We start from the raw sequence: 59,574 nt of genomic DNA, 5'->3' as shown, positions 1-59,574 counted from the left end.
TCTTCGCGAGGGCGATGGCGGGCTGGTTGTCCACCATCAATGCTGGTGGGTGAGCTTCCACACCGGTCAGCTCGCCCAGCAGCCGGCGTAGCCACACAGCTTGGCACACCGCTGTGGCCACCGCCACGTACTCTGCCTCACACGTGGACAGCGCCACCACCTTCTGTTTCAGCGACAGCCATGAGATTGGAGCCGACCCAAGGAAGAAGAGCACGCCAGAGGTGCTCTGCCGTCCGTTGATGTCCCCCGCCATGTCTGCATCGCTGAACACAGTGAGCTGCAGCCCACTTCCGCCGGTCTTGGGGAAAACGATCATCTGATCCACCGTCCCCTTGACGTAGCGCAGCAGCCGCTTCACCGTAGCCCAATGATCCTTTCGGGGATCCTCCATGAAGCGGCTAATGTAGCTCACGGCGAACGCAATGTCTGGCCTCGTGTGGACTAGGTAGCGCAGACCGTCGATGATGCTCCGGTAGAGTGTTGCATCTACCTTCGCCGTGGTACTGGCCTTCGTCAGCTTCAGCCGTGAAAGCATCTAGGCCCCTATTTGGGTTTCGATGATTAATGACAATACGTGATTACTATAACTAACGTGTGTTTTATAGAGGCAATTAAGTTAGGTCATGGTAATGGAGATCAATTGGGCTATCATGGTGGTCATGCCCCTACGATGGAAATTGTTTCGGTTTTTAAAGGATGGACGACAAGGTTAAGGATGGACTAGTTCTAAGTGTCGTTTGGTGTTGAAGAGACACTTAGAGTAGTTTAGGACTTTGTTTTTCCTTTGGTCGTACTATTAAGGGGGGTATGGACGGGTAGCTTGACCTAGGTGAGTCTAGTGGGTTAGATGTGGTGCACATTTGCTAAACCTAGCACTAGGTAGCTCCTAAAAAGCCCTTAGATCCATTGGAGCAAACTTCATTCATGTACGATCGAAAATTGGAAGTGAATGGAGGGTCAAATACTGACCGGACGTTGGCTTTGGTGTGACCGGACGCAGGCGCAGAGTCCGGTCAGTTCATTTGATCAAGGTGAAGTCGTCTGGAAGTGACCGGACGCTGAGGGTCAGCGTCCAGTCGACTCCAGTAAGGTTCCAGAGAGGGAAAATCACGACCGGATGACCGGACGCATCTGGTCAGTGACGACCAGACGCTGTCCAACGTCCGGTCACCATTTGATCATTGGAATTTGGGGTGAACTGACAGGCGCGTCCGGTCAACATGACCGGAGCGTCCGGTCACCCCGCAGAGGCACATAACGGTTCATTTTTCAGCCCATGTTATAAATACTTCCTCCATTCGTGTATGGGGGTACTTTTGCTCATTTCAACAGCTGAGAAATACCTTTGAGAGTGCTAAAAAGAGCAAGGTCCTAGTGAGGTGATTGAGATTTGAGAATCCCAAAGAGAGCCCTCATTAGTGAGATCAAGAGTAGCAAAGTGTGCATCCACCCTTCTTATTAGGCTTGTTGTGGTCAAGTGAGAGTTCGTGCTTGTTACTCTTGGTGATCGCCATCACCTAGACGGCTTGGTGGTGATTGGGAGCTTGGTGATCATCCAGCGGAGCTTGTGGATGACCCAACTCAAGTTGTGAGCGGTTGTGGGTGATTCACCGCGACGGAGTGTCAAAGAATCAACCCGTAGAGAGCACTTGATCCTTGCGCGGATCAAGAGGGAGCTACACCCTTGCGTGGATGCTCCAACGAGGACTAGTGGGGAGTAGCGACTCTCCGATACCTTGGTAAAACATCGACGTGTTCCTCCTTCTCTCTTTACTTTGAGCATTTACTTTGAACAATTCAATACTTGTCTTTATATTCATAGAATTGTCATGCTAGAGTAGGATTAGAACTTAGGTTGTAAGACTTTTTGTGCAGTAAAACATTAGAAACACTTTCTAGGCACAAGGGATTAATTGGGCTAACCGTTGGATTTAATTATTGCAAAGAAATTTAGAATTAGCTCAATTCACCCCATCCCCTCTTGAGCATCTTGATCCTTTCAAGCCGCTCCTCCATCGAAGTCATGCATGGCTTGCACTCAGCCATGCCGCTCCGCTCCAATAGCTTTGAGGCATACGCACTCTGATCGAGCGTGAGTGCCTCCTTCCCCTGTCTCACCTCGATACCGAGGTAATAGGAGAGCGTGCCGAGATTGCTCATTCAAAAACGAGTCGTCATCTCGTGCTTGAAGCTATCGATGTCCTCCGCACGTGCGCCAGTGACGATCAGGTCATCCGCAACACGCCGACGATGAGCTCCTCCTTCCCCCATCGCCATGTTTAGAGCGCGTGCTCGGTTGTGCACCGTGTGAACCCAAGCTCGCCTAGCGTGGCGTCAAGCTTGGCGTTCCATGCTCGTGGGGCCTGCCACAGCCCATAGAGCGCCTGTGTAATCGGAGCACCCTATGCTCCGCTCCTTTGACGGCGAAACCTAGATGTTGCCTGATGAAGACCGTCTCCGCCAGCTCACCATTAAAGAAGGCTGATTTTACTTCTAGGTGATGGACGCGTCAGTCCTTCGCTGCTGCCAAAGCCAGCAGCAGTCGAACAGACTCCATGCGCGCTACTGGCACAAAGACTTCCTCGAAGTTGATGCCCTTATGCTGAACAAAGCCTCAGGCGATGAGGCGCGCCTTGTGCTTGATAATGGCGTTGTGCTCGTCCCGCCTGACCTTGTACACCCACTTCTTGCCGATCGGACAACATTCTGGAGGTGGATCGATGAGCTTCCAAGTCTCGTTTTCTTCGATCGCCTTCATCTCCTCCAGCATCGCTCGTCGCCAATTTGCATCGCGCTTGACCAGCGCGAACATGGGTGGTTCCTCTGAACTGACTAGAAGCAGCTCTGGGTCATTGAGTAGCCGACCCGCTAGGCCTGAGGACCCTGTGCCACCGATGATGTCATCTAGCCTATGGAACCGCACCTCCTCACCGTTGTGGAAAGCATTCATGAACTCAGTGATGTCGCTTGGAGGTGAGGCGAACTCGATCGGCGTCGATAGAGTCCCATGTTCTGCCGGAGTGGTCGGCACAGCACCTGGAGTGCTTGGCACCCCAGCTAGAGTGCTTGGTACTACTCCTGGGCCGCTCATCACCACTCCTGGAGTGGTCAACACCATTGCAGGAGTGCTCAGCACCAGTCTTGGAGTGGTCGGCACAACTGCAAGACCTCTCGGCTCCGCTACGGGAGCGTTCGGCACCCGTCCTGGAGTGGTCGGCACCACTACAGGACCGCTCAACACCACTCCTGGAGTGCTCAGCACCCCTCCCGGAGTGCTCGGCCCTGCCCCAGGAGTGCTCGGCTCTGTTGCTAGAGTGGTTGGCACCTCTTCTCCAGTGTCTCCACCACCGTGGATGACCAAGTGCTCGATGACAAAGGTGCTGGTGAAGCCACCAGCTTCCCCCAAGCTTAGACTGTCCTAGTCCCAAGCCGCCTTCTCGTCAAACACAACGTCGTGCGAGACAACCACCTTGCCTCCATGTGGGTCATAGAGCCAGTACGCCTTGGTACCTTCTGCGTAGTCTAGGAGCACCATCGGTGTGCTCCTATCCTCCAGCTTGGTGAGAATCGGCTTCGTCTTCCTAACATGGCCGATGCAGCTGAATGTCTAGAGAAAGGACACGCTCGGCTTGCGCCCATACCAAGCTTCGAACGGTGTCTTGCCCTTTAGGGCCTTGGTGGGCGTGTGGTTGAGGATGAACACCATCATTGTCACCGCCTCACCCTAGAACCTTGCCGGCATGCTCTTGGCCTTCATCATGGATCAAGCCATGCCGACCATCGTCTGGTTCCACCGCTCCACCATGCCATTCTGCTATGGCGAGTATGACGCGGTGTGGTGCCGCACCACACCCTGATCCACACAGTACGCAGCGAACTCCACTGAAGTGAATTCGCCGCCTTGATCAGTCTACAACACGCACAGCTTCTTGCCGCTCTCCGCCTCTGTGCGCGCCTTGAACTTCTTGATCACCTCTGCCGCCTCATCCTTGCTTGTCAGGAGTTGCAGCCACATATAGCGACTATAATCATCCACGACTAGGAGGAAGTACCGCCGACCACCGTTTGTGGCTGGCGTGATTGGCCCATAGAGATCATCGTGGATGAGCTCGAGAGCGTCCGCCGCGCGATACTTGGCCTCCTTTGGGAACAACAACCTCCTTTGCTTTCCAACCAGGCAGCTATCATATAGCTCGCCTCCGTGCTTGATGTGGGGCAGCTCTCGGACCATCTTCTCTGGCCAACTGAGCACGTCGAAGTTGATATGGCCGAACTGGGCATGCCACAGCCACGGCTCCTTGGTGTGCAGTGCTACCAGGCACACCGGCTGCCCCACCTTCAAGTCGAGCAGGTACAATCGATTACGTGAGCGTTTTACCTTCACGAGAAGACACCGCTCCCAATCCCTAATCTTTAGGATCCCGCTCTCGATCAGTACCTCGCATCCGCTCCCGATCCTGAATCTTCAGGATCTCGTGAGCAGGTACAATCGATTACGATGCTTGAACGCAGCTATGGAATGTAGTACACATCCGTCAGTGCACGGTGCTCACTGTTCTGGCACCTTAAGATGATGGTGTCGCGCCCTCGGATCGCCACCCTTGAGCCATCACCGAACTTTATCGTGCCGGTCACATTGCCGTTGAGCTCGGAGAAGGCTTCCTTGGAGCCCGTCATGTGGTTGATGTCACCAGAGTCTAGGTACCACCGCTGCTCCTGTTCACCACCCACACGTCCGAGGTAAACTTGGGCATGTGGTTCATCGAGGTAGACAGCCTTCAGAGCCTTGTCGTGCCCTTCCACCGCCATCACCTCTCCCTTATCCTTTACCTCAACATCATGCAGTGCACAAAACGTCACCATCAGAAGAGTGGCCTCATCATCCTCCTCAGCCTGCGCTAAATGAGCCTTAGCCTTCTTCTTCTGCTTGTGATTTGGGTACTCCTTTGCCCAATGGCCCGTCTTCCCGTAGCGCCAGCAGGCGTTGGGGTCGACCTTCTTATCCTTCTTCTCCGAAGAAGCCTTGTCGCGGCGCTTGTCATTGCCACCGTGGCTAGAGGAGGCTTCCCTAGACTTCCTGCGGGTAGCCCACTTCTCTTCTGTCAACAGCAGCTTGCTGCTGTCTGTCGTTGTTGTGGCCTGCTCCATACGCTCATCCACCACCCGCAGATGGCCTGTCACATCCTCAATGGTGAGGGTGGACAAGTCTAGCATCGTCTCTATGGAGAGAGCGATCTGGATGTACTTCACCGGCACGGAGTGAAGATACTTGGAGACCGCTTCTTTCTCGTCGATAGTTACACCGTGGCTCCTCAGCTTGTTGATGAGCATTTGCAGGTGGAGAAAGAAGTCCTCCACCGACTCACCATCCTTGGACTTGAGGTTGGCGTACTCCTGCTTCAGCCGCTGGGCCGTCGTCTTCTTTGCGCTGTCGGAACCGATGCGCATCGCCGCAATGGCCTCCCACGCCTCCTTAGCAGAGCTCTTCGCCCCTAACGGCTCCCTGTACTCTGTTGGCACAGCAGTAAGGATAGCCTCTAACGCTGACATGTCGTCTTGTTCGTTGTCGGTGCCCTTGTCAATGGCATTCTAGAGCCGTCGGGCTCTGAGCTTGACTTTCATGGTCACCGCCCACTCGCCATAGTTGGTGCGAGTCAGCATCGGCCAACTGGTGCCGCTGACCTCCCGCACCATGCGCACAATGACCTCCTATCATGGCTGGGCAGCCACATTAGTGCCGTTGCTGTCGCCCATCTCCAAACTGTCCATCATCGCCCGCGGTTAGTCCGACGACGGCGCTTATACAGCTCCGATATCACTTGTTGGCCCCTGGATCTCCGGCACGGGTGAGCTGACTGCTCACCGTCGTTGTCGAACGCACACTATGGCTAGAGGTAGAAGACGGGAGGAAGAACATAGCACACACACATGAAAGTGCATCTAGCCCTTTAGTGGGTTTTGGATGATTGAATGACAACGTGATTAAAGAACTAACCTGTTTGCTAAGTGTGGACAGGTAATAGGTTATCTTACAGGTACTTAATTAAAGCCAAAATGATGTGTTATTGTATAAACAATCTATTTCAAGCACAAGACAACAATGCAAATGGAATTCATGCAAATGCTTGTTTATTGTGGGATTTCCATGTACTATGTGAAAGCAAGCTCGTGAGTATTAGTTAATGAGACATAAGGGATTGCATATGGAATGGTCTCATATTTGAAGCTTGCTAAATTGAAATGAAAAAGATAACAATACATATGAATGGATGATTCAACACAAGATGTGACTTAATGGCTTGAGATGGTGAAGATAGCAAGGAAAGGCTTCGAGGTACTAAGCAAGGGTGAAGGGCAAGCGACGGCTTGGCGGTCGAAGAACCTAGCTAGGGTGAAGAAGAAAGTACTTGCATTTAGTTGAGGTACTAATCAAGCTAAGATGGTCATATTGATGTGAAGGATCAAATCTATATTGGACAAGTTGATTAAAGTGACTTGATGTATTTGGAGTTATTCATATTTGATGAATGAAATCAAGTCACGTGCTCAAGATGGCTATGCTCAAGTGACAAGATCAATATTGACATGTTGGCACCCTCACTTGATGAAGATTGAAAGACACGGCATCAATTTAAAGAAGATCAACTCAAAAGGTTTAATTTCATTTTTCTTTTGATCTTGAGTTAATAGGTATGCCGTACTATTAAGAGGGATGCAAGTTTAGGTGGTCTAAGGAAGATAGAGTGCTCAAGCATAATAATTAAATCAAAAGAGAGAGACTCTAGCACTTCACGAGCACAAAGAATATTTTTCTATGACTGTCGGTGTTGGAAGTCCCGACGTAAGCCGGAACTCCCGACAGTCGGAAGTCATGACTCTTGCCGGAAGTGCTGACTCCCAGTCACTGCCTGTGCGGTGACTGTGGACGTCGGAAGTCCCGACGTGAGTCGGAACTCCCGACAATCGGAAGTCCCGACCCAAGCCGGGAGTCCCAGCATCGATGGTTCTACTGACCTGCTGACTGTGCACGTCGGAAGTCCCGACGTTCGTCGGAAGTTCCGACCGTCGGAAGTCCCGACGTTCATCGGAAGTTCCGACGTTGGCTATCTTGAGTGGACTTTGACCTCGCATGAACAGTGTTTTCTTCATACGTCGGAAGTCCCGAGATCTGCGTCGGAACTCCCGACGTAGATCTGAACGGTTAGATTTTGCCTTGGAGTATATATACCCCTCTCCTCCTTTCTAACCATGGCCCACTCATTTCATTGCAACGAACACTTGGCCAAAACAGCCCCCAAGCATTCTAGGCTCGCCACTCTTCTCTCCTTTGCCTCCAACTTCAATTCCTAAAGGGTTTGAGTGATTGGAGAGTGGATTGAGTGAGAAAAACACTTTGAGCAAGCTTGAGCACTTGATTTCTTCGTCAAGCCGGTTTGATTTGCATTTGTTACTCTTGGGGATTTTCCCCTAGCCGGCGAGGCGTCGCCCAAGAGCTTCCATCTTGTGGAAGAGCCTTGGGAAGTTTGTATTACCCTTGATTTCTAGTGAAGAAACTCAAGTGACCTTTGTGGTATCCTTGAGTGAGGCAAGGAGGTGGAAGAGACTCCGACCTAAGTGGTCACCTCAACAACGAGGACGTAGGAGCTCCTTTGTGGGGCTACCGAACCTCGAGATAAATTCTTCTCCCGCGTGCTTGTTGTTGTTGTGATTTGCTCGACATTACATGTATTTGGTTGTCTTCCTCTCTCTAGCTATTTCTTAGGGTTTGGGCCTCGATCTACAGAGTGGTGGCTTATCAACGTCAAGAGAGTGACCCAACACCTTACCTTACCACTAGGAAGTGGGTTTGTAAGTTATCGGCATCACAAAGTTCATTTTAGCACTTGTAGTTCATTTCCCGTAGGGGTCGGAAGTTCTAACAGTTTGCATTGGAAGTTCTGACCCAAACTGTTGGGACTTCTGACACATCAGAAGTTCTGACCCTAACGTCGGGACTTCTGACATGTCGGAAGTTCTGACCCAAACTGTCGGGACTTCCGACATTAACTGACTAGTGCATTTTGATTCAACTCTTTGGTTGCCGCTGTTTGGCTCCCTAGGTTTATCTAGTATCTTTTATATACTTTGTGGCTAACTTGTGAGGGGTGGTATTACTCTGATTTGGAGTTTTCATTTTGGAAACTCCTATTATTAATCGTTTCCGCTTTTAAAGGTGTTGATTTTTCAGAAATGCCTATTCACCCCCCCCCCCTCTAGGCGACATCCTAGGTCCTTTCAATTGGCATCAGAGCGAGGTTCTCACCTAAAGCTTCACCGCCATGAGAAAAGGATGTCGACGCCTATCGAGTTGGAGCCGATGCTTCTCTAAAATGATGGTTCAAACTTTCTATCTTGGTCAATTCATGTACTCAATGCTTTTAGAGATATTAGTCCTCTTGTTGAGCATATTGTGTTTGCAAGCATACCTCTTCCTATAGTTGATTGGAGCAACTATAAGAATTTATCAAAAGAGGAAGAAATATGCGTGCAACTCAATGCTCAAGCTATTAATATCATTTTGAGTACATTGAGTGTAGAGGTTCAAGATGAGGCAATATTCAATGAACAACCACCTCCTGAGAGTGCTCATCTCATTTGGACCAAACTCGTTGAGGTATATGGAAAATCCAAATGCGATGATGCACTTGAGGTCGAGTCAATGGAAAATATGTCCATTATGTCTTCGTGCGGCGAAGAAGCCTCACAAGACCTCAAGAGCGTCGAGCCGGAGCAAGAGGTGCAAGCCAAGGCGACTGCGCTGTCTACAAGCACATACCGGACGTGTTCGGTATCCCTGCCAAACGTGTCCGGTATGGCTGAGGCAGCCGGACAGCAGGCAGTCTGTGATGATGAGGCTCAAGCTCGATGGCGGCCAAGTGATGAGTCAACCTTAGTATCTCATGATACTCATCACTTGTGTCTCATGGCCAAGAAAAGCAAGAAGAAGGCTAGCAAGAAAGATCAAGCCAAGGAGATAGCACGAGTAGATGATCAAGAAGAGAGTGATATTGAAATTGAAGATAGCTACACTCTTGATCATCTAAGCAACAAAGACAAGCTCATTCTCATGAAGCTAGTTGAGAAGAATGATGAGCTAGAGGAAGAGAATGAGAAACAAGAGCAATCACTTCAAAATCAAGAAAAGTTTCTCATCTCCAAATTGCAAGAGCTAAAGGCCATAAATGAGAGGTATGAAAAATTATCAATTGAGCATGCTTTAGTTACTAACTCCTCTTCTAGTGTTTCACAACTAGAGAAGGAAAACTTTGAGCTCAAGGCAAAATTAGATGAACTCTCAAGCAAATATAATGTGCTACAAGCAAACTATGTTCATCTCAAGTGCTCTCATGAAGAATTAGTAGAATCAAGCATCATGCTTGAGGTGGCTCATGAGGTTGTGATTACAACGGTAAAATCATCTCAACCTCCTACTCACACACTCACTTGTACACAATCTCAATTGAATATTTCTTGTGCTAATGAGTGTGCTTCTCAAGCAAGCCAATCTTCGATTGAGCAAAAATTTATAGAAAACATAGAGCTCAAAGAAGAGGTGAAAAGATTAAAGAAAGATGTGATTCGATTGAAGGGTAAGGAGAAAGCACAACCTTCTCAAGATAACCGTGATAACATGGTGAAGAAGCTTGAGAAGGGTTCAAACCTTGCTTCCTTCAAAACCCAACAAAGGAATCACATTTCAAGCAAGGCCAACACAACCAAGAGCAAGAAACATGAAAAAAGTATGTGCTATGGTTGTGGATTGTATGGACATGAGTGGGCTACGTGTCCACATAAGAATTGGGCCAACAAAGTTGAAGCCGCCACTCAAAAGGCTTCAATCAAGGAGGCCAAGCAAGTGAAGAGTGATGGACAAAGCGCTTGTCTCATGAGCAAGAAATTGGGGCATCCTACCAAGAAATGCCCAATATATCAAGAGTCAAGAAAGGTAGCCCAAGTTGCAACAAGAAGATGCTATGGATGCAATGAGATGGGCCACAAGGTTGATAGATGTCCATACAAGCAAAACAAGCATAAAGCAAACAAAGGTCGCATATGCTATGTTTGTAAAAGAAAGGGGCATCTAAGCTATGATTGCCCAAATGGTAACATCCCTAAGCCGAACACATTTGTTTATGATAATATGCTTAGGAAGACCACAAAAGGAGTTAGCACTAGCAAGGTGATGTGTTCACCACAAACTAGTACTAAGGCCATTTGGGTGCCTAAGCACTTGTTGACTAACCCAAAAGGACCCAACAAGAGTTGGATACCAAAATGTGCTTAGGTTGATAATGTAGGTACTTGGTGGTGAGATGAAAGCTTCGGGGTGGTTGAGCAAGTAAATTGAAAATATTCACTCAATCTATCAATCAATTCTTATCATAATCTCATATATGGTTGACCCGATGATAAATCAATGACCATATCGTTTACTTCATCTCTACCATTGGTAACAAGTACCTAAAGACCTTATAGGATAGCCACTTTGTGTTTAGTGCTCAATGGCTCACAAATAAGCATATTTGTGAAAGAATTGGAAGTGACTAATTAGTTTTATTTAATCATTATTATATTTGCCATGTGATGCTTTTAATGGCTCTCTAGTAGAGCAATGCATTTGTTCAGATGCAGGCATACAAGAAGTACTAGAGCTAAAACGAAGAATCACAAGCAGCGCTTCAATTGTTTCTGTCCTACGCCTACTAGCCATGTCCGGTATGGCCAGGGCAGAAAGGAAAAGTGTTTATGTTCTTCACATGCCGGACGTGTCCGGTATGTCTACCGGACGTGTCTGGTATGGCAGGAACCAGAGCACTAATTGGAATGCAATTGAGGTTTGATCCATATGATTTCATATATCCTTAATTTGCTTAGAAGCTTGTGATCTATCAAACCTAAGTGGGTTGTGAGTATGTCTCAACGAAATTTAAATATGGCAAATTACTTTGTGTTGGTCAAAATAGAGAATTGACTCCCAAATTCTTAAAAGAATAAAGTGCTTGTTGAAAGTCATTCAAATTACTTGTGGTACTTATTTAGGGGGAGCTCAGTTTCTATTTTGCACCATTGTGGACTAACAAATTTATCTAGCATTACTTGTAGTCCTTTAGATGAAAATTGATTTCATATATGGTATGATTATTTGACAAGTAAGGTCAACATGATGTTGTAATGCCATGTATTATCTTAGTGGTGATACTGTGGACTAACAAATTTATCTAGTATTATTTGTAGTCCTTTGGATGAAAATTGATTTCATATATGGTATGATTATTTGACAAGTGAGGTCAACATGATGTTGTCATGCCATGTATTATCTTAGTGGTGATATTGTGGGCTCAAGGCAAAGGTATGTATTTACATACATGCATTGTAAGTGCATCTAAGGCCCTTTATATGCTAGTGTGTGCATTAGTGTGATATAGGATAGATGTTTTTCAAAATCCCTAACTAGCATGTGTAGGTGGTGTGGTTTTTTGAAAATCATGTGGTTTTTGGGTCTTTATGACCTAGTCATGTTATATTGTGATTATTGCTACCCTTGGTTGATTATTTGCCTAATCACATGTGACATGGTTCTCCCAAGTCCATAAAAATCCCTATGTCCCTCTAAAATCTCTCTCAAGTTTTGAAAATCATAAATTTGCCAAATATTCGAAAAAAAAGAGAAAATCAATTCTTGGCTAATTCATGTCCCCTAAGTGAGAATCCTATGCCTATTTCAATTGATACAAATATTATGCCTAGGAAGGTTTACTATGGTACCTTATTGGTTAGTATTGCAAAAATATTCCGCTATTCATACTAAGGCTATGCCTAAGCATGTTGCGTCTAACATGAGAGGACCCAAACTAGTTTGGGTACCATCGAAAAGTGGATGATCGTTTGTAGGTACCATGGCATTGGAGACTTGGTTCAATGGAATTATTATTGTTCATCATATGTTGAGTCAAGTATTGAAGCCTAGTGCAATTCTATCCCAATGCTAGGTTAAAATTGAGTAAAGTCCATATGCTATCAACATACAAGTGTCATATTCAAGTTGTGGAAATTTATTGATATATTTGAAGGCCTGCAAATAAGTGGAGTTGAAGCTTGTAAAGATGATCATAAGCTATCAAGGTATATCTCTTGTTGATCAAAGTTTATTTGGGTGCATATGAGTTAATTGAATTGGATATATATGCATATGTTGCTTGCTATGAGATGTTTGAATGGATTAAATGCTTAAGTAATCAAGTTTAAAGTTGGTTTGATTGGATATGTCCTTAAGATTTTTTCTAGTAAGTGGTTTGAATGGACATATGTCTTGTGAGAGTATTCAAACAAGTTGATTTCAAGTTTGGTTCAATTTGGAGAAAAATAGCTCAATTATTCAAATCTGTCCAATATTGAAAATCTGAGCTAGCAGTGATCATAGACCTGTTTAAGTAATCAAATCTATTTGTATTGGCTTAAAATTTGGTCTGCATGCTCTACACTTATGGTATTAGTTGCTGTGCAAATTTCATAAGATTTGGATAAGTGATACTTCGGATTTGGAGTAGATCTTGTCAGCTATAGTGCAGAAGTTTTTAGCATGTAGCAGTGTGGAAAGATGTGAAATCTGGTAGCAATATAGAAGTCAAAAGAATCTCAAATTTTTACAGCTACTAGAAGACTTAGTGTGTCACATCTTCACCAAATTTCATGGTTTTTGGATATGTAATTTGGGAGATATGATTTATTCTTTGAAGAGTACAGAATCTGCCAGGAAAGTGACAATTATTGGATTGATCAAAAGTCACTTAGATTCAAAGGTCCTCAAATTAGAATCATATCTATAAGTGATTGAGGTACCTATGTTTTGATTTTGGTTTGAGATAGAAGCATGACAAATGATGAGTACAACACAATATGTTTGAAGAGTGTATCTAGTACACATTTGGTACTCAAGCTAGAGATCAAGACCAAGATCAAGATGAAGATGGAGTTTAAATTCTAGTGATAATTGGAGATCTTTTGATAGAAACAAAAGGACTTAAACAAGTAGAAAGAAAAGGACTTAAAGAAGGATTCAAAGTTATTCATCAAATTAAGTCCAATAATATGGATCAATCAAACAAAATCTTTCAAGTGGATCAAGTGATTCTCTTTCAAGTTATTTCAAGTGAGTATCAAGGATGGTTCTTTGGAGAGGTCACTTCGCCCTAGGCTTGGATGGCTAAAATCGAAGTGGTAATCTAAAGGGACATTTGAGGTACTTGGTCGAAGAAAATCAAGAGATTGGTCTAGAAAGCAAGCAACACCCAAAGAAGAACAAGTTATGAAATTTTAAGTGGCATCATGAAATTTCAAGTGGTATTACAAGTGGTGCATCTTTTAGTTCTCTCAAGCAAGCAATGATCAAAGAAGAAGCAAGCCAACCATAACAAGAAGAGTGCACTTGATCATTAGTGATTCTTAATTCATATGGGTGAAGAATAGGAATTCAAAGAATTGGTATCTATTGGTCTTCACCAAGCTTATAATTGGACTTCATGGTGCTATTGGAGAAATGAATTGAAATCTATATGACTATCTTCCTCTCCAATATAGCAAAGGTATCATTGTATTGTGCATGATCATTTTTCATCCCTTACTAGTATGCGGTTAGTGCATATAGTACATGCTTATAGGATCATGCATTACAAATGAATTTTTTTTAGATTCATAGACTACCACTATTGCTTGAATGATTATATAATCTAGTGGTTAGTGTATGAGTTTGTTCATGAGCTAGTAAACCCATGTATTTGATCTATTTTGAATTGCAAACAAGTGACAAGTACAACCTCTTTAAGATGACAAAGGGGGAGAGTTTAATACAAAGGGAGAGATTAGTACAAAGTTTGAACCTTAAGCACCCTTTGTGCTTTGTGTGACAGCTTGTAGCCCCTTTGTCCTTAGTATGTCATTGTTGAACCTTTGTGGTGATAGATGACAAAGGGGGAGAGAGACTGATTAAAGCTTCAGGATAGTTTCATTTGCTTATCTTTGTACCTGAAGATATGTACTGTAGGCTGTCGATTCTTGTTTTTAAGCTTCATTGATGTATCTTGGATTTGAGATAGATTGTATCATGTGAGAGATGAGACTTACTTATCCTTTATCTATGTATCTCTCGAGACATGATGTTTATTTATATTTTAGTGGCTTGTGGACTTAAGAAAATGCGTAATGAGTGCTATGTGTGAATTACATGTGTTATATTTATTTTCATAAGGACTATGCATGCTAGAATGAAAATATTTGATGTGATGCCTTTATATTTATTCTTGTGTGATATATCTTGTCATATGTATCATGGTTTCACTTTGTCACACACACATGCACCCCACGGATGCAATGATTTAGGGGGAGTCTCCTATATGTTTTAGTATGTGCAATTGACATTTGAGGTCATTTTATGAATTCTAATCATAAGCACATATTAAGGGGGAGCCTCTCATAAATCATTGAACCCAAAAGTTTAAATGTTTATATCATTTTGTAAGCTTTAATCAAGTTGTCATCAATCACCAAAAAGGGGGAGATTGAAAGTGCATCTAGCCCTTTAGTGGGTTTTAGATGATTGAATGACAACGTGATTAAAGAACTAACCCGTTTGCTAAGTGTGGACATGTAATAGGTTATCTCATAGGTACTTAATTAAAGCCAAAATGATGTGTTGTTGTATAAACAATCTAGTTCAAGCACAAGACAACAATGTAAATGGAATTCATGCAAATGCTTGTTTATTGTGGGATTTCCATGTACTATGTGAAAGCAAGCTCGTGAGTATTAGTTAATGAGACATAAGGGATTGCATATGGAATGGTCTCATATTTGAAGCTTGCTAAATTGAAATGAAAAAGATAACAATACATATGAATGGATGATTCAACACAAGATGTGACTTAATGGCTTGAGATGGTGAAGATAGCAAGGAAAGGCTTCGAGGTACTAAGCAAGGGTGAAGGGCAAGCGACGGCTTGGCGGCCGAAGAACCTAGCTAGGGTGAAGAAGAAAGTACTTGCATTTAGTTGAGGTACTAATCAAGCTAAGATGGTCATATTGATGTGAAGGATCAAATCTATATTGGACAAGTTGATTAAAGTGACTTGATGCATTTGGAGTTATTCATATTTGATGAATGGAATCAAGTCACGTGCTCAAGATGGCTATGCTCAAGTGACAAGATCAATATTGACATGTTGGCACCCTCACTTGATGAAGATTGAAAGACACGGCATCAATTTAAAGAAGATCAACTCAAAAGGTTTAATTTCATTTTTCTTTTGATCTTGAGTTAATAGGTATGCCATACTATTAAGAGGGATGCAAGTTTAGGTGGTCTGAGGAAGATAGAGTGCTCAAGTATAATAATTAAATCAAAAGAGAGACACTCTGGCACTTCACGAGCACAAAGAATATTTTTCTGTGACTGTCGGTGTCGGAAGTCCCGACGTAAGCCAGAACTCCCGACAGTCGGAAGTCATGACTCTTGCCGGAAGTGCTGACTCCTAGTCACTGCCTATGCGGTGACTGTGGACGTTGGAAGTCCCGACGTGAGTCAGAACTCTCGACAATCGGAAGTCCCGACCCAAGCCGAGAGTCCCAGCATCGATGGTTCTACTGACCTGCTGACTGTGCACGTCGGAAGTCCCGACGTTCGTCGGAAGTTCCGACGTTGGCTGTCTCGAGTGGACTTTGACCTCACATGAACAGTGTTTTCTTCATACGTCGGAAGTCCCGAGATCTGCGTCGGAACTCCCGACGTAGATCTGAACGGTTAGATTTTGCCTTGGAGTATGTATACCCCTCTCCTCCTTTCTAACCGTGGCCCACTCATTTCATTGCAACGAACACTCGGCCAAAACAGCCCCCAAGCATTCTAGGCTCGCCACTCTTCTCTCCTTTGCCTCCAACTTCAATTCCTAAAGGGTTTGAGTGATTAGAGAGTGGATTGAGTGAGAAAAACACTTTGAGCAAGCTTGAGCACTTGATTTCTTCGTCAAGCCGGTTTGATTTGCATTTGTTACTCTTGGGGATTTTCCCCTAGCCGGCGAGGCATCGCCCAAGAGCTTCCATCTTGTGGAAGAGCCTTGGGAAGTTTGTATTACCCTTGATTTCTAGTGAAGAAACTCAAGTGACCTTTGTGGTATCCTTGAGTGAGGCAAGGAGGTGGAAGAGACTCCGACCTAAGTGGTCACCTCAACAACGAGGACGTAGGAGCTCCTTTGTGGGGCTACCGAACCTCGGGATAAATTCTTCTCCCGCGTGCTTGTTGTTGTTGTGATTTGCTCGACATTACATGTATTTGGTTGTCTTCCTCTCTCTAGCTATTTCTTAGGGTTTGGGCCTCGATCTATGGAGTGGTGGCTTATCAACGTCAAGAGAGTGACCCAACACCTTACCTTACCACTAGGAAGTGGGTTTGTAAGTTATCGGCATCACAAAGTTCATTTTAGCACTTGTAGTTCATTTCCTGTAGGGGTCGGAAGTGCTGACAGTTTGCGTTGGAAGTTCTGACCCAAACTGTTGGGACTTCTGACACGTCGGAAGTTCAGACCCTAACGTCGGGACTTCTGACACGTCGGAAGTTCTGACACAAACTGTCGGGACTTCCGACATTAACTGACTAGTGCATTTTGATTCAACTCTTTGGTTGCCGCTGTTTGGCTCCCTAGGTTTATCTAGTATCTTTTATATACTTTGTGGCTAACTTGTGAGGGGTGGTATTACTCTGATTTGGAGTTTCCATTTTGGAAACTCCTATTATTAATCGTTTCCGCTTTTAAAGGTGTTGATTTTTCAGAAACGCCTATTCACCCCCCCTCTAGGCGACATCCTAGGTCCTTTCAACACAGCACAAGCAGCAGCGTTGGTCGGAGCTCTACAGAGGAGATGACAAAACTGAACTCGCTCTCTTTATGAGTTGCAGTGGAAAACTATATATACAACTCTACTCATCTAATCCTAGTATACATACATGTTAGGCTAACATGCTGCTATAGTGACTAGATGTGACAGCAGGGTTGACTTTGGCATCTGCCTCTGTTGTGGCTATAGTGCGGCAGGGGAGCCTTTCGGCGTCTGCCTCTGTAGCAGCTACAGTGCAGCGGTAGGGAGCCCTTTCGGCGCCTGCCTCTGCCGCGCGTTCAAACAAAAGAGCAGCAGATTACTTAATATTATATTCTTGTTTCTAGAGGAACAGATTTATTATTTTCATTTTGTTGTAAAAATAAACTGAATTATCAAAATATTGTAAATTGTTGCTTGTTTTTGCTTCGGAAAAGCTACCTTGTGTTTCCTATTCTTGTCATCTGCCCATCCATAAGTGCTTGGAAGTTAAACTTTGGAATCATTCTACTTTCATACTATTGGCAATAGCTTGAATGTACTCGAGGAACTTCCTTATTTAAGCCCCATTTGAGAAGGTTTCTTCTAGCTCCAGTTTAGGCTCTATGCTATAATAATACATAAAGAGCCGGATTCAAAAAAAATCATAAAGGAGCCGAAGCCCGTGAAGCTATTTCTTTTTACTTCGTAGAGTTTTAGTTCATTTTGGTAGGAGAGAGAACTCCTCTACAGTGCATAAGATTCAAGTTCTCACACCCCTCCAGTTTCATAAAAAAAAGATTCCTAGAAGTTGGAACTGTTACGGGAGGAGAAGCACATGGCTTTTAATTAGACTAAGGATTCTTCTACTGTACTCTGCAGTCGATAACAAATTGAGCAATGTGTTTAGTTATGTGATTTCCATCATTCCCTGTTGCTTTTGTTAGGCCATGTAAGACCGTTTATTTTCTTTGGTACTACTACTATTATCAACTCATGCTCGTGTTCTTGCAGTTGTCTTCGTATTGTGAACCAGCTGCTTGGCTCCACCAATCATCACTGATTATAGCAATATGGATATAATAACAACTAGTGCTGTGTGGTTCACCATGTCTTTTGTTCTCATCGCTGCCATAGCCACCAAGATTGCAAAAAGGAAGAACTATGTTTGGCCCAAGATGTACCATGCCAACAACTCCACCAGTCGTGGAGGGCACATCTCTCATACGATTTGTGCACACGCTTCTTACAAAAGGTCTACGAGCTACGATCCATGATGAACATAAAAGGATGGGAAGTGTGTTCACGGTTAAGTTTCTTTGGACTACTGAAGACAACGTTCTTGGTGGGGCCAGACATGTTAAATCATTTCTACAATGGGCTAGAGTCAGATATTAATCATGGTAACATGCTTGAGTTCATGGTGCCCATGTTTGGCAAAGAGGTAGGCTATGGTGTAGACTTCGCCACCCGATATGAGCAGAGCAGATCCGCTTCTACTACAGTGATCCACTAAAACGTCCTTCAAAGTTGAGGATACACGTTGATCCCATCATTCAAGAAGTAGAGGCGAGTAGCAAACGCACCTCCGACTTTTATTATGTATGCATATTTATTTATGAAATAAATTCTGAGCTATATTGGGTAGAGGTATAAAAAAAGTATATAAGTAGCTGGCAGATGTTAATTACTAGAACACCAAGCATATATCACTTAATTATTTGAATACATCCATCGAGTGCATGCATTATGCATGTTTTTTCAGTGAGCTTACAGTGTAATCGTGTGTTTTATCATAGGGTAATTTTGCAAAATGGGGACAAGAAGGCATAGTTGATTTAAAACATGAGTTCAGTCAGTTACTCATGCTGATATATCAAGCCGGTGTCTACTCGGTAAGGAGGTTCGGGAGAAGATGTTTGATGAAATGCACACTCTATTTCACGAGCTTCGTTTCAAAAAAAAATTCTCGAGCAGAAAAATGGCATGAGCGTCTCCAGTGTTTTATTCCCATATGCCCCAACTCCAATAAACCGTAGGCGTGACCGAGCGCATGTCAAGCTCTCTTAGGCCTTGTTTGGATTGTAGTAATATCAAAGGAAAAGTACAGAAATTACAAAACGTAGGAAAGGAAGTGAGAATCTGCGTTTGGAACAAAGGAAATGCCAATCGACGGAGGAAAGGAAGTGAGAATCTGCGTTTGGAACAAAGGAAATGCCAATCGTTTTGGAGGAAAAAAAAAGAATCCACTCCGATCTCTGGTTTTCATTTCCTTCACGCTTGCCCGAGGAAACTCACACGAGAAAGAGATAAACAAATAGTTAATCACCATATGAATGGAAGAATCAGGCGCCGCACCACCGTATCCGCTCGGCCTCCCCACGTCCGTCCACCACGCCACGCTTGCCTGCGCTTGGCCGCTGCATCGCTTCAGGCCGCGTCTCCCGCCCCGCTTGGCTTCCACCTCTCTGCGCCGCCCGCGCCCACGCCCGACGGCCTCGCCGTGGTCTCGTCGCGCCAGGCGGCCGCGCCCAGCCGCCGCACACGCTCCAGGCTATGACCTGCCTCTGGAAAAGAGTTGAGAGAGAAACGCATGGGAAAGCAATGAATGGATGAGATTATTTCTGTATTTTTTATTTGCCTCCCACTTGCATGAAGGTCCAATGGCCCCACATACAAGATAGTCATAGATAAAAATGTGCAATTAACATATTATCATTTCATTAAGCACTAATAATGGTCATTTATCATTCACATGTTGATGTTCTATTAGAAATAATCTCATCCATTCACTAGAAAACCAGGCGCGGCTTCGCCCTCGCTAGAGGGGCCATTCCAGTGTTATGAATTCCTGTGTTCCAAACACCCTTGTCTATTTATTTCCTTTGTTTTTCCCTCGCTAGAGGGGCCATTCCAGTGTTACGAATTCCTGTGTTCCAAACACCCTTGTCTACTCATTTTCTTTATTTTTCTTTTCCTCTGCTTTACCACTACTCATCCCTCCTATTCTTTGTTTTTTTTCTATTCCTACATTTTTCATTCCTTCGTTCCTTAGAGATATTAAGTGAGATCGTGAGGTTTTGAAGGAGCATCAACAGAGTCGAGGAACAAGATGGGTTCAAAGCTTGATAGATTCCAAGTACAAGGATGGACGACCGTAGAAGAGGTTACCAGTCTGATCATGCTCTTAGTTTTTGGTGGAATGGACAACAGCAGCCTTGCCAGCACGTGGACCGGAGCTCGCCTACTTAGGGTGTGTTTGATTTGTGGAACCACCCTATACATCGTGAGGTGATGCATCATGAGTTCATTCTATAAATTTTAATGGAATCAACTCATTCATCATGCATATACTACTTATTAGCTTGTGAGGAATGAGATGGTGATGAATCAGCTCATTCTATTCCACATACCAAATACAGAAAGTAAGGAGTGAGAAAAAGATGAACCATCCCATTTCTGAAACCAAACACACCCTTAGCACCCCAAGGGCCTTAGCAGCTGTGGTTGAGGAGCAAAAACAGATTCTCAGGGGCTACGGGGACCATGTTGATTACAATGCATTCCCACCCTGCATTGGAGCATCAAGGATGCACTACGGATGCACCCCTCCATCAGGGGTGTTTCTTCGGAAGGTACACAGCCACGAGTACGAGATCCCGAGAGGGCATACAGTAGTAAGCCCCGTGCTTTTTAATAGTCACCTACCTCACAGGTGCTGATACGATCATATACGATCGTGGATTATTACTGTTGGCTGGTTTGGTGTGAGAGAAAAATACTGTTCTGGCTGGAAATTTACGATCGTTTACGACCAACCGAACATGGTGAAGGACCCTGATGTGTATGACACAAGCCGTTTTGGACCCGGGAGAGAGGAGGACAAAGCCAGCGGTAAATTCACTTACGAGGCATTTAGTTGTGGGCGGCATAGTTGCATTGGTGAGGCTTATGCTTATCTGCAGATTAAGGTGATGTTGAGCCATTTGCTCAGAAACTTTGAGCTCAAACTGGTGTCTCCTTTCCCGGAGACAGATTGGGGGAAGGTAGTGCCAGAGCCTAAAGGAAAAGTAATGGTAACTTATAAGAGGCAGCGCCTGCTTACCTAGTTAGCTAGTAAAACTAGTGCGCAAGAACTTGCGAAATATGCATGGATGCGTGTGTTATAAGTTTGTAGCATGTTGTGTATACTTGCCTGTTTAATTTGGGTCTGTTGACAACGTTCTATGTTGGTTGCGCTGGATCTTGTAAGCTGGTGTACGCTATGCTTTCAGTATAAGCAGGACGAAAGTGCCTTTAGTCTAATAAAATAACTGGATCTATTTAGATCCATGCATTAAAAGTTAGCTGGCTAATAGCTGCTAATTTTTTAGATACACCTATATCTCGTACAGACTAGCTATCCTACTTGCCTTCGCTAAAGATAGGCAAAAATATGCTCCAACAGCCTCGTCAACCGGCTCTCCAGAATAGCAAACTCGTCATCCCGCTTTTGTCGCTCGGCAGACGAAGCAAGCGATCTTCGCTCGCCATCCTATCCATCGCGCCTGCCAGGCATCGCGACCATCCCATCAGACGGCCGTGGCTATGGAGAGGAGGGCGTTGGCGATGCGCGTGTGTGGCCGCGGGCACAAGGGAGCTGTTGGCACGGGTAAGGCATGCGCCGACGACGACGAGGACTGCATGGGCGAGAGCCAAAAGAGGCGGATGCCGCATGCGGGGCCGCCGGCGCGGTTGAGGCGGCCATGTGGTCAAGACATGTGCGGACTCCATCCAGCATGCTTGCCGAGCTGCTGCCCCAACTAGCATCAGTCGAGATGCTGTGAGGGTGTTTGATAACATGCTTCAAAGTGACGCTTTTGTTTAATCTGGCCTGATGACGTGGAGACAAGTTTAAAAAGTAGAAAGCCAGTTTGGAGAAGCGGTTGCGGAACTTTTTGATTGAGAAAGAATAAATTGTTCTAGAGAGCCAATTAACCGATCCAAATTTACCTAATTTGTTAGAGTTGCTCTAATGTGTGGTTAGATGGTGAGTTAAATGCGTATATGAACTATTAGTGCCTATTAGCAACTCCAAACCTGCTAATGTCCTTTTAGTCTATTTTTTTGCCATGGGGATCCAAATAGGTGGGCTAAAAGTGAGCAAATAGGGAAAAAGTGCATTTGCCCATTTGCTCCTCAAGAGACCCTAAACTAGGCTAAAAGTGCATTGGAGGCGCATTGGGCACCCCATATCCCCACCCACCCACCTGCAACCGTCGCAGCAGCATGCATTGAGGGGCAAATTAGTCATTGTAGGATCAAGCCTACCAACAATAATAACATATGACAAGGTTCCTAATTGATGGGAACCGGGCTTGATCATCATGAAGGTAACTATCAATCTAGTGGAGGCGTCCCACATCCAAAAGACGTGGCCTTAGTCTAAGGAACGGCTAAGGATCCTCGAGTGTCCCTAATGAACTCTAACACGATACAGGGTCCAAAAGACATGGCGTAATAGCTTGGCAGATTCTAGACGACCACTTATTTCAATTATTCTTGTTGATTTTAGAAAAAAAAATTAGTAGGAACCGACGCCATTGAAAGATGATCTCTTTTATTTTTCCATGCATATATGATATATAGAACGTGCATACACAGAATGTCGAAAACAGAGTCCATACATGACCTGAGCGATGATTTTAGCAAAGCCTGCTACTATGAGTCTGAGATCAAATTTCAGATAGGGCCTCCAACTTTGATTTGAATACGGAATGCTGACACTGGTCTTCTAAGGTGATGGTCGCGCAATAAGACATACGGTCCGTTACAACACAAAGACATGTTTGCTGCTACTACTAATGCAATATGACATGTGCAGAATGATGCTTGCAATATGCAATGAGACTGAAAGAACAAAAAGCTTATACAGTCAGCTACAAACTATGATCATATTCCGGATCAAACACTCGCGAACTTCTTGTAATCTACTGTATCTGGTGCATCTATTGTCCAGTGAGCGCTTCCATGTACCTCGGCACCGGCGGCAACTCGAAGTCCGTAAGCCCCTCCAGAGCCTGCACCACCTCCGCCATCGTTGGCCGCGCGTCAACGTCGTGCTGGATGCACCAGCAGGCGACCTTGCACACCCTGCTCACCTCCTCGATGTCAGCGTCGCCTCCCAGCTCCTGGTCCAGCAGCGCCTTCACGTCCCCCTCCGCCTCCGCCAGCTTCCTCGCAGCCAGCAAGGGGAAGAACGTCGCCGTCGCAGCGTGGCCGTTGCCCGCGCCGCTAGACGACGAGTACGGCTCGGACTTGCCGTGCTCGACGTTTCTTCTCCCGGACACGATCTCGAACAGCATCATGCCGTAGCTGAACACGTCGGCTTTGGCGGTGATCGCCTCGCCGCTGATCCACTCTGGCGCGAGGTACCCAGATGGTTCCGCGCACGGTGGTCAGGACGCGGCTGAAGTCTCTGCCGACGAGCTTGGCGAGCCCGAAGTCGGCCACCTTGGGAGCGAAGTCGGCGTCGAGGAGGATGTTCTCCGGCTTGACGTCGCAGTGGATGATGCAGTCCCGGCACTTGTCGTGCAGGTAGGCGAGCCCCTTGGCGACGCCGAGCGCGATGTGGTGCCGCGCGCGCCAGCTGAGCGTGGCGCCGAACAGGTGCCGGTCCAGAGAGCCGTTGGGCATGTACTCGTAGACGAGCAACTTCCGGTCGCCGCCCTCGGAGCAGAAGCCGAGCAGGTGGATCAGGTTGCACGTGCTGGATGGTGCCCAGCGTGCTCACCTCCGCGCGGAACTGCTTCTCGCCTTGCCGGAGCCCCTCCAGCTTCTTGACAGCGATGGCAGTGCCGTCTGGGAGGTGACCCCGGAACACGGAGCCGAAGGCGCCGCCGCCGAGCTTGTCGGAGAAGTTCTTGGTCAGGGACTGGAGGTCCCTGTATTTGAAGCTAGTCACGCATCCCTCGGCGGTGGTGAGTCCAGCTTGGGCAATCTTTGTTCGCCGTGCCCTCGTTGTACGGACGATGAGGATGGACGCGATGAGCAAGAAGCAGACGACTGCGAGTGCGCCGCCGATGGCGATCCCAACAGTCCTCCACTTGTGGCTCCTCGCGCCGGGGAACTCCGACGCGGCCAGCCTGAGGTAGAGTCTCCCCGCGCCGGCCTGGCTTCCGTAACCGTCCGCCAGGTTTTGCAGCTCGCTGCTCCACACGACGCAGCTTCCGTTGTACGCGTAAGCAGAGCATGTGCAGTCGCCGAGGCACGTTCTCTCGCATTCGCCGGGATTCGCCGCCCCTGCGACGCGACCGTCATCGGGGAGCCTCATGCCGTCCATGCGGAAGAACCTATCCATCTCCACCACCTTTGTCTTGGAGCCGGCACCGGCGGTGCCATTCTCCGCCTCGCACTGCAACTCAGCGTTCCGGACGCAGCCACCGGTGTAATCGCCGAGGTCCCAGCTCGCGGCGTCCCGCGGCGCGAACCCCCTGGCGCAGCCGCAGGCGCCGGACGCGGCCTGGGAGCAGATGCCGAACGCGCCGCAGCCGCGCGGCACGGAGCAACGCACCTTGGGCTCGGCGTACACCAGGTTCCACTGCTGGAACGCCTCCACCCAGAACCACCCCTTGACCTGCCCGGACACGTCCGTGACGAAGCGGTACACGGTGGAGTTGTCGGCGAAGTCGTACGTGAAGTAGCTCTCCCGCGCGTCGTCCACGAACCGGAAGCTGTAGCCGGAGTCCCCGCCCGACGCGGCGACCTCCGGCGCGCCCGTGAAGAAGCGGCCGTTCCAGTCGCCGGTGAGCCAGTACTCGCGCGTGCCGTTCCACAGCAGCACGTACTGCGGCGCGCCGGTCGGGTCGAGCTGGAGCGTGTACAGCCCCGGCGCCGGGTCCCCGCGCGCCCTCCACGAGGTCATCCCCTGGATGACGCCCGTAGCCTTGTCCCGCCTCAGCTTCGCGCCGGGCAGCCACGTGTCGCCGATGTGGTCGAAGCTCTGCCACAGCACGTCCGAGACGTTCGACGCCGGCGCGAGCACGAGGTTGCCCGTGTCGAGGAGGACGGCGACGACCCTGGCGTTATTGGTTGCGTTCCGCCTGTTGGCGCCGGTGGTGGCGTTGGTGGACCAGACGGGCGTGCCCGACGGGCGGTCGAGCAGGACGAGGTCGCCGTGGGGCGCGATGGTGAGCCGCGAGGTCGCCGGGTCGGAGACGGGCCTGTCGCGGTTGGCTACCCAGACCGGCGTCCGCGCAGCGATGTTGTTGTACCAGATGCCGATGTACGAGCTGCCTGCGACTCCTCCGTCTGCCGAGGACAGAATAGTGAATACCATGTCACGTTACATTCAGGCGCAGCTTACACGCTGTCGTTTCTTTTCTCTACAGCAGTAGGAGGGCATAAAAATGAATAGTCGTGTTGAGTACAGCACATGTGCATAAATACCTGGCTGGAAGAAGCCCAGCGCGAATTTGCCGCCCCGGGAGACGAGCTTCGCGTCGCCGGAGAGCGGCCGGTCGGCGGCGAGCGTGTCCTGCTGGGCGCGCACGAGCACAGAGACGACCAGCGCTAGCACGAGCGTGGCGTAAACCAGCTGGGGAGACGCGCGGGCAGCACCTGCCATCTCGTCGCTCAGAGGTCAGAAATGACCACCCCCCGCCCCACTCGCCGTTGGGTGCAAGTGCAACAGCATCGGTCGAAGCGCACGGAGTACGTACATGCTACTTGTGGCGCCTTTTGACCGAGTGACCGACTCAGCGACGGATGATTCATCCTTCGCGCGCGCGGCGTCAGCGACGACTGCGACCTTGCGGTCGGGGCTGGGTGTGGGTCGGTCCGCGCCATTGACTGAGGTCTGAGGCTGCTATTCGAGTCAATCGTTATTGGGGTGGTTGATTGATGGTTCTACGAAGATACATTTTGTTTGACCAATGACCAATGATCATCTCAGTCGCTCTGTCCACTAATATAATACTTTTAATATATTTAGGAGAAATTAACGGCGTTTGCGTTTTTAGTGGTAGACGACGTTTTCGTGGACAGTGAGGTGTCTGTGGTGACTTTGTCAATCTCGAGGATTTGCCGACTTAGTCTTCGAAGATACTCATAGGGTACAGTTTTGCGTGTGTGCGTGCGTTGGGGTGAGCGTGTGTGCATTGTGAGTATTTGAGTTGCACCGTGTAATCGAAAAAAGAAAACAAAATATATATACCAATTTCCAAATTGAAAACAAAGACTTAACGTGTATATTCCTCATTGTCATCTGCCTTTGCCCTGCTTCATGGATGGGCATCAACGACCGACACACTATAAATGCAAAATCTTCGTTTGGATTCTAGTACAAAACAAAATTCTAACGGTCGACAACTTGCAGCTAAGAAATTGGCCTCGCCAAGATCATTGTGTTGAGCAATGACGGACCATTGGAATCAGCCCTCCATCTGTGTCTGTTGTGCCCTCTAGCTAAAGAAATGCGGCGCCTAGTGCTGGCATGGGAACACTTTGATATTGACTTAATTCAACCTTAGGTCCAACCAATGGACACAAGGGCGTGGTGGGAGGAGGGGGCGACAATGATCCCAAGACAGCGCCGAAGACGCTTCAATGGAGTGGTCATCTACACAATGTGGAACATATGAAAGAAAAGAAACAAAATGATTTTTCAGAACTCGGCGATGCCTGTCAGGTGGCCTCCGAAACAAAGAGGAGATTGACCTACGCTCTAGGGTATTTTCCAACATGACTTATATCTTTGTAATGTGTGCCCCACGACATGGGGAGGTGTGTGGTTTGGTTTCCTGTCCCTTTGGGCGCCGAGGACCTATTGGCCGTTACCTGTATTGAGAGGCAGAGGTCCGTTAAAAGAAAAAAGACCGACACACTAGTATGACCACCCGAGGTTCTGGAATTCGGCCTATTTTTTCTGACAAAACGGGCGTGCAGGTGAAAATTGTCAAAGACCTGACCTGAAATCAAAGAACCAGTGTTTCACTATATTATTACTCCGGCAGTTGAAAAAAAAGAGTTAAATGCACCAGAGATCCATTAACTTGTGAAGAAGTTTCAGTTGAGTCCATCAACTTCTAAAGTGACTTTTTAGATCCATAAACTTTTAAAATAGTTCACTACAATTCATACATATTTATTTAACCTTAAATTCAAAGCACATTTGCAGTAAACCTCTTCCCACACGTATACAAGTGCATGCATGGCTCTATGCGCAGTGCCCCAGGCAGGATTTTCACCCGGGTGCATGCATGGCTCTCCGCCGCTCTCTTCTCCGCGCTCGGGTACGACGGCGTCTTCAACCCGCACGCCTCCGTCTATCGTCCCTGGGCGGCAGTCTGCGCTCGGCCCGCCGCTGCCCCCGGCTTCGCAGCGCGGGGCGGCAACGCCACCAGCAACGACCCGAACACCTCCGCCCGTGTGATCGGTGCGCGTCGGGGCCCAGTGGCTGGCGCTCCAAACCGTCAGGCGCTTCAGGATGTCGCGACGAACCCGGCGAGCTCGGATTGGTTGGCCTTCCTGCTCGATCAAGACAACGGCGAGCTCAGAGCTCATCTGTGTGTGTTTGCTTTGCTGTTGTTTTGCTTTTGCATGGTGCAGGGAGACAGCTCTGAGGGTGCTCGTCAGGGTGGCGGCGCGGAACTTCCCCGAAGTACTGCAGCAGCTATTCAGGTGCCTAATCGAGGGATGGATGATGGAACAGAGCAAGGGCCCGGAACTGCTTGAGCATTTCTTCGCCACGTTGCCTTACAGCTGTTGCTCGGTATGTAATGTAGCTACCCACAACAGCCCTGGAGGACGACATACGTATTGCTACTGATGGGGTTTTTCTGATGAACTTCCGTTTAGATTTTCACCCGTGATGCTATGCCTGGAGAACGCGCCGAAGCATGAGCTCGGCCATGATCTCGAGGACACCATCTTGACCCATGCCGTTGAGACCTCCAAGAAACAATACGGGTGAGAGCTGAGCATATACCATTACAACATGAGTTCATTCACTGCGTGGTTCTTCTCGATCGTCACTCCTAACGTTCGTTCTCAATCTGGAGAAACTAATGGGCGGGCCGGGAAACCTCCTTCTGGCCGGCATTCGCATGCCGCAGCAGCGTCTTCTTGTAGGAACTCTTCAAGAGAGGCCATCACGATCAGCTCGAGGACCGCATCAGGGCGTTCATCGTGGACGATCTCGTGGCGTGGTCCACGGACACATACGGGCACTTCGTGGTACAGGCATGCTTTGGCCCCCGCGCTAGTCCATCTCCGGTGCCTCCGTTGCAGCGCGGGCTCGAAGCGTTCTTGCGCCTGCCCGACGAGCGGCTCCGGGAGTTGGTGATGGACTGCAATGCTTACCACGTCCTCGGTTCGCTGCTCCAAACCAGCGTAGACGTAAGTATTCGCATATCCTTCCTGTCACGCCAACAGTGGGCCCGCGCCGGCCGGCCGCTCGGTCGTTCGTTAGCTGAGACTGGCGTTTCATCTGTGCGGAACGTGCCATGCAGCACGGAGCGGCGCCGGCGGAGGCGATGCAGCTTGCAGAACGGATCTTGGGGATGCCGCGGACGAGACGGATGCTGAACTCCATCGTCCGGCGGGTGATCGACAAGAGCAAGCCGTAGCTATTTTGCACTAGTAGTCGACGATTTGCTCCGCTGAGTCCGAGCACGCCACCATGCCTTAGACTGTACTCCGACTGCGAATTGTGTGTTTGACTTTGATTGATTGGCATTGCTTGCTGACGTACACGGCCAAATATCTCTGGTTTCTCTGTACAATGCTACAGGTCACTACTGTACATCTCTAAACATTTCGACAGCTTAGGCTTGTGTAGTACGTACTACTACTACTCCGTAGCCAGCATCTCTGCTTGTATCCATCCGCTAATGTTGTGTCAGATTAAAAGTCGTTGCAATTTGTGCATGCATGTACCCGAGCGCGGAGAAGAGAGCGGCGGAGAGCCATGCATGCACCCGGGTGAAAATCCAGCGTGGGGCACTTGCACAGAGAGCCATGCATGCACCTGTATGCGTGTGGGAAGGGGTTTTCTATAAATATGTTTTGAATTTAAGGTTAAATAAATATGTATGGACTGTAGTGAACCATTTTAAAAATTTATGGACCCAAAAAGCCACTTTGAAAGTTGATGGACTCAACTGAAACTTCCTCGTAAGTTAACGGATCCTGGTGCATTTAACTAAAAAAAAAAATAACGCAGAGAGGCTTGACAGTCGCAGGCTATATGTTTCTTTTCGACGTGAACGGAGACCATGGCCATCAATTTGCTGCTGCTGACTGCTGATGGGAAAAGGTCATATCTGTACCTGATTTTTCCTAGAAGTTTTCCTGTACGGGTCCGAAGTCTTGAAGCATACTCCATAGAGTGAAGTTAGGTGATTATCCATATTGTTAAAGAGATGCTGCGTATAAATAATAGGGACAAATTAAATGAGATGTAGCACCCCTGGCCAAGAATTCAAGTTTCTCTAAGTTTGTTCTTACCTAAAATTAATGGCAGGCCAGGTGAGGTCATGTTGTAAGAAAGCTTCAAGTTCACCTGTAGGCTGTAGCACTTGGTGTTACTGTCCACGCAGAGCACTTGGTCTTATGTCTGGGCTTCCCATCCAGCGAGCTGAATTCTACGGCTCTGGGGGAAAACCTTGGCCCAGCCCCCCCTAGCTCAACCTCACTAGTCACTAGCCAATAGGCCTATGGACGCAGCCTGTTAATGAGAACCGATAGAAATAGAACCCGCGGTCCCCCCCCCCCGGCCGGCCCGGCCTGGCCTGGCCTTCCTCGTATCATATTGTCATATCATCCTTCCGTGTTCGTTTGACGGATAAGACATGGCTATATTGTTGACTGATTTGTTGTGAAAGAAAAATATTGTTTGTTGATTGAAAAAATATGACTTATAAGCCAAGCGAACGTGACGGTTACAGCAAGTATAGTAGTAATAAGCCGTAGTCAGCAAGCGAAATAGTGCTTGACGTCAACAAAATTCGAGCTGAACGAGTCAGAATAGGAAAGAGAACACCGACTGCTAACGAGGAAAAAACGCCTGCTTTTTGCCCGCACTGAGCGCATGAGCCAGCGTTTTTGTGAGCCTCCTTCCTCACCCTTGATCCCCTGCACATATGTCGTATGTGGGTAACCGATCCATAAGAGATGCAGGACAGAGACAATTTCTAGCAACATCTCACCCCCCCCCCCCCCCCCCCCCCCCTGTCTAATATTCATGGTTTGTGCTAGTGATTGTTTTTTCTCTCTATCTTTTTCAGAATTAAAGATAGAAAAATCAACCTAACTTCTTTATTATGCTATTGATCTCCATGGGAAGATAGAACTGGCGAGGAGATAGCTTGATTGCAGGTCGTAATTAACGCAATAATTGTAGATGCGTGATTATGCTTGCAGACTGTGGACAAGATATGAACGGAAGCTTAGAGACAGCAAAGCATGAGAATTATATGATCTTTTTTTTTTCTCTACTACCTATAACCTCGTGTGTCTTCTGCATCCTTGAGTGAGATCATATATATCTAAACATAGAAAATATCACTCAATCTCCTTAATGGATGCTTTGAGATTGATATATGCCAAGACGAAAGTCGTATTTTGCTTGAAGCTAATTAATCTGGTATATGCTGACTGTAATAGATGAATGCACGGTTTGTTTAAATGGCTACAGAGATGTTGATCACAGCAAACAGGATGTACACGTAGAACCATTAATTAAATATTTACATACTTAATGCAATCAACCAGTGGCTAATGCCTCTATGGTGTGTGACGATCTAGAGCTTTGGGTATATAAATAAATAAAATCGTAGAACTAAATGATAAGGGTATGATTTTGCTGGTAGCGATCATTCTTGAAGCGCTGTAACTCTAGATCTATCTGACCACTTTGTTCGCCCTGGTGCGCTTCTTCTTCGACAACCTGACACGGTCGTCAGGCAGAGGTAGCCAAAGGTGAAAGACTGAAAGGTGCGTGTAGGGGCCGGCGACAGGCCGATGCATGTGCATGGATCCGTCCGCGGTCGTCCGTGCAAGCGCGGCGCGCATTGATTCGCTTATTGCACTGACTTGGCGACGCCCATTGATCGACGACGTCGCTGCAGCCGGGGTATGCGACAGCTCGCGCGCGGTCTGGTCTGCGGGACCAGTTCCCTTCGTCGTAAACGATCGTAAATTTTCATCTACAACAGTATTTTTCTCTCACACCAACTCAGCCAGCAGTAATAATCTACAATCGTATCAGCACCAGATGGTGTGGGGGGCCGGTCGTCTCACTCTCTTGCTCTTGCTGCAGTTGTCTGTCTCCGATGGCTGCTGTGGCCGGTGCCTGCTGCATGTCCCGGTCATGAAATTGAATGGAAGTTGGAATTTGTTCTCAGGGGAGAGTCAAGTCTTCGTCGTAGCATGAGCAGCTGTAGTGCTGTGCACTGGTCGTATGTGTTGCCCGCGTTTCTATGGGAAGGGGAGGAGGAGGACCGTCCTGGACGCCGCCTCTCACCGTACTGCATCTCCCTTCCCGAATTCGGGCCTCGATCGGTGACGCATTACGCCGTACTGTTGTTTTCCGTAAGGTCGATCGACCTCTAGCTACTGTACCAAATAATGCTGATCTAATGGGTGGAACGAGGGGGCTTAAACGTAAAAAAAAAGACAGCGGGTGGGGGCTTAAGCGTAAAAAAATTTCATCTCTCACCTTATCCATTAGATCAATATCTAATGGTTCTGATTGGTAATTTCTAAGTTTATGTAGATTGATTAGTTTGCATCTGATACGTTGCCTCGAGTGAATGCATGGATTGCCGCAAAACGTGGTCTCCGAATTGGCTTGCAGTTTTTTTTTTTTGAGCATCATGCATGCCATCATCACCAACGGCCACCGCACGCCCGTCACATCCTGTTACACCGCACGACGACACAGGGGCCGGAGAACACATGATGCAAGTGAATCGCGACCGTGTGGTGAAGCAATCACTTTTTTTTTTTCTGTCTGCAGAAGGCATGTGGCAGAGCAGCAAAGAATTGGATGATGAACGTGTGCCGCGTGCGCGTGCCTGCCTCCCTGGCTCCCTGCACATGATGTCATGATCCCTTTCAATCCTGCATCCTTTCTCTTTGTAATCTTGTGCTCATCAGCTTATCTAGCTCTCGATTGGGATACAATGAAAAGCCTCCATCGGGTTGTGCTGCTGAATAGGGGCCTCCTGCCATGCTCGCTCGACCCTGCTGTTCAACTCAGGGGCGATCAAGGCATGTTTATCGGGGTCCGCCAACCACGATAACATCTGCAGATTTTTGTAGTACAGCACTGTTATAAATTAAGAAACGCCATGTCATGAGATGGCATTAATCATGATAACCCTGATAACGTTGTCGGCAAGATTTGCCCCTTGCCGCAACTCCTTCACAGAAAAAGAGCAAATGACATGTACACTGGCGAGCAAACTCCAAGGAAGGGTCAAACGGAGAGGAGGTACACACGTTACTGCGTTAGCAAAACCTATAGATGCTCAATTGATCAAGAATGCATGATGCATGTATGGTCTGCGTTAGCAAAACCTATAGATGCTCAATTGATCAAGAATGCATGATGCATGTATGGTCTTGGCGCTGTCTAAGAGCAAGAATTTATATCGTTGGCTCACCTATAATCTACTTTTCTCTCATAAAGTTTTTTTTAGTTCTTGTACATTAGTCGGCTGTAAACTTACAACTCGCTTCTCTTCTCTTTTGTCCACCCCAGTATAATGTATAAAACTCATCTACTGTTCTTTATTATACCTCTAATTCAATCTTACCCAACTTTCTCTCAATATTTATAATTATTGCTCATCTCTCTCTTTTCTCAATTGGTGTATCCTCCTTGGGGCTCGAATTGGAGGATCGATCCTTCCGTAGGTGGGAATTTATGATTTCATATTGGGCCAATGCCAATCAATTCTTAATTGGGCCCCGAGGCAATTAGCATACGTGAGTGCCTGAGTGACTGAGGGTTATGCACGGTTTAGTATTTCCTTTTCTTTTATTCTTTATTTTATTCTTTTCTTTTTTAGTTTTCTTTTCTTTTCTCTTATTGTTTTTCCTTGCTTCTATATTTTCCCTTTTTATTTATTTTTTATTTTGTTTTTATTATTCTTATCATTTTTTTATCTTTTTATTATATTTTACCATAATTAATTATTTTCTTTATTTCATTTTATATTTAAATGTTTTATTCCTTTTCTTTATTTTCTTCTATTTATCTTTCCTTTTCCTTTTGTTTTATGTTTTCTGTGGATTTTATTATTTTCATTGGATTTTCTTTACTAGGCAGATAGTTGCATGTATGTACATTTGTGACGTGTCTTCCATGTTTTTGTGGGTTATATCACATCCCAAAACATTTGTCTTTGCTTGACTATAGAAATAGTTATTTGTGCATTTGTGACGTGTCTTCTGTATTTTTGTGGGTTATATCTTGTTTAACTATAGAAATAATTTATGCATTTGTGACGTGTCTTCTGTATTTGTGTGAGTTACATCACATATCAAAACATTTGACTTTGCTTTTCTATTAAAGTTATTAATTTTTTTTTTCTATATATTTCATGGCATTTTTATTCTTTTTTATTTCCCTTTTTTCTTCTTTGATAATTTACTCTAATTATTTTTTATTTTTTATTTTCTATATTTTCATAACATACATGTGATGTTCACGTAGTATGTATTTTGAGATGTTCACATAGTATAGATGGGATGTTCTACAATTATCTTTGAATATTTATATAATACCCATAAGATGTTCTATAGTAAAATTTAGATTATTCAAATAGTATCCATGTGATGTTCTTTTAATTTTCCTCTATTAGGTGCATGGTTTCTTATTTTAAGTATTTTTGTTTTCCCTTATACTTTATTCTATCTTTTATTATTTTTTAGTTATGTTGTGTTATGTTATTTATCTACTTCTATATAGTATTTCATATCTTTTATTATTATTGTTTTTATTCTTACGGATATTGTAATACAAATCACATGAACCTATAATTTGTTCTCCTAGGTCTAGAGTATTGTTCTCCTAAACCGAGAACATTTTTCATATGAAGTCAAAATATTGTTTCTTAAACCTAAAACATCGCTTCTGCTCAATAAAAGAAGATGTAGTTTTGTATCGAACTTGGTGAATTCGTTCATGACTTTGAACAATTGATTTACTGACTAGGTAGGGTTTCTTGCGAAATGTGAAGCACATTAGCCATTCGAGCATCCTCCGATAGCTTCTGCTATTACAGGGGCCTCTGGCACATTCTTGCGTGAGCCTTAAGTTAGACAAACCTTCTTAGATAATCGTACAAAAGGCTTGTCATCCTACTGCCCGCAGTTCATGAGGTCTCTTATCGTGGTTGGAATCCCTTGGAATGTTGCGAGGAATTCCCCTTGATCTGGTCCCACGGATGGATGGAGAGACGTTTCAACGAAATATACCAGTCATGTGCAATGCCATTATATATGATTGGTTTTGCCAGTGCTAGGTTATGGGCTCTGACCAAGATCATCATTGTCTCATACTTAGAATTGAATATGTGAGGGTTGGACTATTCGTCGAATTTTGGGATCTTCAGCTTGTAATTAGGTGGCCGCCATTGGTATTCTTGGAGCTCCCAGGACAAAGATGACGTCCTGTCAAATCTCTGGGCTTCCCTTTGATTTCTTGTCGCGAGTGCGTTAGGATTTAGCATGACAAATTCTTCAAAATCATCACTTCTTGGGGTGTGTTTTCACCTCCAAGATGGTGCTTTTCAGGTCTTCGGCTTTTTGCTTCGCTGCCACTTTTGGTAGTAGGTAGAGCATGTAGCATCTCGATTTCTTTCTTGTATGCTTCCAGTTTTGCCAAGGTTTGGTTTTTGTTGGTTGCTTGCATGTCTTCGCTCTCAAAGTCGTCATCTTAATGTGTCATCGTTGAGGTGCTATTCGAGTAAAGCTCTCATTGGCTGTGCTTTGTTGTCTATCTCCGTGCTACGCGAGTCTTCGGCATTGGGTGGGATGGTTTGGGTTTTCTTTCACCCCCCTGAGATTTTCTTCATCTTGTTCTTTTGGGTGTGGGGCATTGGAAAGTTCGAACAACAACCAAAGATGGATGCATCTTTGACATATTAAAGGCCGGTGATTCTGCATCTTCAGCGCCCCTTCGGGACGTGACCTCATGCCTTCGTGCTTCCCGGAAACAGCTGAACCCTTTGCCTCCTGAAGATGGTTTCGCTGAACCCTTCGGTGGTGTCACTTGCCTACGCGACGTGCGAATGGCCCTGCGAAACGACGTCTTTTGTATATGCCAAGGGTTAAGAAATTAATACGCGAATTGGTGAAAAGGGGATGCCCAGTGAAGGATATATACTGCCCCAAGCAAGTATAATTGAAAAATACATGTGTAAACAGAGAAACATACAGTATATGCTATAAGTATTTTTATAACAGATATAGCGTAACCTGTTCACTTCACTTGACTAAGTAACTGAATAGACATTGTTGGTATTGAAAAAAAGAGAGACTAACTATGTGATATATTTAGTAGACATTGCACGCCATCATCGGCGACGTTTGTTTCCTTTGGGCAAAAGTTTAGCCCTATCACAACGTGGCCTTAGTCTAAGGAACGGCTAAGGATCCTCGAGTGTCCCTAATGAACTCTAACACGATACAGGGTCCAAAAGACATGGCGTAATAGCTTGGCAGATTCTAGACGACCACTTATTTCAATTATTCTTGTTGATTTTAGAAAAAAAAATTAGTAGGAACCGACGCCATTGAAAGATGATCTCTTTTATTTTTCCATGCATATATGATATATAGAACGTGCATACACAGAATGTCGAAAACAGAGTCCATACATGACCTGAGCGATGATTTTAGCAAAGCCTGCTACTATGAGTCTGAGATCAAATTTCAGATAGGGCCTCCAACTTTGATTTGAATACGGAATGCTGACACTGGTCTTCTAAGGTGATGGTCGCGCAATAAGACATACGGTCCGTTACAACACAAAGACATGTTTGCTGCTACTACTAATGCAATATGACATGTGCAGAATGATGCTTGCAATATGCAATGAGACTGAAAGAACAAAAAGCTTATACAGTCAGCTACAAACTATGATCATATTCCGGATCAAACACTCGCGAACTTCTTGTAATCTACTGTATCTGGTGCATCTATTGTCCAGTGAGCGCTTCCATGTACCTCGGCACCGGCGGCAACTCGAAGTCCGTAAGCCCCTCCAGAGCCTGCACCACCTCCGCCATCGTTGGCCGCGCGTCAACGTCGTGCTGGATGCACCAGCAGGCGACCTTGCACACCCTGCTCACCTCCTCGATGTCAGCGTCGCCTCCCAGCTCCTGGTCCAGCAGCGCCTTCACGTCCCCCTCCGCCTCCGCCAGCTTCCTCGCAGCCAGCAAGGGGAAGAACGTCGCCGTCGCAGCGTGGCCGTTGCCCGCGCCGCTAGACGACGAGTACGGCTCGGACTTGCCGTGCTCGACGTTTCTTCTCCCGGACACGATCTCGAACAGCATCATGCCGTAGCTGAACACGTCGGCTTTGGCGGTGATCGCCTCGCCGCTGATCCACTCTGGCGCGAGGTACCCAGATGGTTCCGCGCACGGTGGTCAGGACGCGGCTGAAGTCTCTGCCGACGAGCTTGGCGAGCCCGAAGTCGGCCACCTTGGGAGCGAAGTCGGCGTCGAGGAGGATGTTCTCCGGCTTGACGTCGCAGTGGATGATGCAGTCCCGGCACTTGTCGTGCAGGTAGGCGAGCCCCTTGGCGACGCCGAGCGCGATGTGGTGCCGCGCGCGCCAGCTGAGCGTGGCGCCGAACAGGTGCCGGTCCAGAGAGCCGTTGGGCATGTACTCGTAGACGAGCAACTTCCGGTCGCCGCCCTCGGAGCAGAAGCCGAGCAGGTGGATCAGGTTGCACGTGCTGGATGGTGCCCAGCGTGCTCACCTCCGCGCGGAACTGCTTCTCGCCTTGCCGGAGCCCCTCCAGCTTCTTGACAGCGATGGCAGTGCCGTCTGGGAGGTGACCCCGGAACACGGAGCCGAAGGCGCCGCCGCCGAGCTTGTCGGAGAAGTTCTTGGTCAGGGACTGGAGGTCCCTGTATTTGAAGCTAGTCACGCATCCCTCGGCGGTGGTGAGTCCAGCTTGGGCAATCTTTGTTCGCCGTGCCCTCGTTGTACGGACGATGAGGATGGACGCGATGAGCAAGAAGCAGACGACTGCGAGTGCGCCGCCGATGGCGATCCCAACAGTCCTCCACTTGTGGCTCCTCGCGCCGGGGAACTCCGACGCGGCCAGCCTGAGGTAGAGTCTCCCCGCGCCGGCCTGGCTTCCGTAACCGTCCGCCAGGTTTTGCAGCTCGCTGCTCCACACGACGCAGCTTCCGTTGTACGCGTAAGCAGAGCATGTGCAGTCGCCGAGGCACGTTCTCTCGCATTCGCCGGGATTCGCCGCCCCTGCGACGCGACCGTCATCGGGGAGCCTCATGCCGTCCATGCGGAAGAACCTATCCATCTCCACCACCTTTGTCTTGGAGCCGGCACCGGCGGTGCCATTCTCCGCCTCGCACTGCAACTCAGCGTTCCGGACGCAGCCACCGGTGTAATCGCCGAGGTCCCAGCTCGCGGCGTCCCGCGGCGCGAACCCCCTGGCGCAGCCGCAGGCGCCGGACGCGGCCTGGGAGCAGATGCCGAACGCGCCGCAGCCGCGCGGCACGGAGCAACGCACCTTGGGCTCGGCGTACACCAGGTTCCACTGCTGGAACGCCTCCACCCAGAACCACCCCTTGACCTGCCCGGACACGTCCGTGACGAAGCGGTACACGGTGGAGTTGTCGGCGAAGTCGTACGTGAAGTAGCTCTCCCGCGCGTCGTCCACGAACCGGAAGCTGTAGCCGGAGTCCCCGCCCGACGCGGCGACCTCCGGCGCGCCCGTGAAGAAGCGGCCGTTCCAGTCGCCGGTGAGCCAGTACTCGCGCGTGCCGTTCCACAGCAGCACGTACTGCGGCGCGCCGGTCGGGTCGAGCTGGAGCGTGTACAGCCCCGGCGCCGGGTCCCCGCGCGCCCTCCACGAGGTCATCCCCTGGATGACGCCCGTAGCCTTGTCCCGCCTCAGCTTCGCGCCGGGCAGCCACGTGTCGCCGATGTGGTCGAAGCTCTGCCACAGCACGTCCGAGACGTTCGACGCCGGCGCGAGCACGAGGTTGCCCGTGTCGAGGAGGACGGCGACGACCCTGGCGTTATTGGTTGCGTTCCGCCTGTTGGCGCCGGTGGTGGCGTTGGTGGACCAGACGGGCGTGCCCGACGGGCGGTCGAGCAGGACGAGGTCGCCGTGGGGCGCGATGGTGAGCCGCGAGGTCGCCGGGTCGGAGACGGGCCTGTCGCGGTTGGCTACCCAGACCGGCGTCCGCGCAGCGATGTTGTTGTACCAGATGCCGATGTACGAGCTGCCTGCGACTCCTCCGTCTGCCGAGGACAGAATAGTGAATACCATGTCACGTTACATTCAGGCGCAGCTTACACGCTGTCGTTTCTTTTCTCTACAGCAGTAGGAGGGCATAAAAATGAATAGTCGTGTTGAGTACAGCACATGTGCATAAATACCTGGCTGGAAGAAGCCCAGCGCGAATTTGCCGCCCCGGGAGACGAGCTTCGCGTCGCCGGAGAGCGGCCGGTCGGCGGCGAGCGTGTCCTGCTGGGCGCGCACGAGCACAGAGACGACCAGCGCTAGCACGAGCGTGGCGTAAACCAGCTGGGGAGACGCGCGGGCAGCACCTGCCATCTCGTCGCTCAGAGGTCAGAAATGACCACCCCCCGCCCCACTCGCCGTTGGGTGCAAGTGCAACAGCATCGGTCGAAGCGCACGGAGTACGTACATGCTACTTGTGGCGCCTTTTGACCGAGTGACCGACTCAGCGACGGATGATTCATCCTTCGCGCGCGCGGCGTCAGCGACGACTGCGACCTTGCGGTCGGGGCTGGGTGTGGGTCGGTCCGCGCCATTGACTGAGGTCTGAGGCTGCTATTCGAGTCAATCGTTATTGGGGTGGTTGATTGATGGTTCTACGAAGATACATTTTGTTTGACCAATGACCAATGATCATCTCAGTCGCTCTGTCCACTAATATAATACTTTTAATATATTTAGGAGAAATTAACGGCGTTTGCGTTTTTAGTGGTAGACGACGTTTTCGTGGACAGTGAGGTGTCTGTGGTGACTTTGTCAATCTCGAGGATTTGCCGACTTAGTCTTCGAAGATACTCATAGGGTACAGTTTTGCGTGTGTGCGTGCGTTGGGGTGAGCGTGTGTGCATTGTGAGTATTTGAGTTGCACCGTGTAATCGAAAAAAGAAAACAAAATATATATACCAATTTCCAAATTGAAAACAAAGACTTAACGTGTATATTCCTCATTGTCATCTGCCTTTGCCCTGCTTCATGGATGGGCATCAACGACCGACACACTATAAATGCAAAATCTTCGTTTGGATTCTAGTACAAAACAAAATTCTAACGGTCGACAACTTGCAGCTAAGAAATTGGCCTCGCCAAGATCATTGTGTTGAGCAATGACGGACCATTGGAATCAGCCCTCCATCTGTGTCTGTTGTGCCCTCTAGCTAAAGAAATGCGGCGCCTAGTGCTGGCATGGGAACACTTTGATATTGACTTAATTCAACCTTAGGTCCAACCAATGGACACAAGGGCGTGGTGGGAGGAGGGGGCGACAATGATCCCAAGACAGCGCCGAAGACGCTTCAATGGAGTGGTCATCTACACAATGTGGAACATATGAAAGAAAAGAAACAAAATGATTTTTCAGAACTCGGCGATGCCTGTCAGGTGGCCTCCGAAACAAAGAGGAGATTGACCTACGCTCTAGGGTATTTTCCAACATGACTTATATCTTTGTAATGTGTGCCCCACGACATGGGGAGGTGTGTGGTTTGGTTTCCTGTCCCTTTGGGCGCCGAGGACCTATTGGCCGTTACCTGTATTGAGAGGCAGAGGTCCGTTAAAAGAAAAAAGACCGACACACTAGTATGACCACCCGAGGTTCTGGAATTCGGCCTATTTTTTCTGACAAAACGGGCGTGCAGGTGAAAATTGTCAAAGACCTGACCTGAAATCAAAGAACCAGTGTTTCACTATATTATTACTCCGGCAGTTGAAAAAAAAGAGTTAAATGCACCAGAGATCCATTAACTTGTGAAGAAGTTTCAGTTGAGTCCATCAACTTCTAAAGTGACTTTTTAGATCCATAAACTTTTAAAATAGTTCACTACAATTCATACATATTTATTTAACCTTAAATTCAAAGCACATTTGCAGTAAACCTCTTCCCACACGTATACAAGTGCATGCATGGCTCTATGCGCAGTGCCCCAGGCAGGATTTTCACCCGGGTGCATGCATGGCTCTCCGCCGCTCTCTTCTCCGCGCTCGGGTACGACGGCGTCTTCAACCCGCACGCCTCCGTCTATCGTCCCTGGGCGGCAGTCTGCGCTCGGCCCGCCGCTGCCCCCGGCTTCGCAGCGCGGGGCGGCAACGCCACCAGCAACGACCCGAACACCTCCGCCCGTGTGATCGGTGCGCGTCGGGGCCCAGTGGCTGGCGCTCCAAACCGTCAGGCGCTTCAGGATGTCGCGACGAACCCGGCGAGCTCGGATTGGTTGGCCTTCCTGCTCGATCAAGACAACGGCGAGCTCAGAGCTCATCTGTGTGTGTTTGCTTTGCTGTTGTTTTGCTTTTGCATGGTGCAGGGAGACAGCTCTGAGGGTGCTCGTCAGGGTGGCGGCGCGGAACTTCCCCGAAGTACTGCAGCAGCTATTCAGGTGCCTAATCGAGGGATGGATGATGGAACAGAGCAAGGGCCCGGAACTGCTTGAGCATTTCTTCGCCACGTTGCCTTACAGCTGTTGCTCGGTATGTAATGTAGCTACCCACAACAGCCCTGGAGGACGACATACGTATTGCTACTGATGGGGTTTTTCTGATGAACTTCCGTTTAGATTTTCACCCGTGATGCTATGCCTGGAGAACGCGCCGAAGCATGAGCTCGGCCATGATCTCGAGGACACCATCTTGACCCATGCCGTTGAGACCTCCAAGAAACAATACGGGTGAGAGCTGAGCATATACCATTACAACATGAGTTCATTCACTGCGTGGTTCTTCTCGATCGTCACTCCTAACGTTCGTTCTCAATCTGGAGAAACTAATGGGCGGGCCGGGAAACCTCCTTCTGGCCGGCATTCGCATGCCGCAGCAGCGTCTTCTTGTAGGAACTCTTCAAGAGAGGCCATCACGATCAGCTCGAGGACCGCATCAGGGCGTTCATCGTGGACGATCTCGTGGCGTGGTCCACGGACACATACGGGCACTTCGTGGTACAGGCATGCTTTGGCCCCCGCGCTAGTCCATCTCCGGTGCCTCCGTTGCAGCGCGGGCTCGAAGCGTTCTTGCGCCTGCCCGACGAGCGGCTCCGGGAGTTGGTGATGGACTGCAATGCTTACCACGTCCTCGGTTCGCTGCTCCAAACCAGCGTAGACGTAAGTATTCGCATATCCTTCCTGTCACGCCAACAGTGGGCCCGCGCCGGCCGGCCGCTCGGTCGTTCGTTAGCTGAGACTGGCGTTTCATCTGTGCGGAACGTGCCATGCAGCACGGAGCGGCGCCGGCGGAGGCGATGCAGCTTGCAGAACGGATCTTGGGGATGCCGCGGACGAGACGGATGCTGAACTCCATCGTCCGGCGGGTGATCGACAAGAGCAAGCCGTAGCTATTTTGCACTAGTAGTCGACGATTTGCTCCGCTGAGTCCGAGCACGCCACCATGCCTTAGACTGTACTCCGACTGCGAATTGTGTGTTTGACTTTGATTGATTGGCATTGCTTGCTGACGTACACGGCCAAATATCTCTGGTTTCTCTGTACAATGCTACAGGTCACTACTGTACATCTCTAAACATTTCGACAGCTTAGGCTTGTGTAGTACGTACTACTACTACTCCGTAGCCAGCATCTCTGCTTGTATCCATCCGCTAATGTTGTGTCAGATTAAAAGTCGTTGCAATTTGTGCATGCATGTACCCGAGCGCGGAGAAGAGAGCGGCGGAGAGCCATGCATGCACCCGGGTGAAAATCCAGCGTGGGGCACTTGCACAGAGAGCCATGCATGCACCTGTATGCGTGTGGGAAGGGGTTTTCTATAAATATGTTTTGAATTTAAGGTTAAATAAATATGTATGGACTGTAGTGAACCATTTTAAAAATTTATGGACCCAAAAAGCCACTTTGAAAGTTGATGGACTCAACTGAAACTTCCTCGTAAGTTAACGGATCCTGGTGCATTTAACTAAAAAAAAAAATAACGCAGAGAGGCTTGACAGTCGCAGGCTATATGTTTCTTTTCGACGTGAACGGAGACCATGGCCATCAATTTGCTGCTGCTGACTGCTGATGGGAAAAGGTCATATCTGTACCTGATTTTTCCTAGAAGTTTTCCTGTACGGGTCCGAAGTCTTGAAGCATACTCCATAGAGTGAAGTTAGGTGATTATCCATATTGTTAAAGAGATGCTGCGTATAAATAATAGGGACAAATTAAATGAGATGTAGCACCCCTGGCCAAGAATTCAAGTTTCTCTAAGTTTGTTCTTACCTAAAATTAATGGCAGGCCAGGTGAGGTCATGTTGTAAGAAAGCTTCAAGTTCACCTGTAGGCTGTAGCACTTGGTGTTACTGTCCACGCAGAGCACTTGGTCTTATGTCTGGGCTTCCCATCCAGCGAGCTGAATTCTACGGCTCTGGGGGAAAACCTTGGCCCAGCCCCCCCTAGCTCAACCTCACTAGTCACTAGCCAATAGGCCTATGGACGCAGCCTGTTAATGAGAACCGATAGAAATAGAACCCGCGGTCCCCCCCCCCCGGCCGGCCCGGCCTGGCCTGGCCTTCCTCGTATCATATTGTCATATCATCCTTCCGTGTTCGTTTGACGGATAAGACATGGCTATATTGTTGACTGATTTGTTGTGAAAGAAAAATATTGTTTGTTGATTGAAAAAATATGACTTATAAGCCAAGCGAACGTGACGGTTACAGCAAGTATAGTAGTAATAAGCCGTAGTCAGCAAGCGAAATAGTGCTTGACGTCAACAAAATTCGAGCTGAACGAGTCAGAATAGGAAAGAGAACACCGACTGCTAACGAGGAAAAAACGCCTGCTTTTTGCCCGCACTGAGCGCATGAGCCAGCGTTTTTGTGAGCCTCCTTCCTCACCCTTGATCCCCTGCACATATGTCGTATGTGGGTAACCGATCCATAAGAGATGCAGGACAGAGACAATTTCTAGCAACATCTCACCCCCCCCCCCCCCCCCCCCCCCCTGTCTAATATTCATGGTTTGTGCTAGTGATTGTTTTTTCTCTCTATCTTTTTCAGAATTAAAGATAGAAAAATCAACCTAACTTCTTTATTATGCTATTGATCTCCATGGGAAGATAGAACTGGCGAGGAGATAGCTTGATTGCAGGTCGTAATTAACGCAATAATTGTAGATGCGTGATTATGCTTGCAGACTGTGGACAAGATATGAACGGAAGCTTAGAGACAGCAAAGCATGAGAATTATATGATCTTTTTTTTTTCTCTACTACCTATAACCTCGTGTGTCTTCTGCATCCTTGAGTGAGATCATATATATCTAAACATAGAAAATATCACTCAATCTCCTTAATGGATGCTTTGAGATTGATATATGCCAAGACGAAAGTCGTATTTTGCTTGAAGCTAATTAATCTGGTATATGCTGACTGTAATAGATGAATGCACGGTTTGTTTAAATGGCTACAGAGATGTTGATCACAGCAAACAGGATGTACACGTAGAACCATTAATTAAATATTTACATACTTAATGCAATCAACCAGTGGCTAATGCCTCTATGGTGTGTGACGATCTAGAGCTTTGGGTATATAAATAAATAAAATCGTAGAACTAAATGATAAGGGTATGATTTTGCTGGTAGCGATCATTCTTGAAGCGCTGTAACTCTAGATCTATCTGACCACTTTGTTCGCCCTGGTGCGCTTCTTCTTCGACAACCTGACACGGTCGTCAGGCAGAGGTAGCCAAAGGTGAAAGACTGAAAGGTGCGTGTAGGGGCCGGCGACAGGCCGATGCATGTGCATGGATCCGTCCGCGGTCGTCCGTGCAAGCGCGGCGCGCATTGATTCGCTTATTGCACTGACTTGGCGACGCCCATTGATCGACGACGTCGCTGCAGCCGGGGTATGCGACAGCTCGCGCGCGGTCTGGTCTGCGGGACCAGTTCCCTTCGTCGTAAACGATCGTAAATTTTCATCTACAACAGTATTTTTCTCTCACACCAACTCAGCCAGCAGTAATAATCTACAATCGTATCAGCACCAGATGGTGTGGGGGGCCGGTCGTCTCACTCTCTTGCTCTTGCTGCAGTTGTCTGTCTCCGATGGCTGCTGTGGCCGGTGCCTGCTGCATGTCCCGGTCATGAAATTGAATGGAAGTTGGAATTTGTTCTCAGGGGAGAGTCAAGTCTTCGTCGTAGCATGAGCAGCTGTAGTGCTGTGCACTGGTCGTATGTGTTGCCCGCGTTTCTATGGGAAGGGGAGGAGGAGGACCGTCCTGGACGCCGCCTCTCACCGTACTGCATCTCCCTTCCCGAATTCGGGCCTCGATCGGTGACGCATTACGCCGTACTGTTGTTTTCCGTAAGGTCGATCGACCTCTAGCTACTGTACCAAATAATGCTGATCTAATGGGTGGAACGAGGGGGCTTAAACGTAAAAAAAAAGACAGCGGGTGGGGGCTTAAGCGTAAAAAAATTTCATCTCTCACCTTATCCATTAGATCAATATCTAATGGTTCTGATTGGTAATTTCTAAGTTTATGTAGATTGATTAGTTTGCATCTGATACGTTGCCTCGAGTGAATGCATGGATTGCCGCAAAACGTGGTCTCCGAATTGGCTTGCAGTTTTTTTTTTTTGAGCATCATGCATGCCATCATCACCAACGGCCACCGCACGCCCGTCACATCCTGTTACACCGCACGACGACACAGGGGCCGGAGAACACATGATGCAAGTGAATCGCGACCGTGTGGTGAAGCAATCACTTTTTTTTTTTCTGTCTGCAGAAGGCATGTGGCAGAGCAGCAAAGAATTGGATGATGAACGTGTGCCGCGTGCGCGTGCCTGCCTCCCTGGCTCCCTGCACATGATGTCATGATCCCTTTCAATCCTGCATCCTTTCTCTTTGTAATCTTGTGCTCATCAGCTTATCTAGCTCTCGATTGGGATACAATGAAAAGCCTCCATCGGGTTGTGCTGCTGAATAGGGGCCTCCTGCCATGCTCGCTCGACCCTGCTGTTCAACTCAGGGGCGATCAAGGCATGTTTATCGGGGTCCGCCAACCACGATAACATCTGCAGATTTTTGTAGTACAGCACTGTTATAAATTAAGAAACGCCATGTCATGAGATGGCATTAATCATGATAACCCTGATAACGTTGTCGGCAAGATTTGCCCCTTGCCGCAACTCCTTCACAGAAAAAGAGCAAATGACATGTACACTGGCGAGCAAACTCCAAGGAAGGGTCAAACGGAGAGGAGGTACACACGTTACTGCGTTAGCAAAACCTATAGATGCTCAATTGATCAAGAATGCATGATGCATGTATGGTCTGCGTTAGCAAAACCTATAGATGCTCAATTGATCAAGAATGCATGATGCATGTATGGTCTTGGCGCTGTCTAAGAGCAAGAATTTATATCGTTGGCTCACCTATAATCTACTTTTCTCTCATAAAGTTTTTTTTAGTTCTTGTACATTAGTCGGCTGTAAACTTACAACTCGCTTCTCTTCTCTTTTGTCCACCCCAGTATAATGTATAAAACTCATCTACTGTTCTTTATTATACCTCTAATTCAATCTTACCCAACTTTCTCTCAATATTTATAATTATTGCTCATCTCTCTCTTTTCTCAATTGGTGTATCCTCCTTGGGGCTCGAATTGGAGGATCGATCCTTCCGTAGGTGGGAATTTATGATTTCATATTGGGCCAATGCCAATCAATTCTTAATTGGGCCCCGAGGCAATTAGCATACGTGAGTGCCTGAGTGACTGAGGGTTATGCACGGTTTAGTATTTCCTTTTCTTTTATTCTTTATTTTATTCTTTTCTTTTTTAGTTTTCTTTTCTTTTCTCTTATTGTTTTTCCTTGCTTCTATATTTTCCCTTTTTATTTATTTTTTATTTTGTTTTTATTATTCTTATCATTTTTTTATCTTTTTATTATATTTTACCATAATTAATTATTTTCTTTATTTCATTTTATATTTAAATGTTTTATTCCTTTTCTTTATTTTCTTCTATTTATCTTTCCTTTTCCTTTTGTTTTATGTTTTCTGTGGATTTTATTATTTTCATTGGATTTTCTTTACTAGGCAGATAGTTGCATGTATGTACATTTGTGACGTGTCTTCCATGTTTTTGTGGGTTATATCACATCCCAAAACATTTGTCTTTGCTTGACTATAGAAATAGTTATTTGTGCATTTGTGACGTGTCTTCTGTATTTTTGTGGGTTATATCTTGTTTAACTATAGAAATAATTTATGCATTTGTGACGTGTCTTCTGTATTTGTGTGAGTTACATCACATATCAAAACATTTGACTTTGCTTTTCTATTAAAGTTATTAATTTTTTTTTTCTATATATTTCATGGCATTTTTATTCTTTTTTATTTCCCTTTTTTCTTCTTTGATAATTTACTCTAATTATTTTTTATTTTTTATTTTCTATATTTTCATAACATACATGTGATGTTCACGTAGTATGTATTTTGAGATGTTCACATAGTATAGATGGGATGTTCTACAATTATCTTTGAATATTTATATAATACCCATAAGATGTTCTATAGTAAAATTTAGATTATTCAAATAGTATCCATGTGATGTTCTTTTAATTTTCCTCTATTAGGTGCATGGTTTCTTATTTTAAGTATTTTTGTTTTCCCTTATACTTTATTCTATCTTTTATTATTTTTTAGTTATGTTGTGTTATGTTATTTATCTACTTCTATATAGTATTTCATATCTTTTATTATTATTGTTTTTATTCTTACGGATATTGTAATACAAATCACATGAACCTATAATTTGTTCTCCTAGGTCTAGAGTATTGTTCTCCTAAACCGAGAACATTTTTCATATGAAGTCAAAATATTGTTTCTTAAACCTAAAACATCGCTTCTGCTCAATAAAAGAAGATGTAGTTTTGTATCGAACTTGGTGAATTCGTTCATGACTTTGAACAATTGATTTACTGACTAGGTAGGGTTTCTTGCGAAATGTGAAGCACATTAGCCATTCGAGCATCCTCCGATAGCTTCTGCTATTACAGGGGCCTCTGGCACATTCTTGCGTGAGCCTTAAGTTAGACAAACCTTCTTAGATAATCGTACAAAAGGCTTGTCATCCTACTGCCCGCAGTTCATGAGGTCTCTTATCGTGGTTGGAATCCCTTGGAATGTTGCGAGGAATTCCCCTTGATCTGGTCCCACGGATGGATGGAGAGACGTTTCAACGAAATATACCAGTCATGTGCAATGCCATTATATATGATTGGTTTTGCCAGTGCTAGGTTATGGGCTCTGACCAAGATCATCATTGTCTCATACTTAGAATTGAATATGTGAGGGTTGGACTATTCGTCGAATTTTGGGATCTTCAGCTTGTAATTAGGTGGCCGCCATTGGTATTCTTGGAGCTCCCAGGACAAAGATGACGTCCTGTCAAATCTCTGGGCTTCCCTTTGATTTCTTGTCGCGAGTGCGTTAGGATTTAGCATGACAAATTCTTCAAAATCATCACTTCTTGGGGTGTGTTTTCACCTCCAAGATGGTGCTTTTCAGGTCTTCGGCTTTTTGCTTCGCTGCCACTTTTGGTAGTAGGTAGAGCATGTAGCATCTCGATTTCTTTCTTGTATGCTTCCAGTTTTGCCAAGGTTTGGTTTTTGTTGGTTGCTTGCATGTCTTCGCTCTCAAAGTCGTCATCTTAATGTGTCATCGTTGAGGTGCTATTCGAGTAAAGCTCTCATTGGCTGTGCTTTGTTGTCTATCTCCGTGCTACGCGAGTCTTCGGCATTGGGTGGGATGGTTTGGGTTTTCTTTCACCCCCCTGAGATTTTCTTCATCTTGTTCTTTTGGGTGTGGGGCATTGGAAAGTTCGAACAACAACCAAAGATGGATGCATCTTTGACATATTAAAGGCCGGTGATTCTGCATCTTCAGCGCCCCTTCGGGACGTGACCTCATGCCTTCGTGCTTCCCGGAAACAGCTGAACCCTTTGCCTCCTGAAGATGGTTTCGCTGAACCCTTCGGTGGTGTCACTTGCCTACGCGACGTGCGAATGGCCCTGCGAAACGACGTCTTTTGTATATGCCAAGGGTTAAGAAATTAATACGCGAATTGGTGAAAAGGGGATGCCCAGTGAAGGATATATACTGCCCCAAGCAAGTATAATTGAAAAATACATGTGTAAACAGAGAAACATACAGTATATGCTATAAGTATTTTTATAACAGATATAGCGTAACCTGTTCACTTCACTTGACTAAGTAACTGAATAGACATTGTTGGTATTGAAAAAAAGAGAGACTAACTATGTGATATATTTAGTAGACATTGCACGCCATCATCGGCGACGTTTGTTTCCTTTGGGCAAAAGTTTAGCCCTATCACACTACTGGAAACGCGTGCTTTGCCGAGGGCCTGAGGCTTTGCCGAGGGCCAAATCTCGGGCACTCGGCAAAGACATTCTTTGCCGAGGGTCAGCCACAGGAGCCCTCGGCAAAGAACGGCCCTCGGCAAAGAGGCCTTTGCCGAGGGTACGGCCCTCGGCAAAGACAGGCCCACGGCAAATCAAATCTTTGTCGAGGGCCGCGACCCTCGGCAAATTAGGCCCGTTGGGTCACGACGGCCATTTTCCGTCAAGCTTTGCCGAGGGCCACCCGTTAGGCCCTCGGCAAAGGTTTTTTTTTTCTGTGAAACCAGGTTATTCGGCAAATTTTTTTAAGTCTTTGCCGAGGGCCCTAGACCAGGCCCTCGGCAAAGATTTTTTTAAAATCAGTTTTTCAGCCAAATTTTTTTTATAAATCGCCTTTGCCGAGGGCCCGAGGCTAGGCCCTCGGCAAAGAAGCCTTTTGCCGAGGGCCAGGATAGGCCCTCGGCAAAGATTTTTTTTATTTTTTTTAAAAAAATTCTTTGCTGAGGGCCACGGGACAGGCCCTCGGCAATTTTTTTTTGGTTTTTTAGCCCAGTTTTTTTGTGGTGCTACAATACATTGTTTTGAACTCAATTTTAAAATTTAGGCCAATTTTGATTTTGTTTTGTATATTTCCTTAATTTATTTCGATTCTTTGATTTTTTTTGAATATGTCAAATTTGAACTGCAGGTGCATGGAATATTGCAATGTAGTATTTTGAAAAATGTTATTCATGTTAATTGGTGCATGTTGAGTCCCTATCCATGAACTCGCATCAAATTTTCACGCATCTTGTTCGCGTAACATGACGACCGACTTGTCGGAAAAGTGTTTTAAAATTATATAAAATCCATACGAAGTCCGAAAATCACGAAACTTGGCGAGATGTCATGTTATCGCATGTGTAGGCTGTGGTAAAAAATTGAGAAGGCTTGGAGCGAGTTGCGACGTCGGATGCCTGAAATCCAGACATCTCCAAGAACGCTCGACCATCTCCCTCCCCACGCGCCCGCTCGCGGCCAGCCCCCGCGCGTCCACCACCGCCGCCGCGTACCCCGCCGCCGCGCGCCCGCTGCTTGCGCGTGCCGGCTGGCCTAAGCCCGGCCGCCCCGCGCGTCCCACCTTCGCGCTGCGCACCCCTGGCCGCCCCGCGCCTCCACCGCCGCCGCCGCTAGCCCCGCCAGCCGCAGAGCTCGCCGCTGCGCGCCCGGCCGCCCCGAGGTCCCGGCAGCCCCGGTTCGCCCTGCGCCTCCACCCACCGCCGCCGCGCGCCCGATGCTGCGCGCCTGGCCACCCCGCGCGCCCCACCGCCCCACGCTCGGCCGCCCAGCGTGCCCCGCCGCCCCACCACTCCCAGTGGCGGCCGAGGTCGCGCCCTGCCTCCGTTCCCCGTCTCCGTCGAGCAAGGGGAGGTCGACCGCCCTGGCCGGCCCTCCGGCGGCTCCCCCTCGCCGGCCTTCCCGCCCCGACCCAGCCCCTAGGCCGCCCCCGTCGCCGGCTGCTGTTGGAGGGGAGGAGGCAGAGGGTGAAGTTGGAGGAAGAAGAGAAGGAGAAGAGGAGAAGGAGGAAGGGGAAGAAAAGGAGAAGAAGAGGAGGATGGGGAAGAGAAGGAGAAGAAGGGGAAAAGGAGAGAAGAAAGGAAAGAGGGGGAGAGGAGTACTCCAACGCCGCTCAACCTCGCCGGAGAAGAAAGTGACCCCCGCACCGCGATGCCCGACTCCACCGCAACCCTAGGTAAAACTCTCGTTGTCGACCTTCGTGCCGTATGTGGTTGTGTGGGCCTTCGTGTCGTAAGTTGATATGAGGGCCTTCGTGCCGTTGTGGTTGTCGGCCTTCGTGCCGTTGTGAATGTCAGCCATCATGTCGTTTTTTGCAGGTTTTGGAAACCTTTGTGTGCAGGGAAGGTGCTGCCGAAATTTTGAACAAAAAATAACCTATTGTCTTTTTATGCAGGAGAAGAGTACGTCGGAGGGGACCCGGAGGACCCCGATCGTCTTCGTTGATGTCGTGGTTCTGCCTGCACTACGTCGCCTCGCCACTGCGATGATTCGCCATTGCCCCACTAGCCTTACTTCACCGACACCCTAGGTATAAATAACCTCTTTTTGCGCATGTCTATCGTAGCCTGCGCGTAACCCAGTTAGGCGTCTCCCGTCCGAAAGAGATACGGTCGTAGGTATGCGGATCTTTGCTGTTAGGCGTCTCCCGTCCGCGAAACAGATGACTTGGCACAAAGATGGCAAACAGATTCCTGGGAAGATGGTACATCCGTCTGATGCTGAAGCATAGACGTATTTCAATGATAAACATCATGACAAAGCAGCTGAGACTCGTAATGTACGTGCCGCACTGGTGATAGATGGGTTCAATCCTTATGGAATGATGGCTGTCCCATACACATGCTGGCCCGTTTTTGTTATCCCCCTCAATCTCCCTCCCGGCATCTCCTTTCAACGACATAACTTATTCTTGTCGTTGATAATTCCTGGACACCTGGGGAGTAATATGGGTGTGTTCATGGAGCCTGTGATTGATGAATTGATCCACGCTTGGGAGAAGGGGGTATGGACATACGATCGAGCTACAAAGACAAGCTTCAAAATACACGTTTGGTACCACTACTCCCTGCATGACTTCCTAGCGTATGGGTTATTCGCCACCTGGTGTGTTCATGGGAAGTTCCCATGCCCAGTATGCAAGGAGCCATGAGGTTCATTTGGTTGAAGAAGGGTGGCAAGTATTCGTCGTTCGACCAGCATCGTCAGTTCCTCCCTCTAAACCATGAATTTAGAGAAGACATCAAGAGCTTTACGAAAGGTGTCAAAGTGACAGACCCTAAACCGCACTTGAGGACTGGTGCCAAGGTTCGTGTTTAGATAGATGCTCTCGTGCCCAATGAAGAAGGTGGTTTTGTGGGATATGGTGAGGAACATATGTGGACTCATAAATCCGGCTTGACGAGGCTCCCCTATTTCGATGACCTTCTTCTGCCACATAACATTGATGTAATGCACACTGAAAAGAATATCGCCGAGGTACTTTGGGCAACTCTCATGGACACTGACAAGTCTAAGGACAACGTTAAGGCTAGAGTGGACCTAGCGACGTTGTGCGATAGACCGAATCAAGCGATGCAGCCTCCTAGTGGCCGAAACAAGAACTGGAAAAGGCCTAAGGTCAATTTCATCTTGCAAATCGATCAAAGGAGGGAGGTACTAAAATGGATGCAGATGTTAATGTTTCCAGATGGATATGCAGCGAATCTTAGCAGGGGAGTGAACTTAGGCACTCTGATAGTCAACGGGATGAAGAGTCATGACTACCACATATGAATTAAGCGGCTTCTTCCGGCGATGGTCCGAGGCTATGTCCCTGAGCATGTCTGACAAGTGCTGGCAGAGTTGAGCTTTTTCTTCCGCCAGCTTTGTGCCAAGGAGATATCTCGGACCGTCGCTCAGGACTTGGAAAAAGCAGCACCTGTGTTGCTCTGTAAGCTAGAGAAGATCTTTCCACCCGGCTTCTTCTTGCTGATGCAACATCTGATTGTGCACCTCCCATCTGAGGCACGTTTGGGGGGGCCCATGCAGGCCTGTTGGTGCTATCCAATCGAGAGATGTCTAAAGACTCTTCGCAAAAAATGTATAAATAAAGCCAGAATTGAGGCTTCCATTGCAGAGGCATGCCTTCGGGAGGAGGTGGCAAACTTCACAACGCTATACTACAAGCCGAACCTTCCTAGCAATCATAATCCACCCTCTCATTATAATACTGGCAAAAATGAATCGACCCTGAGCCTTTTCCAAGGCCAACTCGGCAGCATAAGTGGATCAACCCCAAAGCTATTGGGAAATGAAGAGTGGTGCAGTATCATGCTATATGTGTTGAATAACCTTACCGAGGTGCAGCCGTTCATCAAGTAAGTTCTCAACGAACTTATTTCAATATGCCATCACTATTCTGCATCCAACCCCATTGATTCTCATTCGGACAGGGAATTTGTTCGTGAATTCTAGCATCAATCAAGGGATCCTACCTCACATGAACAAGACACCCTTGTTTCGCGGGGTGCGGGAGCGGGGAGGCCTGATTTCATTTCTTGGTTCAAACAAAAGGTAATGTCCAATTTAGCTCGTACGTTCGATCGTCCAAGGTGATCGTACGTTTGATTAATATAACGATCTATCATGATTCACCTTGCAGGCCCAGACCGATTCGTCCATGAGCGATGAGTTGAAATAGGTTGCAAACGGCTGTGATGTTAGGGTGAAGTCATTTACTAGCTATGACGTGAACGGATATCGCTTCCACACAACAAGTTACGAGCAGATTCGGCCCAAACGAAAAACCACAAATAGCGGAGTTTGTACACCTGGCACTGATGGCCTCGACTATCATGGTAGAGTTGAGGAAATCTATGAACTCTCATTTCATGGAGACAAACCTCTTAAACCTGTCATGTTCAAATGCCACTGGTTTAATCCTCGATCAACGAGATGAACCGCTCATCTTGGGCTAGTGGAGATTCGAGAAGATTCCATCTATCCTAGAAAAGATGTCTACATTGTGGCTCAACAGGCCGTGTAGGTGTATTATACTCGATACGCCAACCAAGACAAAGAGGATCTTAAGGGTTGGGCTATTGTGCACCAGGTATCTCCACATGGTAAACTACCTGCCCTAAATGATGATGATTACAACTTCAACGCAAACATATATGATGGTCAGTTCTATCAAGAAGATGGGCTACCAGGCATGTTTGAGATAGTCTTACCTGAAGCAATCGAAATGGAAGTAGACAATGAAACGGTTGATGACGAGGTCGATGGAGATGTGGTGGTAAATGCCAAGGACATAGCACTGCTTGAGCGATTACTTCTAGGCAATGACGACGATGACAACATAGAACCTTCGGATAGTGTTGCCCATTTGGATAATTTTGACAGTGATGATGAGACCTATGATCCTAATCATGAAGATTATTCCTAATACATGTAATACTATGGTTTTTTAATTTGTGTTTTGTTTATATATTTTGAATCTATTTCTAATATATGTACTAATTAGTCTTGTTCATTCTTTGTGATTGTAGGTGATTGGACAAAGATGGTGAGCAGACGTCCATGCCGTGACACACCCTCGGTTTACGGGAGAGACCGCCCTCTCCTTCGAGGTGAGGGGTCGTCGTCCAGGGTAGCGTCCGTAGGAGGTGACGAGAGGAGGACCAGGGGCAGCCGCCGTAGGAGGCAGCGCTCTCCTCCCTCAACACGTGATGAGGTGCTAGAGGAGGAGCATGTGACGGCCATGGCCTCATCCTCGTTGGAGGATGAGAGGGGTCAGCAGATGGGTGAGGGAGATGAGGCGCTCGAGGGCGAGGGAGGCGAGGCGCTCGAGGGCGAGGGAGAGGGTACCGCTACCCAAACTCTCTACGAGCGAGGTCCCACAAGCCTCCCTCCGGTTCTGCTTCCTCACAACCACTCAGTGATTCAGCCTATGGCAAAGAGGTAAGTAACTATGGATGTTATCACAACTACTTCATAAGATATGTTGGAAATCTTAAGAGAAACTGATAAATTTTCTTAATCACTTGTGCAGGGCCTGGTTGGTTTTGTCGGGTACTCCAGCACGCACCCCCGTCTTGGTGTTTTGTGTAGGAAATTGTACCCCGGCATTGTGCAACTATCCAAAGAGCCAGTGGTGTAGGAGCCGGCCTCCAACTGGGATAGGTACGCGCTGGTCACGGATGACACTTATCGCAACAAGTAGGAGCGAGTATTGGCGGAGTTTTGGGTAAGTCTCTCTCGCACAACATTGCTTAATACATCACATTCATTGGTTAAATCTTTTATCGAAATAATGAATGGATACATCGGTTTTATATGCAGAAATATTTCAAGGCCAAAGGACTTGAGGCCTAGGCGGATCGGGTGGCTGCCGTAGCTTGTAGGAAGTACGTCACCGAGATGCACCACCATGGGCGCGTCCAGGCCCACATAGACTACTACAGGTCGGTACTTAGGCAGTCCCTCCCCAAGCCTCAAGCAAGACGGATTATGCTGACCCGGGACCAGTACCTTGAGGTAGGCGAATAACATTCATAATGATTCGTTTTGATATTAAGTAGGTTCAATTTCATCTTCTTATATGTCAAATACTCGATGACTTGTAGGTGATTCCCTGGTGGTGCCGATCGTATCCCGAGTGCTGGGCCATGATCGTGGACAAGTGGTTATCACAGGACTTTGTTGACACGCACGAGAGGCAGCGGGAACAGCGTCTGATGAGGCAAGGTCCAACTCACCATCAAGGTAGCCGTAGCCTCCCCGGATACAAACAAGCATACATAAGTGATTTCTTTCATTTATTTTGATGCTCAATTCTGCTTGATTTCTCACCATCTTCTCGTCTTTCTCGCAGGAGGCTGCGCACTCGGGTGAGGAGGTCTTGGAGTTCTCTGTGTGGGCTATGTCCCACATGGGCAGGGCATCGTCCTCTGTCTCCTTTGACCTGTCTGCCCCGCCCCAGGTGTACTCCGACCCGAACGTGTACACTAAAGTCCAAGAGTACATGTCAACGGTAAGGGAGATCTATGGGGAAGATTACAATGTGCGCACTGAGCCCATTGATGCAGAGGCGATCATGAGGCTCGGAGGAGGCAAGAAGCACGAGCGGCTGTGGATTGCAGACGGTGCCATCGACTCCACCACTATTCCCTCCCTCAACACTATCCGAGCACGGAGCACGAGCTCCAGCTAGCCCATACGTCCACGGCCTTCTCTAGCACTGCAGTAGGTCCAAGCACTCTAGGTAATTCCTATTTTACTCATCGTACGTAGATATTTACACACCTAAATTAGATTTGCATTACTCATACATTGGAGTGAAATATTGTAGGCCGAGCTGCAAGAAACAAAAAGGCAAAGTCAAGAGCAGAACGCGGAGCTGACCGCACAGCTGCAGGCCCAGAAGGTCGCGTTCGAGGCCGCGCAGAAGCAGATGGCGGAGATGATGGTGATCATGCAAAGTCTTGGGCAAGCATCGGGTGTACCTGTGCAGTTTTTAGCTCCTCCACCTCCTACTCCTGCAGCTACTCCTGTAAGTATGAAAGTTCACTTTTCGCTTGTGCTTTGCATGCATGTCGGCCTTCGTGCCGTTGTGGATGTCGGCGTTCGTGCCGTTGTGGATGTCGGCGTTCCTGCCGTCATTTCTTGCAGGTTTTGGAAACCTCTCCGTGCAGGGGAGGTGCTGCCGAAATTTTCAATTGAGTCTAATCTTTTTGTATTCCTATAATACTAGATGCAATCTCTAAGTTTCAAAACTGTTTTCCTGGATTACTCACACATGCAATCTCTGCTCCTTTGTGCAGCTTCCGTCCGCGGGTTCCAATCAACCGCTAGTGCGTCACCGGGTGATCCTGCTTTTCCTTCACCATCGTCTCATAGGCTAGCTTGATGAGGACTCGTGCTAGGTGATGTGGTTGGACTTTAGCGTGATTTGTGATTTATGGTTGTGACTTGTGCTTGGATTTCATTAACTTGTCGTAATAAACATGTGAATGATGATGAACATGTGACTTGTCGTTGTAATATATTGTGATTTGTGGTTCACAATTATGGTTGTGATATATTATGAGAAAATGGGTTCTGTGTGATATATATATGTATATATATGAAATGCTTGTGTCGATGGAATGCAAAAAACAAAAAAATTAAATTTCTGCCTCTTTGCCGAGGGCAATGACCAAGGCCCTCGGCAAAGAAGGGTCCTTTGCCGAGGGCCCAAGCAATAGCCCTTGGCAAAGATTTTTTTGGAAAAAATCCTGACAATTTCTTTACCGAGGGCCAGGGAGCAGGCCCTCGGCAAAGGGTTAAAAAAATTCAAAAAACCATTTCTTTGCCGAGGGCCGGCCCTCGGCAAAGAATTTTTAAAAAATCCTAAAAATTTCTTTGTCGAGGGCCAGGAAGGAGGCCCTCAACAAAGGTTTTTTAAAAAAAAATAAAAAAATTATTTGCCGAGGGTCGGCCCTCGGCAAACAAATTAAAAAAAACCATTTCTTTGCCGAGGGTCGGCCCTCGGCAAAGAAACCGCCAACGGCGCCGGCGCCTGACGGCTTCTTTTCTTTGTCGAGGGCCGTCCTGGCCCTCGGCAAAGGCTTTGCTGAGTGCCCGATATAGGGCCCTCGGCAAAGACCCCTTCGCCGTCTAAAAATTCCCCGAGGGGTCTTTGCCGAGGGCAGCCCTCGGCAAAGCATGCGCCTCCAGTAGTGTCACATCAAATCTTGGATACCAATTAGGAATATTAAACATATGTTAATTATAAAACTAAATACACATATTGAGGCTAATTTGTGAGATGAATCTATTAAGTCTAATTAGTCCACGATTTGACAATTTGGTGCTACAATAAATATTTACTAATTATGGATTAATTAGGCTTAATAGATTTGTCTCGCTAATTAATCTACTTCTGTGCATGTGACACGACTAAACTTTAACCCCCGGATTCGGACACAACATGCATACACTACGTAAAAAATGATTTTTAGCAACGGTTTGATTTTTTTGTAGGGGCGGTTGGTGATGGAGCTGCTCCTACAGTGGCGTGCTTGGGTGCCCAAACACCAGCCATCCCTAGAAATGGAATAGCAGGGGCGGCTAATGATACGAGCCGCCCCTACAAATGAGGTCTAATTTGTAGGGGCGGCTCAATCACTAGCCGCCACTGGAAATGCTATTTGAAGGGGCGGCTGGTGATTGAGCCGCTCCTACAAATGGCCCCGTATTTATAGCTCCGATCTGTAGGGACGGCTCAATCACCAGCCGCCCCTACAAATGTCCCCCATATAAAATAGATGCAACACCTTTTTCCTCCTCGGGTCACTCACTTCAATCCGTGAAAGAAAGGTGGGGAGGCCTTGGGTACCTCCTAAAAATTATTCTACTAAGGGGAAAAGGTTTTGGTCTCAAATTCTTTGGTGGAGAGGTTGTAGAAGGTAAGAAAATATTATTCCATACTTTTTTTTGAAGCTTTAATGGTTGGTTTGTGAGTAATTAGAGTTTTGTTTTTCTCTCTCTTCTTTGGTGCTTGAGCTACTTATGAAGCAAATTAGACCCAAGTTTTAAATGTACTAGGGTAAATTAAGGAGGGCAACAAGATCATACCCTTATTTGGTCCATGTTTCTTGATTTTAGTGAACAATTAGTTAGTTTTATGGATGTTTCATGTGCATGTGGATCTAGATCTAGGGTTTGGTTTTTTTTATTAATTTTGTTTTTATAAATTTATGTTTGATGAAATTAGACTAGGGTTTGCATGAAAGATATTGGGTAAAGTATAATTGTTGCTAATTGTTGTCTTTGAAATTGTTTATTATAATCAATAAATATGTATTTTAATTATTTATGGATAAATAGGCCATTAATTAATTTTCCTCTATCATGGTGTGTTTGTATGCTTCATGTAATTATATTAGATTTATATTCATATATATATCTGAAGTATATACAATTATTCTCAAGTAGTTATTACTTTGATTCATTTTTATATATATCTGAATAAGTAGTCCTTTAATGTTTGTTTTATTGTTGTTGTAAAAGATGGAGTATAAGAACTCTTGGATGTATGGTTCGTTAAGGTTCAAGGCAGGTTTCCGTGAAGAGGTGGATAAATTTATTGAAGCCGCAAAGAAGCATGCAACGACATTGAAAGAGAATAAGGATACAATTATTTGCCCCTGCAGAGATTGCAAGAACCGTATGGCACGGATAGATGTGACTATCATCAGATCACATTTGATTATGTGAGGATTTTTTGAGGACTACACAGTGTGGATTCATCATGGTAAAATGGTTATTGTTAACGATGAGGATGAGGAGGAATATGACGACGAAACCATAGAATCCCTGTCCCAATATTCAGCAGAGCTTGATGCATGAATGGATTTCGAGTTTGGTAATGAACAAGGTGGTGATGCTGGTGGTTGGGATGGTAACGACGAAGGTGGTTCCAATAATGATGGTGGAGCACGTGTCGGGGATGAAGATGATTTGGAGGACATGATTCGAGCCCTTGGACCAGATATTTTACTAAATAGCCCAAAAGGTCTAGAAAATTTGGAAAGAGTGAGAAAAACATCGAAGGAGACTGTGTATGGTGTAGAAAAGGGCTATTCGACACATTGGACATTGCTACATTTTGTGCTTGAGCTGCTCATCCTGAAGGCTAAGTACGGCTGGTTAGACTGTAGTTTCAAAGATCTATTGCATCTCCTGTCATGGGTGCTGCCACAATCAAACTTAGTTCCTACCAACACATACCAAGCGAAGAAGGTCATAAGTCCATTGACAATGGGGGTTGAAAAAAAATCCATGCATGCCCCAACCACTGTATACTTTTTCATGGCAAACGTTCAAGTCACTGGATAAATGTCCCCGGTGTGGGACTAGCCGGTACAAGAACAATGACCTTTACGGTGGGGATGAACCCTCCACGGGGAAAAAGAGGAATAAGAAGGGTACAAAAAAGGTGGTACAAGAATCTCAGCCCCCAGAGAACACTACATTAGGCAACGATGCAAAGCAGAGAAGAATTCCTGCCCTGGTAATGTGGTACCTGCCAGTGACCGACTGCTTAAGACATATCTTCCTAAACCCCAAAGAAGCTGCACTCATGACATGGTGGGATGATGAGCACAAGGCGGATGATGATAAGATTGCACACCTGACTGATTGTAGTCAGTGGCAAAGGTTTGATAAGAAGCACAAAGAATTCAGCGATGACCCAAGGAATGTACGATTTGGCTTGAGCACCAATGGAATGAATCCCTTCAATGAGAGGATGAGCGACCACAACACATGG

General features: G+C 47.1%; 5 pseudogenes; 3 read left to right on the top strand and 2 right to left on the bottom strand.

The window, feature by feature from the left end:
* The first annotated feature begins 18,066 nt into the window (after positions 1–18,066).
* LOC136531800 (obtusifoliol 14-alpha demethylase-like) lies at positions 18,067–20,990 on the top strand (annotated as a pseudogene).
* A 1,539-nt stretch (positions 20,991–22,529) lies between these two features.
* Positions 22,530–25,551, bottom strand: LOC136531806 (G-type lectin S-receptor-like serine/threonine-protein kinase At2g19130; annotated as a pseudogene).
* Positions 25,552–27,078: 1,527 nt separating this feature from the next.
* LOC136531799 (uncharacterized) lies at positions 27,079–28,501 on the top strand (annotated as a pseudogene).
* Positions 28,502–35,732: 7,231 nt separating this feature from the next.
* Positions 35,733–38,754, bottom strand: LOC136531808 (G-type lectin S-receptor-like serine/threonine-protein kinase At2g19130; annotated as a pseudogene).
* A 1,527-nt stretch (positions 38,755–40,281) lies between these two features.
* Positions 40,282–41,704, top strand: LOC136531809 (uncharacterized; annotated as a pseudogene).
* The last annotated feature ends 17,870 nt before the right edge of the window (positions 41,705–59,574 follow it).

This window comes from Miscanthus floridulus, unplaced genomic scaffold, assembly GCF_019320115.1.
Source record: "Miscanthus floridulus cultivar M001 unplaced genomic scaffold, ASM1932011v1 fs_448_1_2, whole genome shotgun sequence".
Taxonomy (NCBI): Eukaryota; Viridiplantae; Streptophyta; class Magnoliopsida; order Poales; family Poaceae; genus Miscanthus; species Miscanthus floridulus.
Note: the sequence above shows the minus strand (reverse complement) of the source record. Positions and strands in the feature narration are given on the sequence as shown.